The sequence below is a fragment of the Hypanus sabinus genome, chromosome 2 (genome assembly GCF_030144855.1).
Source record: "Hypanus sabinus isolate sHypSab1 chromosome 2, sHypSab1.hap1, whole genome shotgun sequence".
NCBI lineage: Eukaryota > Metazoa > Chordata > Chondrichthyes > Myliobatiformes > Dasyatidae > Hypanus > Hypanus sabinus.
This window is the reverse complement of record NC_082707.1, coordinates 76,348,995-76,421,083: the sequence shown is the minus strand read 5'-3', so window position 1 is coordinate 76,421,083 and position 72,089 is coordinate 76,348,995. Positions and strand designations below refer to the sequence as shown.

Below are 72,089 nucleotides of genomic sequence, written 5' to 3'. Positions count from 1 at the left end.
TCAACTTCAATTTGAAGTGCCGAGGAAGACTGAAGAAACGAGGCAAATGCGGAGGAGTTCAGCTGCCGCTCTCCACGGAGGCCGCAGGTTTGACGGTGTTTTGAACTCGCCTTGGCGGTTGCTCTTCACAGAAGGACCGCGTTCGTGCAGCAGCTCTCTTTGATGCTGACAAGAGGATTTTTTTTGATGTCTGAGATTTATGTAATCATTGGATTGTAGTTTATATTTGTTTCCTTCAGCTTTCTGTGTTTTCTTTCTTGTTGTGATTGGTGGGTGGGTGATACGTTACTTTTTGTTTGAGGGAGGATTTGGAGTCTGATTGGTGGTTTTCTGTTTTGGTGATCCGTTAGTTTTTTTGTGTGAGAGAAGGCTGGGTGTTCGATGTTATTGCCACATTTTTATTGCAAGGGAGGGCGTTAGGGTTTGTGGTTTTTGATATTATAGCTGCCTAGCTACTATTTATTAGTTTTTTTCTGCAAGAGAGGGGTTTGGGGTTTGATGGTATAGGCACTCTTTTTTGTGAGGGAAGGAGGGGTTTGAGGTTTGATGTTATAGTCACTGTTTTTTGTGAGGGAGAGGGTTGGGATTTGGGGTTTCTGATGTTCTAGCTGCCCAGCTACAATTTATTGGTTTATTTTCGCGATAGAGGGGTTTGAGGTTTGATGTTATAGGCACTCTTTTTTATGAGGGAAGGAGGGGGTTTGGGGTTTGATGTTGCTGCTTCCATTTTCTGTGTGGGCGATCTGCTAGTTTTTTTGTGCGAAGGATGGGTGGGGGGTTAGGTGCTTATAGGCTTTATTTCTTTTTTTTCTTTATTGTTTGTGGGGGGTGGGGGTTGGTGTCTTTCAACAGCACCCATGTTTTTTCTGTATTTCATGGCTATCTGGAGAAGATGAATATCAGAGTTATATTGCTCATGCATAGCTTGTCAATAAAATGAACTTTTGAACCTTTTTTGGACTTAGGAAATGGCATCCAAGTTTTCTGAAGAGGCTGTTCCTCAAGTTCTCGTTACAATTTAGCTTCATGCTCCTGATCTATGGTCACCCAGGGTGGAGGAGAGAAGGCCGCTCCAGGGATCTCCTGGCTGATTTGCTCTTGCTATTTGGAGGATAGCTAGTGTTGTTCTGCTGTTTAAAAAAGACTCTAAACAAAAACCAGGAAATTAAAGGCAGATGTGTCTGAATCCATTGTGGGAAAGGTATTGGAAGGTATTCTAAGGGACCAGATATGGAAAAATTTGGATAGACATGGACTAATTATGAATAGTCAGCATTGCTTTGTGTCTGGTAGGTCCTGTCTAAACCAACTTAGACTTTTTGAGGATGTTACCAGGAAATTGGATGAAGGCAAGACAGTGGATGTTGCCTACAAGGACTTTAGTAAGGCATTTGTCAAGGGCCCACATGGGAGGTTGGTTAAGAAGGTCTAGTCACTCAGCATTCAGGATGAGTTAGTAAATTGGATTAGACACTGGCCTTGTGGGAGAAGCCAGAGAGTGGTAGTAGAGGTTGTTCTCCCTGACTAGAGGCCTGTGACTAGCGGAGTGCTGCAGGGATTGGTGCTCGGTCATTTGTTGTTTGTCAATTATATCAATGATCGGAATGACAATGTGGTTAACTGGATCAGCAAATTTACAGGTGACACCAAGATTGGTGGCGGGGGGGGGGGGGCATGTAGCAGACCGTAAGGAGGGCTATCTTGGCCTGCAGAGGGATCTAGAAAAAGGGGCTGAAATGGCAGATGGAATTTAATTCAGACCTTTGCGAGGTTTTCCACTTCAGTATGACCAACCAGGGCAAATCTCACACGGTGAACGGCAGGGCACTGAGGAGTGCAGTAGAACAAAGGGATCTGGGAATATAGGCCCATAATTTATTGAAAGTGGCATCATAGGTGAATAGGGTTGTGAAGAAAGCTTTTGGCACATTGGGCTTCATAAATCAAATCACTGAGTTTAGAAGATGGGATGTTATGCTGAAGTTATATAAGACATTGGTAAGGCCTAATTTAAAATATCATGTGTAGTTTTGATCACCAGCTTACGGGAAAATGTAAAGAAGGCTGAAAGAGCGCAGAGAAAATTTACAAGGATGTTCCCAGATCTGGAAGCCTTTTTCACTGAGCTTGGTTGGGACTACAACCAGCGGTCATGAGTTAAGGGTGAAAGGTGGGAAGTTTAATGGGAACATGAGGGGAAACTCAGAGGGATGCGAGAGTGTGGAATGAGCTGTCAGCACAAGTGGTGCATACGAGCTCAATTTGAATGTTTAAGAGAAGTTTGCATAGGAACATGAATAGTAGGGATATGGGGTGGGGGGTGGGGGGCTATGGTCCGGTGCAGGTCAATGGGAGAAGGTAGTTTAAATGGTTTTCACATAGACCAGATGGCCCAAAGAGCCTGTCTCTGTGCTGTATGACTCTATGATTCTATGGCCTGGCCAAGCTAGCCACTCATGGGTGCCGGTCATGAGCAGCCAAACGCTCTGCCTGAGTTGACGACAAGTCCCTTTCCGTAGTTACCAATATCCATGTTTGGTTGTCACTGGAAAAGGAGCTCACAGTTATCCTTGAGCACATAGTCCGATCTCCAGGAACACTGGGCCCCTCAGGAGCTCAAGTGTGTTGTAGATAGTAATAACTGTATTTTAATTTGAAGCTGTTAATAGTTATTGAAGCCCTGATTATTGTAAAGTGTATTATAGCATTGGTATAGTCATTGAATAAACACTTGTAAAAGAAAAGACATCTCAGCATCTGGTACCTGTTCAGCTTTTCCTTTTGCATATCTGGGGTACTCGATGAAGCACTTTTGAGGATTTGAACACTTGTCAGACCTGAGAGAATTCTACCCATAATTCTCCAAAGCAAATTTAAACAATTTGAGATGAAGTAAGAAGCTGGGAGCTGATAGGTGGAAAAGGTCGAGGGCTGGAGAAGATGGAATCTGATAGGAGAGTGGACCACGGGAGAAAGGGAAGGAGGAGGGGCAGCAGGGTGAGTTGTTAGGCACGTGAGGAGAAGAGGTAAGAAGGGGGCCAGAGTAGTGAATTGAGGAAGAGGGAGGGGTAACAATTACCAGAAATTGATTAAATCAATGTTCATGCTTCTCGTTTGGAGGCTACCAGATGGAATGTGAGGTGATGCTCCTTCCACCTAAGAGTGACCTCATCATGGCAGTAGAGGACCAAAATATTGGAAGGGGAATGGGGATTGCAATTAAAATGGTGGGCCACTGGGAAATCCTGTTTCTTGCGGATGGGGTGAAAATGCTGTTTAAAGTTCTCCCCAATGTACGTAGGGTCTCACCAGTGTTCAGGAGGTCACATCAGGAGCATAGTAGATGACCCCAGTGGATTTGTGGGTGATGTGTTGCCTCACCTGGAAGTGTGAATGAAGGTCAATGAGAGGTGAATGGACAGGTGTAGCACTTCTTCTGCTGGCAGGCATAAGTACCAGACGGGAGATTAGTGGAACAACATTAAAATGAACAACAGAATCACGGAGGGAGCGATTCCTGTAGAAAGCAGAGAGAGGAGGATGGGGTGGAGAAGGCCACTTGTACATCTGTAACGGATTCTTTGGATGCCAAAGGATGTTAGATCCACTTGCAGAAGTAATTCAGTCCCATTAGCCAGTCCAAAATGAGGTGAAAATGTATAGTAGCACTCCAGAGAAAGGTTGTTAATGTAACACATCAGCAAGTAAATATGTGGAAAAAAAAGCCAGTTTAAACAATTAGTTTGACAGGTTACATAGATGCAACATCATGAAAAAATGATGAGGATATTTTAACTACCTCTATACTGTTTGGGGGGACAGTCTATCTGGAGGAAGTGACAGTGGCCGGGCCTCCAGCACAGAGGATGGCCCTGTAGCTCAGAAGGGTAGGGATAGAAGAAAGAGGACCATAGTAACAGGGGATTTGATAGTCAGGGGTTCAGACAGGCGGTTCTGTGGAGGTGATCGGGAGTCCCGGATGGTAGTTTGCCTCCCTGGTGCCAGGGTTCGGGACGTTTCTGATTGCGTCCAAGATATCCTGAAGTGGGAGGGTGGGGAGCCAGAGGTCATGGCAACTAAATATTCCTGGATTTAGTTGCTTCAGGTGTGATAGAGTAGGAGGGGCCAGAGGAGGAGGTGTTGCATTGCTTGTCTGAGAAAATCTTATGGCGGTGCTTTGGAAGGATAGATTAGAGAGCTCCTCTACAGAGGCTATTTGGGTGGAATTGGGGAATGGAAAAGGTGTAGTGACACTGATAGGAGTGTTTTATAGGCCACCTAATGGGGAGCGTGAGTTGGAAGAGCAAATGTGTAAGGAGATAGCAGATATTTGTAGTAAACACAAGGTGGTGATTGTGGGAGATTTTAATTTTCCACACATAGATTGGGAAGCTCATTCTGTAAAAGGGCTGGATGGTTTAGAGTTTGTGAAATGTGTGCAGGATAGTTTTTTGCAACAATATGTAGAAGTACCGACTAAAGATGGGGCAGTGTTGGATCTCCTGTTAGGGAATGCAATAGGTCAGCTGACAGATGTATGTGTTGGGGAGCACTTCAGGTCCAGTGATCACAATAGCATTAGCTTCAATATAATTATGGAGAAGGACAGGACTGGACCTAGAGTTGAGATTTTTGATTGGAGAAAACTTTGAGGAGATGCGAAGGGATTTAGAGAGAGTGGATTGGGTCAAGTTGTTTTATGGGAAGGATGTAATAGAGAAATGGAGGTCATTTAAGGGTGAAATTATGAGGGTACAGAATCTTTATGTTCCTGTTAGGTTGAAAGGAAAGGTTAAAGGTTTGAAAGCACCATGGTTTTCAAGGGATATTAGAAACTTGGTTCGGAAAAAGAGGGATGTCTACAATAGATATAGGCAGCATGGAGTAAAGGAATTGCTTGAGGAGTATAAAGAATGTAAAAGGAATCTTAAGAAAGAGATTAGAAAAGCTAAAAGAAGATACGAGTTTGGTTTGGCAAATAAGGTGAAAGTAAATCCGAAAGGTTTCTACAGTTATATTAAAAGCAAGAGGATAGTGAGGGATAAAATTGGTCCCTTAGAGAATCAGGGTGGTCAGCTATGTGTGGAGCCAAAAGAGATGGGGAAGATTTTGAACAATTTCTTTTCTTCGGTATTCACTAAGGAGAAGGATATTAAATTGTTTAAGGTGTGGGAAACAAGTAAGGAAGTTATGGAACCTATGACTATTAAAGAGGTGGAAGTACTGGCGCTTTTAAGAAATTTAAAAGTGGATAAATCTCCGGGTCCTGACAGGATATTTACCAGGACCTTGAGGGAAGTTTGTGTAGAAATAGCAGGAGCTCTGACGGAGATCTTTAATATGTCATTAGAAACGGGGATTGTGCCGAAGGATTGGCGTATTGCTCATGTGGTTCCATTGTTTAAAAAGGGTTCTAGAAGTAAGCCTAGCAATTATAGACCTGTCAGTTTGACATCAGTGTTGGGTAAATTAATGGAAAGTATTCTTAGAGATAGTATTTGTAATTATCTGGATAGACAGGATCTGATTAGGAGTAGCCAGCATGGATTTGTGCGTGGAAGGTCATGTTTGACAAACCTTATAGAATTTTTTAAAGAAGTTACGAGGAATGTTGACGAGGGTAAGGCAGTGGATGTAGTCTATATGGACTTCAGCAAGGCCTTTGACAAAGTTCCACATGGAAGGTTAGTTAAGAAGGTTCAGTCATTAGGTATTAATGCTGGAGTAATAAAATGGATTCAACAGTGGCTAGATGGGAGATGTCAGAGAGTAGTGGTGGATAATTGTTTATCGGGATGGAAGCCAGTGTCTAGCGGGGTGCCTCAGGGATCTGTTTTGGGCCCAATGTTGTTTGTAATATACATAAATGATCTGGATGATGGGGTGGTAAATTGGATTAGTAAGTATGCCAATGATACTAAGGTAGGAGGTGTTGTGGATAATGAGGTGGGTTTTCAAAGCTTGCAGGGAGATTTATGCCGGTTAGAAGAATGGGCTGAACGTTGGCAGATGGAGTTTAATGCTGAGAAGTGTGAGGTTCTACATTTGGCAGGAATAATCCAAATAGAACATACAGGGTAAATGGTAGGGCATTGAGGAATGCAGTGGAACAGAGAGATCTAGGAATAACAGTGCATAGTTCCCTGAAGGTGGAGTCTCATGTAGATAGGGTGGTGAAGAAGGCTTTTGGAATGCTGGCCTTTATAAATCAGAGCATTGAGTACAGAAGTTGGGATGTAATGTTAAAATTGTACAAGGCATTGGTAAGGCCAAATTTGGAATATTGTGTACAGTTCTGGTCACCGAATTATAGGAAAGATATCAATAAGTTAGAGAGAGTGCAGAGACGATTTACTAGGATGTTACCTGGGTTTCAGCACTTAAGTTACAGAGAAAGGTTGAACAAGTTAGGTCTCTATTCATTGGAGCGTAGAAGGTTGAGGGGGGATTTGATCGAGGTATTGAAAATTTTGAGAGGGATAGATAGAGTTGACGTGAATAGGCTGTTTCCATTGAGATTAGGGGAGATTCAAACGAGAGGACATGATTTGAGAGTTAGGGGGCAGAAGTTTAAGGGAAACATGAAGGGGTATTTCTTTACTCAGAGAGTGATAGCTGTGTGGAATGAGCTTCCTGTAGAAGTAGTAGAGGCCAGTTCAGTTGTGTCATTTAAGGTAAAATTGGATAGGTATATGCTCAGGAAAGGAGTGGAGGGTTATGGGTGGAGTGCGGGTAGGTGGGACTAGGTGAGATTAAGAGTTTGGCACGGACTAGGAGGGCCGAGATGGCCTGTTTCCATGCTGTGATTGTTATATGGTTATATTATCTTGTACAGCTAAGTACAGTTTGCAAGTTTAGAACCTGAACACCAAATTCAAACAGAGGTCAGAACCTCTGCACATAGACTCCACTTTTATACAGGGGTCACAAGTTTAGGACACCAGAAGTGGTCAAGTTACCATGCAGCAGAAATGTTCACAGTTGCAAAGTAAAGAGGAAATCAGATGAAGCAAGTGAACATGAAAGGGCACTTTGTAAAGGTCAAATCGCTGAGGCATGAATGCGTATGGTCGGCAGAGATGCTTTAATATTAAGATCTTGTGGGTAACTAATTGCCTGAAATACTTAACCTTAAAAATTACTGAATGGATCCTGAATGTCAGATTTATATTTAATCTCTTATATTATTACACAGTTTACACAATGGCTAATTTGCAGCCATATTAATATTTTGGTGTGGATATATCATTAAGGTAATTAGGTAAATTTTAAAGAAAAAGAGAAACAGAGACATAATATTGTAAAGTTCTTCTCTGAGCCATGAGTTCATTTAATTGCAGCACAAATCAGAAACTTAAGTGCATTCACTGTGATTTTCACTCTTTCTTTTAAATAGAGGGAAAATCACAGAGAAGGCACAGATCTTACTGTGGACTTATGGTACTCTTAAAATTCCTGTTCAAATCTTCTTGTTTAATTCAAATTTAATTCTGAGTAATGAAAATTGCAAACGTCTCATATGTTGGAGAAACACAGGACAGCAAATATTTTTGAAAATTTTGCTTCCTCAGATTTTTTTTGTGGCTATGATAGACCGCTTGAAGCTGAACACAAATGTTATTTCAGACTACTTGTATATCATAGGAATTTGGAGAAAGCAGAAATGAACTTTTATTGAATATAGTTAATTGCATAATGGTGCTGATGCTTTGCAATGGTTCAACTAACTTGATGATTTTCATTTGTACTCAGTGGCTGAGACTTCATGCTCAGGAACTGGTGCAGGCTGCACGGGTTCAGATTTATGGATCATTGGGTTCTCTTCTGGGGAACGTACGACCTGTACAAAAGGGATGGGATACTCCTGAACCCGAGGGGGTACAGTATCCTTGTGGGCAGGTTTGCTAGAGCAGTTCAGAATGGTTTAATCTGATTTAGCAGAGGAATGAGAACCAGAGTGATACTGCTGAGGATGAGGTAGTTGGTTGACAAACAAAGGTAATGTGTAGTGCGACTACTGGCAAGGAGAGGCTGATAAAAGGGCAAAATTGCTGTCAACAGGATGAGTTGGAATGTAAAAGATGGACAAAATACAGAACACAGGACTGAAGGTGTTATATTTAAACTCACAGAGTATATGGATGAACTTGCAACACATGGCTAAAAGAAGATTCTAGCTGGGAGCTTAATGTTCCAGGATACACCTTGTATTGAAAGAACACAGAGGGAGTGGTATGGCTCTGTTGGTTAAAAATGAAATCATATCATTAGAAAGAGGTGACTTAGGGTTGGAAGGTGTTGAATCATTTTGGGTAGAGCGAAGGAAATGAAAGGATAAAAAGACCCCGATGGGAGTTATACTTAGACCCCCAAACAATAGTAAGGACGTGGTCCACAAATTAAAACAGGAGATAGAAAATGCATGCTAAAAGGGCAATGTTACAATAGTCATCAGGGATTACAGAGGCACAAGAGAGGAACTGGCCAAAATTGATTGGAAAACAACTCTGGCAGGGCTGATGGCAGAGCAGCAATGGCTGGAATTTCTGGAAGTAATTTGGAAGGCAAAGCATATATACATCCCAAAGAGGAACAAATCGTCTAAAGGCTACTGACACAATCGTGGCTAACAAGAAAGGTCAAAGCCAACATAAAACCTAACGAGAGGGCATATATAAAAGAACAAAAATTACTGGGAAGTTAGAAGATTGGGAAATTTTAACGAATAGAAGGCTACTAAAAGATAATCAAGAAGGAAAAGATGGTGTATGAAAGTAAGCTAGCCAATAATATTAAAGAGGATAGCTAAAGTTTTTTCATATGCATAAAGTGTAAAAGAGAAGTGAGAGTGGATATTGGACCATTGTAAAATGATTCCAGAGAGTTAGTAATGGGGGACGAGGAAATGGTGCATGAACTGAATTTTGCATTGGTCTTCACTGTGGAAGACACTAGCTGTATGGTGGAAGTTCTGGGTGTCATGGGTCATGCACTGTGTGAAGTTTCCATAACCAGAGAGAAGGTTCTTGAGGAACTGAAAGGTCTGAAGGTAGACAAGTCACCTGAACTAGATGGTGTACACCTCAGGGTTCTGAAAGAGGTGGCTGAAGAGATCATGGAGGCATTACTAATGATCTTTTAAATATCACGAGATTCTGGAATGGTTCTGGAGGACTGGAAAATTGCAAATTCCACTCCACCCTTCAAGAATGGAGAGAGAACGAAGAAAGAAAATTATAGGCGAGTTAGTCTGACCTCAGTGGTTGGGGAAAATGCTGGAGTAGATTGTTAAGGTGTGGTTTCATGTACTTGGAGGCTCATATGGTCCATAGTTGGCATCGTTTCCTCAAGGGAAAATCTTTCCCAACAAATATGTGAAATCCTTTGAAGAAATAACAAATAAAATAAACAAAAGAATATCAGTTGAAGTTGTGTACTTGGATTTTCAGAAGGCCTTTGACATAATGCTGCTTAACAAGTTATATGCCCATGGTATTACAGGAAAAATACCAGCATGGATAAAGCAGTGGCCGATTGACAGGACGCAAAGAGTGGGAATAAAGTGGCCTTTCCTGGTTGGCTGCCATTGACTAGTGGTCTTCTGCAGGGATCTGTGTTGGGACCACTTCTTTTTACGCTATATGTCAGTGACTTGAATGATGGAATTGATGTCTTTGTGGCCTAGTTTGCAGACAATACAAAGATAGGTGGAGGGGCAGGTAGTTTTGAGGAAGTAGAGAGCTACAGAAGGACTCATATATCTTAGGATAATGGACAAAGAAATGGCAGATGGAATACAGTGTTGGGATGTGTATGGTCATGCATTTTGGTAGAAGAAATAAAAGGTAGAAGAATATATTTCCTAAATAGAGAGGAAATTCAAACATTGAGGCACTAAGGGACTTCAGACTCCTTGGGCAGGATCCCCTAAAGGTTGATTTGCAGATTGAGGCTGTGGTGAGGAAGGCAAATGTAATGTTAGCATTCATCTCCAGAGGACTAGAATATATCAAAAAATGGGTGTAATTTTGAAGTTTTATAAAGCACTATGAGGTCCCACTTGGAGTATTGAGAGCAGTTTTGGGCACCTAATCATAGAAAGGCTGTGCTGACACTGGAGAGGGTTCAAAGGAAGTTCATGAAAATGATTCCATGATTGAGTGGCTTGGCACATGAAGAGTGTTTGATGGTTCTGGTCTGTATTCACTAGAATTCAGAGGAATGAGAGGGGACCTAATTGAAACCTATTGAACTGTGAAAGGCTTTGATAGAGTGTATGTGGAGAGGATGTTTCCTATGGTGGGAGTGTCTACAACCAGAGAGCACAGCCTCAGAACAGAGGGGTGTCCTTTTTGGACAGATGAGGAGGAATTTCTTCAGATAGAGAGTGTCATAAGGTGGGCGTTGGGAGTGAACCCAGATGCAAGCCACAGACACTGAAGTACTGGGAACTGGACTGGACTAGAGTTAGGGACAAGACAGGACACTGACTCGAAGCTGGGACAGGAACACAGACTTGGGCTAGGACTATGGCTAGGAAAGCGGGACCAGGACGGGGAACTGGGAACTTGGAGCCTGGGCTTGGACTCCAAGCCAGAGACTGGACAAGGACTCAGAACCTGGGTCAACTCTGGCTTGGATCCCGGAACTAGGTGAGTACATGACGAGGCTTGGCTGCTGGACTAGGTGAGGCTTGGCTACTGGACGAGGCATGGAACTCCTGCACAGGATGAGGCACATCGACTGGACAAGAACCCGAAGCCTTGACTCAATCTTGGGACGCCTGAGCACAGAGCCTTGGTGTTGAGAGAACAGGAGCACGGAGCCTTGAGAGAGACAGGAACACAGGGACATGGAACACAGCCGGGACTCCTCCTTGGGAACAGGACTTGGGGCCAAGTTCTACACAGAGTTAGGACCCCTCCTAGGGAGCAGGACGTAGGGCTGGGACTCGTACACAGAACACAGAGAAATGGTTCTCAACACAAGGTAGCGGCAAACAGCCGGACTTACCTAGCGAAGGCGTGGACATGAAGACAGTTCCTTATCTGGACACAGTAAGGCTCCAGTCTTGCTCCAGCAGTAGAACTTGACAGTGATACAGGCAAGGCTTCAGGAAGAAGGTGAAGAGAAGGGAAGGGAGTAGTCCAACCCAAAATGAGAATCAGGTGCCTCAATTAGAGCACTCAACAGAACAAGGGAAAACTGGAAAATCTGGAATAAGGAACAATGGACTGGATTGTGAACTGGAATACGGATATCATGGACTGGACCATGACAGAGAGTGGTGAACCTGTGGAATTTGTTGTCATAGGTTGCTGTGGAGGCCAAATGTTTATGTGTATTTATGTCAGAGATTGATAGATTCTTGATTTGTCAGAGCATGAGGGGATACAGGGAGAGTGCAGGAGACTGGGATTAAGAGGAAAATGTATCGGCCAAGATAAAATGGCAGAGCAGATTCAATGGGCAAAATAGCCTAATTCTGCTCCTATATCTTATGGTCTTAAGTGTCCAACAATAATCAGCCAGTATTCATGGATTCCAGTTGCCCTGATAACATTTCTTCATGATTGCAGTGTCCTGGTAAAACCTCTCACAATGCTCATCATTGACAGCACAAGGATTTGCAAGGAAGAAGCCTAAATTGGAATGCGGAAAACAAATCTTTTGTGACATGTTGCATTTCATGGTTCTGTATGTCTGAAGCATGTTGTCAATCAGCTGCATATAGTTTAGAGCTCAAGAAAATTTTCAACAACATTATTGAATGCCTTCCCTGTGATTTTCAATGGTTCTGCTAGAAGTTCTTCAAATTGCCTGTTATTGTTGATCAGTTTGATTTGTGGATCAACAAAAATGCCCCCCTTAATCTTGGCATCAATTATTCTGGGAAACATCTGCCTCAAATATTGATAATCTTGACAGAAGGTTTGTGCATGGTGACAGAAAATTCCAATACTGCTTGACCTCAGTAATTCCCAGTAATTAAAAACCCAGCTTTTTCCTCTGCCAAACCCAAGTCTCTGACCAGGTCATTTCACTCAGACTGAGTTATCAGATGAGGCTCATTTGGCATAAAGGTTTCAAAATCAATCTTATTTTCCATTCTTTCCTTGTGCATCATGGCATCTTCATCTGCTTCCGCTAGAGTCCACGTCTCTGGTGGCTTCAATACTGGAAGACTATGGTCATGTGGCACAGGTCTCAGGGCTGAAGGGAGACTGGGGCATTCAATGGATTTCTTCTTTTTAGCAGAGAAACCAGACTCACTGGTCAGACAGAAGTAGCAGTCTGTCACATGATCCTTTTGCTCTCACCATATCATCAGTACACTGAAAGGCATTGATTTCCGAGTATCTCTGAGCCCTGCTCTAAGATTGACAATGCATGTTGCGCAACAAATGTGCGAAGCCCAGGCTTTGTCTTGGTTGCCACTTTTATACCCGAATTAGGCTTTCTTCATAAAAGGTGTCATGCCCGGTCTTTGAGATTTAAGCTTATACTCAATATAGCTTTGAAAAAAATCACGCTTGAAATTTGATTTTCAGCATGTTAGATTGGAAGATATGTTTTATCCAGAGCAGAATGTAATGTTACAATTTCTAGAATATACCACAGTGCTTGGGAGATTTGATTGAGACTTCTAGTTAAGATAAAACTTGCATGTCTGAGGTGTTTTCAGTGATAAGTGTGCAATTGATAATGCTAGTTCTCAAATACCACTTTTTTACTGTTTCTGGTATGAAATGGTCTCACAGACTGATATATGACAGTAATAAATAGAAGCACGTCTAGCTCAATTACAATATATTTAAATGGCCACCCACATACGAAGGAAGAGCATGAGATGCTTGCTGTGGAATCTTGTGTGGGCTGTTTTGCAGAAGGTGAAAAGACTCAGTCACCACAAACGTTTTAAATTGAGCCTTACTTAGAATTTGCCATTTGCAAACTGTATACCATGGCTATAACCATGATGATTGTGCTAGCTGGAGTTTTTGAGTGACAGCTTTCTCTCTAGATACTGTAAGTACTTCAGATACTTTCTCAAAGTAAGAGGCAGGAAATTTATGTTTGTGAGTCTCCTAAGGCAGACAGAGATTTAATCCCAGCCTTCTTTTTTGAGAAGCAAAAGGTTTCAGAAGGCTCAAATTTACCAAGACAATGGATACTATGTACCACAATAGAGGACTTTAATTGTACCAAGTTTCACTGATCATGCCATCTAACCTTAACCATCCATCAAGAACATAATTTCTCATCTGTGCGAGCTATCTTTTGCCAACTATTCCAAAGGCAACAAAACTGAAGATTTGGTATCTGAAATAAAACTCATGAAATTGTTGAGCAGGCTGTAAGTACTCAATATTTTTCTGATGGAGAGGCATCAGTCTGAAACGTAAACTCTATTTATCTCTCCACAGATGCTGTTGACCTGCTGGATGTTTCCAGTTTTTGCCGTTCTTTCATCACAAGGGAATCATCAAAAAAATCTGGGACTTACACATTTTCTTAAACAAAATTTTGAATTCTCGCATGCAAATAGAGGTGTAATGTTGCAGAATGCTTAGGAGAGTCTGATTAGAGACTCTCTATAACAGATGTTGCATTGATATGCAAGGTAATCAGTTATCTTAAGATACATAATCCCCTCAATCACCGAGGAATTTGATTGATAAGAAGCAAGTAAAACTCCCTAGCAAATCGATCTACTTAACTAGAATCCTGCAGGACACATAAGAGCAGATCCACAATAGCTGTGACTTCCATCATTCAGAACAGATGAAATGGAGGCAAAAGGTGCACCGTTAGGCCTACTCAAAATATTCAACTTTCCTGCATTAACTCATATGACATGATTAGTTTCATTAGTGAGAGGCGATCTTATTGAAACATATAAGATTGTGAAGGGGCTTGATCGGGTGGATGCAGGGAGAATGTTCCCAATGATGGGTGGAACTAGGACTAGGGGGCATAATCTTAAAATAAGGGGATGCCATTCCAGGACTGAGATAAGGAGAAATTTCTTCACTCAGAGGGTAGTGGGGCTGTGGAATTTACTGCCCCAGAGAACTGTGGAAGCTACTACACTCAATAAATTCAAAACGGAGATAGACATTTTCCTGGATAAAAACGGTATTAGGGGATACGGTGAGTGAGCAGGTAAGTGGTCATGAGGCTAGGTTTAGATCAGCCATGTGATCTCCTGGACCAGTTTTCAATAGCCTAGATGGGTCGGAGAGGAATTTTCCAGATTCTTTTCTCCTCAATTGGCAAATCGTTTTTTTTTCTCCCCCGGGTGATCACATGGGTTTGGACGGGATGAATAATAAAATAAAATGGGCGGCATGGTGCCCTGTTGGTTGGCACTGTTGCCTTGTGGGATTCGGTGTAAACTAGAGTTAAGATTGGATCAGCCATGATCTTGTTGAATGGCGGAGCAGGCTTGAGGGGCCGATTGGCCTACTCCTGCTCCTATCTCTTATGTTCTTATGTATGTTCTTATATCCAAAAGTCTACCGAGCTCTTTCTTGAATAGATTCAGTGACTGAGCCTCCATAGCCCTCTTGGTTAGAGAATGCAAAGATTCCCTGGGTACAAATTTCCTTCTCATCTCTGTCCTGACTAGCCAATTCTTCATCTTGAGATTGTGTCCTATGGTTCTAGATACACCTGCCATGTAAAGCATAAACTCTGTGTCCAACTGGTCAGGAATTTTGTATGTTCCTAAGCCAAAGTAAATTTGTTATTAGAGTACATATATGTTATCCTACACTACCTTGAGATTCATTTTCTTGCAGGTATTTTCAGGAAAATAAAGAAATACAATAGAATTTATGAAAAATAAACAAAGACTGGAAAACAACCAATGTGTGAAATAAGACAAATTATGTAAATATGGAGAATATGAGATGTAGAAACCTTGAAAGTGAGTCTGTAGGTTGTGGAATCTACAACTCAGTCAAATTTGTGGCAAGCGGAGTTTCCCACGCTAGTTCAGGACCCTGACGGTTAAAGGGTAATAACTGCTGCTGAACCTGAAGATTCTGGTACCTCCTGCCAGATGGTGGTATCGAGAAGGGATCATGGCCTAGATTGTGTGGATCCTTGGCGATGGATGCCTCTTTCTTGGAGCAATGCTGTGGGGAGGTATTTTCTGTTGATGTACTGGGCGGTATCCATTACAGTCTGTAGACTGTTCTGATCCTGGGCATTGGCATGTCCATCCCAGGCTGTGACACAACCAGAGAGGATACACTCCACACTGCATCTATACAGGTGTGTCAAACTTTTACATGATGTGCTAATCTACATAAGCTTCGAAGAATGTAGTGTCTTCTTTGTGATGGCATTTGAGTTGATAATGCCAAGGAATTTAAAGTTACTGACTCTCTCCACCTCTGATCACCTAATGAGGACTGGCTCAGGGATCTGCGGTTCTTCCTCCTGTAGTTACTAATCAACCCTTTGGTTTTGCTGAGTTTGAGTGAGAAGTTACTGTTGTGGCACTATGCAGCCAGATTTTCAGTCTCCCTCCTATATGCTGATTCATCATCACCCTTGATTTGGCCCACAACAGTAGAGTCATCAACAAACTTAAAATACGGCATTGGAGCTGTATTTAGCCACACAATCATTGGTATAAAGTGAGTAGAGCAGGGGGCTAAGCACACAGCCTTGTGGTACACCTGTGCTGTTGAATTGTGGACAAGATGTTGTTGCCAATCCATATTGACTGGGATGTGCAAATGAGGAAATTGAGGATCTAGTGGCAGAGGGAGGTAGCGAAGCTCAGGTCTCAGATCTTTGTGATAAGTTTAGTGAGGATGATAGTGTTGAATGCTGAGCCGTAGTCAATGAAGAGCATCCTGATGTATGCATCCACCTTGTTCAGGTGTTCCAGAGCTAAGATAAACAGCCAATGAATTGGCATCTGCTATTGACCTGTTGTTGTGGTAGACAAACTGGGCTTCAAAGAAGTTCAGTCTAGAATGCTTACACCCTTCAGATACGATAAAACTGTCATAACAGAAATCAGTCTGGTGAACCCTAATTGCATTCCCTCAATTGTGAGCATAATCTTCCTTAGAGATAGAAATCAGATCTATGCACAATATTGCAGTCTCTGCAAGATCGAATTGCAGCAAGATGTCTTCACTTTGTCCCCAGATCCGCTTGATTAATGGGCCAACTGCCTTTCTAATTGCTTATTGTACCTTCACATTCATTTTCATTGACTTAATGCACAAGGATATCGATTCCTCTCTGAAAAGCTACACCTTTCAATATCCCACCATTTAAAATAATTCTCTGCTTTTTGATATTTTTTCTACCAAATGCATGACGTCACACTTTTCCACACTGCATTCCACCTGCAATGTTGTCTTTGATCAAATAAAATCATATTGTGAATTAGCATCTCCTATTGAAATCCAACCCAATCATCAACGTCCATTGATCGTGTGGACAGTCAGAGGATTTTTCCCAGGGCTGAAATAGCTAACACAAGAGCGAACAGTTTTAAGGTGCTTGGAAGTGGGTACAGAGGAGATGTCAGGGGAAAGTTTTTTACGCAGAGGCTGGTGAATGCATAGAATGGGCTGCCAGCAACGGTGGTGGAGGCGGATACGACAGGGTCTTTTAAGAGACTCCTGTATAGGTACGTGGAGCTTAGAAAAACAGAGGGCTATAGGTAACCCTAGGTAATTTCTAAAATAAGTTCATGTTTGCATAGCATCGTGAGCTGAAGGGCCTGTATTGTGCTGTAGGTTTTCTATGTTTCTATCCAGATAGTTATTATTATGAGAAATCTGATAACTAGTTAAAGCAGTAGATAACTAATGTGTCCACAAGAGGAGGTCAGTTGGAGGTTGATTATTAAGAAACTTAATTCTTTGCAGAGTAAATTAACTCCTTTAACTACCACCATAGGCATTCTATCTCTCTATCACTATTGTACTGTGATTACACTGCATATTGCCATTGTGCATCATAAAGGTATAAAAATAGAATCTTTGCAACAGTAAAGTGGAAGTAAATACATATCTCTTTCAGTTAATTAGCAGTAATCCCAGAAGGTTTTCAAAGTAAACAGGATGTTAGATTAAAGATGTAACGTCTTTTCTAGGTGCCCTGAAGGAACAACTGGACACCCACTGGAGCACAATTAAAATAAGTCTCAGGACAGTGAGTAACAAGGCTTGGAATTATTGTGGTGAACTACATATACCCCCCCCCCCCCCAGCTGACTGCTCGGGTGGCTCCTCCCACAGACACCGGTATAAAGGCGATTGGAGGCACAGCCCCGGCCTCAGTCTCCAGGATGTACTGTGGTGGTCACTTGCTGCTTGTTCTTTCTTCCAGCCAATAGAAACCTATATCTCGCCTCACGTCTCCGAGAGTTATTGATGGTGCATCAATTTTATTGGCTGGAAGTCTTAAAACATGGAGAGCATTTTACGTCCGGAAAAATTAGACTTGGACCCTCAAGCTCCAGAAGCAGCTCTTGCCTTTGAACTCTGGCTTGTATGCTTCCAATCATACTTGGAAGTGATTCCCGTGACTGAGCCTGCCACAATGCACAAAATCCTCCTTTCCAGGGTCAGCCCAAAAGTATTCTCCCTTATCAGGGACCTGCCAACCTACCAAGGGGCACTGGACGCCCTCAAAAGACAGTACCTGCGGCCGGTGAACACCGTCAATGCAAGACATCGCTTAGCGATGTGGCGGCAGTGGGCCAGAGAGTCGAGCGCTGAGTTTGTCCGGACCCTACAGACACTCGTGCGGGCCTGCGACTGCAGAGGACTGACAGCGGAACAGCATGCGGAGCTCCTGGTACGCGACGCCTTCGTTACGTGGATCAGGTCAGTGTACGTGTGCCAGCGTCTGCTGGAAAACGCCAGTCTTACCTTACGCTCGGTGATTGAGCTGGCCGACACGCTGGAGGCTGCTCTGCACAACACTGATGCTGTCCAGCCGCGCAATCCCCCGCCGGTTCCGTGGATGCTGCAGACCCCGCCACCCGGGAGCGAATCAACCTCAGCTGCTGCCAGTCGCGAGTCCACAAACTCCCTGAAACCGACCACAGCTGCTGCTAGTCGCAAGTCCATGCAGTGTTACTTCTGCGGACTCGAAAAGCACCCTCAAAAACGCTGTCCGGCCCGAGAAGCTACCTGCTCCAGCTGCGGAAAGAAGGGCCATTTCGCCAAGGTCTGTAAGTCTGAACCACGAGCAGGATTGGGCAGTGCCTCATGCGAGACATGGGGGCGGCCATCTTTGTCGGCACCACCTAGCCCCGCCCCCGACCCATGGGTGCTTACCGGACACCAAGACAGCGATTCATCTCTGGCCTCTGTAACCCTCGACCAAAGCGCCCCACACCAGCTCGCAGGGTCAATGATGGACATCCTGGTAGGGGGGCACAGGACTAACTGCCTATTTGACATGGGCAGCACTGAGAGTTTTATTTACCCGGACACGGTGCAACGCTGCAGACTCGTGACACAGCCAGTAAGCCAGAGGGTCATCATGGCTTCTGGATCGCATTCCACAGACATCTGGGGTGGGGGGGGGGCTGTGTAGCGACATTGGTGGAGCAGGGCACAGAATATCGGAACTTTGTGCTACTGGTCATGCCTCAACTGTGCGGGCCTGTGCTATTGGGGCTGGACTTCCAGAGCCACCTCAAAAAAGTGACAATGGAGTATGATGGGCCCCTCCACCCAATCACTGTCAGAAATCCTCAGTTTTGTGGGACTTCGTCGTATACCCCGCTACTGACCACACACACACACACACACACACACACACACACACACACACACACACACACACACACACACACACACACACACACACACACACACACACACTGACCTGCACATCCCACCCAGCACCATGCCGACAGCTGCACTACTGACACCACTTGCAGCCTCTCCACCCTCAAGATCCCTCCCCCACCGCTGTTTGCCAACCTGACCCCGACTGTAAATCGGTGGCAACTAAAAGCAGGAGGTACAGCGCGGGGGACAGGGTCTTCATTCAGTTAGAGGTGCAGCAGCTGCTCAGCGAGGGGATCATTGAGCCAAGCACAAGCCCTTGGAGGGCCCAGGTGGTTGTTGTTCAGAATGGGGAGAAGAATAGGATGGTCATGGACTATAGTCAAACCATCAATAGGTTCACGCAGCTTGACATGTACCCCCTACCCCGCATCACGGATATGGTCAATCAGATAGCTCAGTACAAGGTGTACTCGACCATAGACTTGAAATCCACTTACCATCAGCTCCCCATCCACCCAGAGGACTGCCCCTACACCGCCTTCGAGGCAGGTGGCAGGCTCTATCACTTCCTGAGCGTCCCCTTCAGTGTCACGAATGGTGTCTCTGTCTTCCAGAGGGAAATGGACCGGATGGTGGACCAGTGCCAACTGAAGGCCACATTTCCCTATCTGGATTTTAACATTTTAACATTTCACCATCTGTGGTCAGGACTGGTTGGATCACAACGCCAACCTCCAATGATTTTTCCAAGTGGCCAAAGCCCTGAAACTTACTTATAACAGGGACAAGTGTGTGTTCAGAACCACCCGACTCGCTATCCTTGGGTATGTCCTGGAGAACGGGGTCATTGGCCCTGATCCCAACCATATGCGCCCCCTGTTAGAACTCCCTCTTCCCACCACCCTCAAAGCCCTCAGACGGTGCCTGGGCTTCTTTTCCTATTACGCCCAATGGGTCCCTCACTATGCAGACAAGGCCCACCCTCTGGTCAAGTCCACCGCATTTCCCCTCTCTGCCGAGGCCTGCACGGCCTTCAGCTGCAATAAAGGGGACGTTGCCAAAGCGACGATGCATGCGGTGGACGAGACCATTCCCTTCCAAGTAGAGAGTGACGCTTCCGACTTCGCACTGGCTGCTACCCTCAATCAGGCAGGCAGGCCAGTAGCATTCTTCTCTCGTACCCTTCAAGGCCCTGCAATTCGGCACTCCGCGGTAGAGAAAGAAGCCCAGACCATAGTGGAAGCTATTAGGCACTGGAGGCACTATCTCGGTGGCAAAAGGTTCACCTTGCTGACCGACCAGCGCTCAGTTGCGTTCATGTTCAGCAACCAACAGCGGGGCAAAATCAAAAATGATAAAATTTTGTGGTGGAGAATAGAACTCTCCACCTACAACTATGATATCCTGTACTGGCCTGGAAGGCTCAATGAACCCCCTGATGCCCTATCCCGGGGATCGTGTGCCAGCGCGCAGCTCAACCAGCTATACCCCCTCCATGCAGATCTTTGCCACCCGGGGGTCACCCGATTTTACCATTTCGTGAAAGCCCGGAACCTGCCGTACTCCCTTGAGGACATCAGGACGATGACCAGGGACTGCCAAGTCTGCGCTGAGTGCAAACCGCACTTCTACCGTCCTGAAAAGGCGCAACTTATCAAGGCCACCCGCCCCTTTGAGCAACTGAGTGTTGACTTTAAGGGCCCCCTTCCCTCCACCAACCGCAATGTCTACTTTCTCAACATTATCGATGAGTACTCACGGTTCCCCTTTGCAATTCCCTGCCCCGACACCACTGCCATGTCCATCATAAAAGCCCTGCACCAGCTCTTCACTCTGTTGAGATATCCCTGCTATATTCACAGTGATAGAGGGTCCTCCTTTATGAGTGACGAACTGCACCAGTACCTGCTGGCTAGGGGCATTGCTACTAGTCAGACCACGAGGTATAATCCCTGGGGAAATGGACAGGTGGAGAGGGAGAATGCCACAATGTAGAAGGCCACACTTTTAGCCTTTACGTCAAAGGGACTGCCAGTCTCTCGATGGCAGGAGGTCCTCCCCGAGGTATTCCACTCTATCCACTCCCTGTTATGTATGTCCACCAATGCCACCCCTCACGAGCGCCTATTCTCTTTACCCAGGAAGTCTGCCACTGGGACCACCCTACCGGCATGGCTGACGTCCCCAGGGCCAGTGCTGCTCTGGAAACATGCGAGGAGCATTAAATACTCCCCGCTGGTCGAGAGGGTTCACCTTCTACATGCGAACCCCCAGTATGCCTACATGGTCTTACCTGCTGGGAGGGAGGACATGGTCTCCGTCCGCGACCTGGCGCCCACAGGAGCAGCAGACCACTACCCCGAACACTCCATGGTAACTATGAACCCAGTACCCGAGGTGACACCGTGCACACCGAGCCCTACACAGACTCCTCACTACACTGCCATACCAGGCGCCTCACACACGCATGAGAGATCACTGACGCCTAGTGGGCTGACACCTCCAGTTAGGCCGGAACCAGCACAACCACCGTCTCTGGTGCAAACACCACCGGCACCTGTGCAATCACAGCCGGTGCTACGTAGATCGCAGCGACAGATTCGACCACCTGATAGACTTAACCTGTAAATATACTTGTAAGAAACTTCGCCCCATGGGGACTCTCTTTTAAAACAAAGGGGGGGGGGGAGAATGTGGTGAACTACATATACCGGTCTGGACACGACCCCCCCCACCCCCCCCGCTGACTGCTCCTGTGGCTCTTCCCACAGACCCCTGTATAAAGGCGATTGAGGCACTGCCCCTCCCTCAGTCTCCAGGATGTCGTCTGGTGGTCTCTTTCTTCCAGCCAATAAAAGCCTATATCTCACCTCACATCTCCGAGAGTTATTGATGGTGTATCAATTATGTACATGCCCTGTGTCCAAAGTACATTTATTATCAAAGTATGTATGCAGTATACAAGTCTGAGATTTGTCTTCCCCACGGACAGCAACAAAACACAGAAGAACCATGGAATCCATTCAAAGAAAAGAATCAAACCCCCTTCCCCCACGCACAAAAATATTGCACATACAGCAACAAAAAAAAACAAGCGAAAACACAGAATATAAAACATGAAATCAAAAGGCATATTTCAGTTCAGCCCAGTGTTCATGATCTGCAGGCCGCCCGGATTCAAAATTGCCCAAACTAGCAAACAAAAAAAGACCACAAGTGCTCCTGGAAGGAAAGATGAGAGTAACAAGCGTCATTCCATTCCTGATACAACACACAATCATTGTAAGAGAAAACATTCCATTGCCACAGGTCAGGATACCCAGACGCTGGGGAAGTAGGGCTATGTATCACTGGGTGATCATGCAGAGCTAGTGATGTCAGCAGCCGATGATCGAGTTCCCCTCAAACTGATTGGTTCTGCTGATGAAGATATTGGTATACTAGATAAGATTCTGTGCCATGTCTCTGATTATGTATGCAAGCTCCCTGTAAAGTTTGGGAGATTCTAACGGACTGCCTCTTCCCATTTGCAAGTGTCAGACTGATCAAAGTGAATGCATTCTGCTTTACCTTACGAGTGGGTAGTGTGGCTGATCCTTTTCACAACACGGACCACACACAACATGCACTGCAACAATTTGCCAAAGTTGCAAAATCTCCAACTTAATGCGTGATTTCTGCTTCTCAGAAGGACAAAGAGAAGGAGACACATGGAGCAGCGTGACTTTCAGGTAATCCTCCATGCCACGATCCCTCCTGAGATGGAAAGTTTGTTTACCACAAAAGATCAAAATTCCTGAAACTCAGTTTTTCAAATGGAGGGTTTACCTTCCCGGAACAATTTACAATAGTTCAGAAAAGCTACTGCACCCATGTCCTTTGAATAGATTTTATAAGAAATGTGTAGTCTACTGAACACTTCAAGGCCACATTTTCTGAGCAGACAGCAGGTTCCTCTGTGACTGCTGAGTATATGCATTCAGATTTTCCACATCTTTACCTGGTGATGTCAGTTTTCTTTTGTACTTCCTTTGTCGAAGTAATACAAATTGTTGAGTATATGTAATAATCCATCTTCCTACTCATAAAAAGCAATCTGCTTTTTTTCTTTAAATCAGGTTGTGCAATTTATTTTCTTCAATGGTGTAAGATGCATGTTTGCTAGTTAATTACTTCTGGATTGTTTTATTTAAGTAAAATGGCAAATAGGTATTATAATACAGATAGATCCCTCAATGAGTCAGATAAATGACACCATTTCCGACACCTCTTTCCCCTTTCTCAATCTCTCTGTCTCTGTCTCTGGAGACAATCCTATCCACTGATGTCTATTACAAACCCTCTGACTCTCACAGATACCTGGACTACACCTCGTCTCACCCTGTAACTTGTAAAAATGCCATCTCCTTCTCTCAATTCCTCTGTTTCTATTGCATCTGCTCTCAGGATGAGGCTTTTCATTCCAGAACTGAGGAGATGTCCTCCATCAAAGAGAAAGGGTCTCCCCTTCCCACACCACCAACACTGCCCTCACCCTATACTCCAGCCACCCTACCAGGGTTAGGATGCCTTTTGTCCTCACCTACCACCCCACCGGATTCCGTGTCCGGCACATAATTCTCCATAACTTCCGTTATCTCCAACGGGATCCCACCACCAAGCACATCTTTCCCTCCCCATCCCACTTTCTGCTTTCCGCAGGGATTGCTCCTCATGCAACTCCCTTGTCCATTCATCCCTCCCCACTGATCTCCCGCCTCGCACTTACCCTTGCAAGTGGAGCAAGTGCTACACCTGCCCCTACACCCCCTCCTCTACCATTCAGGGCCTCAAACAGTCCTTCCAGGTGAGCCGACACTTTACCTGTGAATCTGCTGGGGTCATGTACTGTATCCGGTGCTCCTGGTGTGGCCTTCTGTATGTCAGTGAGACCCGATGTAGATTGGGAGACAACTTCGACTAAGTCCTATGCCCCATCCACCTGAAAAAATGGGATCTCTCAGTGGCCACCCATTTTAATTCCACTTCTCATATGTTAGTCGATGGCCTCCTCTATGTTGCAGTGAGGACACACCCAGGTTGGAGAAGCAACACCCTATATTCCATCTGGGTAGCCTCCAACCTGATAGCATGAACATCGATTTCTCAAACTTCCGGTAATGCCACCCCCCCTTTCACCATTCCCCATTCCCATTTCCCTCTCTCACCTTATCAGCTTACTTGCTCGCCATCTCCCTCTGGTGCTCCCCCCCCCCTTTTCTTCCTTCCATGGACTTCTGTCCTCTCCTATCAGATTTCCCTTTCTCTATCCCTGTATCTCTTTCACCGATCGACTTCCCAGCGCTTTACTTCACCCCTCCCCCTCCCAGTTTCACCTCTCACCTCGTGTTTCTTCCTTCCCTCCCCCCACCTTCTTCCTCTGACTCCTCATCTCTTTTACTCCAGTCCTGCTGAAGGGTCTCAGCCTGAAACATCAACTGGACTCTTTTCCATAGACGCTGCCTGGCCTGCTGAGTTCCTCCAGCACTTTGTGTGTGTTGCTTTGGATTTCCAGCATCTGCAGATCTTCTCTTGCTTATCGTTGTTCATAAGCCTGATATCCTACTTTGTGTCTTGGTTATCACAACTGGGGTGCACTATACTGGTGAGTCTGAATGGAGCACTGGAAAAAAGTGCTGATGCATTGTTCGTCAGCCTGGTAGGAACTGCTGTTGCTGTGCGTGATGTTTCAGGGTGCTGTGCAGAGGAGCACGACCATAAATGGAAGCTACCTCAAAAAGAAGAATTAAAATAAGCTGAGGGGCAAAAAGATTAATTGTTCATATCACCAAGTTTGCTGAACATAGATGAACATGCCAATGAAAGCCATCAATTGTTGAAATACATTCTTCTAGAATTTGCAAGGAATGCCTAAAAGTATCATTTCTCAGCATTCTTAATGAGCAGAGTTACATAGAACTGTCAACATTTTCAAAAAACAAATTTCCATACCCAGTGGAAACATCAACAAGGTTCTTCAGTTTTGCACAACTGACAGAGGACAGGAAACGTGGATTTATATTTTGTATTTGTTCACGAAACATGAACATCATTAACAAGGCTGGCATTTAGTGTCTGCCCTTAAAATGGCCGTGAGCTGACTGGACCATTCAGATGCCATCACGTTGCTGTTGGTAGGAGTCACATCGAGTCCAGACCAGATCAGGACAGTGGTGAGTTGTGAACATTTATACACTAAACGGTTTTGTTATGAATTGAGGTGATTCAATTTCAATTACCCTGGCTTTGATGATGGAAATTAAAGTCATGCTTCAAAGACAAAAATATAATTTGCTCAGTGTGTCTCAGAAAGAACTCCTGAACGCAATATGTGGACAGGCCAAATAGAGAAGAGGCCATACTAGATCCAGTGCTAGGCATTGAATCTGGTCAAGTGACTGATCTCCAGGAAGGTGAGCATTTCGGAGAAAGTGGCAACAACTCTATGACCTCTTCCCACCCTGTTACTTGTAAAAATGCCATCACCTTCTCTCAGTTCGTCCGTGTCCTCTGCATCTACTCTCAGAATGAGGCTTTTCATTCCAGGACGAAGGAGATGTCTTCCTTTTTTAAAGAAGGGGGCTTCCCTTCCTCCACCATCAACACTGCTCCCAAACGCATCTCTCCCATTTCATGTACATCTGCTCTCACCCCATCCTCCCACCACCCCACTCAGGATAGGGTTCCCCTTGTCCCTACCTACCACCCCACCAGCCTTTGTGTCCAACATATAATTCTCCGTAACTTCCGCCAGCTCCAACGGGATCCCACTACCAAGCACATCTCCCCCCCCCCCCCCCACTTTCTGCTTTCCACAGTGATCGCTCCCCAGCGACTCCCTTGTCCACTTATCATTTCCCCCCCCCCCCCCATCCCTTCCCACTGATCTCCCTCCTGGCACTTATCCTTGTAAGCGGAACAAGTGCTACACCTGCCCTTACACTTCCTCCCTCACCACCATTCAGGGCCACAGACAGTCCTTCCAGATGAGGCGGCACTTCACCTGTGAGTCGGCTGGTGTGGTATACTGCGTCCGGTGCTCCCGATGTGGCCTTTTATATATTGGTGAGACCCGACACAGACTGGGAGACTGTTTCACTGAACACCTACGCTCGGTCCGCCAGAAAAAGCAGGATCTCCCAGTGGCCACACATTTTAATTACATGTCCCATTCCCATTCTGATATGTCTATCCATGGCCTCCTGTACTGTCAAAATGAATCCAAACTCAGGTTGGAGGAACAACACCTTATATACCGGCTGGGTAGCCTCCAACCTGATGGCATGAACATTGATTTTTATAACTTCCATTAATGCCCTTTTCCCCTTCTTACCCCATCCCTATTTATTTATTTATTTGTTTGTTTGTTTGTTTGTTTATTTTTATTTTTCTTTATATATATATATACACACATATATTTCTCTTTGTTTTCTCTCTCTCTCTCACACACAATAACTCCTTGCCTGTTCTCCATCTTCCTCTGGTGCTCTCCTCTCCCTTTCTTTCTTTCAAGGCCTTCCGTCTTATGATACTCCTCCTTCTCCGGCCTTGTATCCCTTTTGCCAATCAACTTTCCAGCTTTTGGCTTCATCCCTCCCCCTCCTGTCTTCTCCTATCATTTCAGGTCTCCCCCTCTCCCTCCCACTTTCAAATCTCCTACTATCTTTTTTTATCGTTAGCCCTGACAAAGGGTCTCGGTCCAAAACATCGACTGTACTTCTTCCTATAGATGCTGCCTGACCTGCTGCATTCCACCAGCATTTTGTATGTGTTTCTATGACCTTCAGTAAGGCTTTGGACAGGGATAGGAGAGACAAGATGGGAAAGTAACTGGGGGAGGGTAAATTTTGGTGGCTATTAGGCAAGAACTTGAGAACATCAATTGGGAAGAGACGTACTCAGGGAAATGTACAATGAAAATTTGGAGGTTGCTTAGGGAGTACTTGATGGGGAAATGAATATGCTTGTCCCATTGAGGCAAGGAAAGGATGATAGGATGAAGGAACCATTGTTGCCATGAAAATTGGAACATCTAGTCCAGAGGAAGAAAGAAGCATACCTAAGGTTTAGGAAGCAAGGATCCAATCGAGCTGTTGAGAGTTACAAGATAGCCAGGAAGGAGCTTGAGAAGGGATTTAGGAAAATTGGAAGGGGGCATGAGAAGGCCTAGGTGGGTAGGATTATGAAAAATCCTGAGGCATTCCACACACATGTGAAGTACAGATGCATGATGTGAATGAAGGTAGGACTGATCAGAGCAAAAGAGGAAACATGGGCCTTGAGTCGGAGGAGGTAGGAAGGTCCTTAATGAATACTTTGCTTCAGTATTCACCAGTGAGAGTATGTGATGAATGTGAGATCAGTGTAGAACAGGGTACAATGCTGGAACATGTCAACCTTAAGGAAGAGGATGTGCTGAACCTTTTGAAGAAAGGTCTCTGGGGCCTGGTGGGATATACCACAGGTTACTACAGGAAATGAGGGAAAGGGTTGCTGTGCCTTTGGTAATAATCTTTGCTGGCCGCAGGAGTAAGTACCAGAAGACTGGAGGGTGGCAAATGTTACTCCTTTGTTCATTAAAGGTAAAAGGGGTAATCTTGGAATTCCGAGAGTTTGGAAAAGTATAGTCTGATATGGAAGGGTCAGCACGGCTTTGTAAGGGGCAGGTCTTGCCTCATGAGCCTGACTAAATTCTTCTAGGTAGTGACTTGATAGATGTGTATAAGAGCCATAGATAGAGTGGAAAACCAGCTCCTTTTTACCAGGGTGATTCATCACCACCTTTGTTTTGGCCAACAACGATGGTGACATCAGCAAACTTAAAATATGGCATTGGAGCTGTACCTAGCCTTACATTTGTAAGAATAAAGCGAGTAGAGCAGAGGGCTAAGCACTGAGCCTTGTGATACACCTGTGCTGAAGGTGATTGTGGAGTAGATATTACTGCCAATATGTGCTGACTAGAGTCTGCAAGTGACAGAATTGAGGATCCAATTGCATGAGTTATTGAGGCCTAGGTCTTGAGGCTGATATCCAAGGTTCTCCATCCTTGATGAATTAATGGTTTTATTTCCAGTACTGTTATTAGTTCACACTTTCAGTACATAAAAGGCAATTTAAAAATCTAAACAATTCCATTCAAATCTATGAGAATAGTTGCAAGATATCCTGCTCTAGAACAGACTTGTTAACACAAGTTCCTTCTCCCTTTAAATGTAATTTTTTATCTTTAACACGAGAGGGCGCTGTGCGACATAACATTCCCTGGTCCGCTGCATATCCTGGTAAGACACGTTACACACAGAAAAAATTTCTAGTTAAAGAAGTGACGTTTATTTGCATTTATTTAGACTGAGCCAATTTAAGCATTTTGTCCTACAGGTAGCTAGCAACGCATTCTAGTTCTGAAGCTTAAAAGCTTTAAGCTTTCTCCCCCACAATCACTGCAAAATGTAAGTACTGAATATTATTTGGAAATCTTTTAAGTGTAAAGCCAAGTTATAGTGCGTAAATAAAGTATGATTCAATTTAATAATTTGTAGACCTTATTAAAGTTTAATTTGTGACTAATGCTAAATACTTCATGATGCGTGGATTGGTTAGATGCTGAAAATGAAATGAGCTTTTTTTTACAGTCAAAATGAAGGGGCTTGTCTGTATTGGACTGTTCATACTTCTCACTTTGAGCATACAAACTGGTAGGTTTAATAATATTTAATTTAGAACAAATTTGCCTTAATATTGCAATAATGCACATATTTTACATTATGATTTTACAGTTATAAATGTTATAGAATAATCTAAAATGTTATGTTAATTGCCAGCAAGATGGAAAAATTCTTGAAGTGCTGTGTTGGCATTTCTCAAGGGAAGCATTTTATTTCAGGGCTATGAAAAGCCCCTTTGTGAGTTGTCCATCTCAGCATACTGATCACTTCTCTATGTATTTATTTTCAGATGCCAATGTGATCCGACAGTCAGACAGTAAGAAATCTTATTTGACATACTTGCAATGGAGACACAGCAGCACTGAGAATATACGTTTAATTTTATACCAGAATTTTCCCTCACAAGTAGTTTATTTTTACATTTGCAGTTATTGTCATAATAGAGATACAGAATGGAAACCAGTCTAATAAATTATTTATGTCTTTGGATAGAAAATAGATAAAATGTTGTGAAATCTAAGAGAGAGATCTCATATCCTTTAACTACAAGGGAGAAATAATTAAGTTATTCTTCAGAAGGAAACTTGGAGCACTGTATATGGCAAATACAATAGAGCAGAGATGCAGGAGACATAAGATTGACATCTTCTTTGGTCAACATTTTAGTCAAAATAACAGTTCAGGTAATTTTGCCAAGATAAGACTCTTACAGAATACTTGTACTGAAACCTAACAAAATCACACTATCAAATATAATCATATATTTTGAGTCCTTATAAGCAGATAACAATTACTAGCAGTTGGAGAGATTAAATGCATTTTCATTGTTGTATGATGAAAAGATGATGAATGTTAATGAAATATCATCAGTATTAAATTTACATATATTCAAATGAAGTATATTAATAATCTGACAGTGTACCACGTACTTATGGATGATTGGCACCTGCACACAATTTCTTTACCAGTTTACCGTATATCTCTGTTACATCTGTGTTACTGGAAAGGCACATTTTTATTGAGGTATTTTTTCCTGTAGTGTATCTATCATATTTTTATTGGAATTAATATGATAATTATATTGTATTAATCCATTGTTGTTTTGGATAATTCTGCAGTGCATTTACACTGATCAGTATATACACACACTCAGTGGCTGCTTTATTAGGTATGAGAGTGGAACCTGCTGTGGTCTTCTGCTGCCATAGCCCGTCCATTTCAAGGTTTGATACATTGTGCATGCAGAGATGCTCTTCTGCTCATCACTGATGTAACTTGTGCTTATTTGAGTTACTGTTGCCTTCCTGTCAGCCCGAGGTATCTGGTTAGTCTCCACTGACCTCTCTCATCAACAAGGCATTTCCACCCACAGTACAGCTGCTCACTGGATATTTTTTGGGTTTTTTTGCACCTTTCTTTGTAAACTCTAAGAGACTGTTGTGCATGAAAATCCAAAAGAATCAGCTGTTTCTCAGATACTCAGACCACAATGTCTGGCACTAACAATCGTTGCTTGGTCAAAGGAACTTAGATCAACTTCATTCCCTATTCTGATGTTTGTTCTGAACAACAACTGAATCATTTGACCATGCTTGTTTGCTCCTATGTGCTGAATTGCAGCCACACGATTGGCTGATTAGAGAGTTGCATTAATTGTACCGTGGAGAGCATTCTGACAGGCTGCATCACTGTCTGGTATGGAGGGGCTACTGCACAGGACCGAAAGAAGCTGTAGAAGGTTGTAAATCTGGTCAGCTCCATCTTGGGTACTAGCCCACAAAGTACCCAGGACATTTTCAGGGAGCGTTGTCTCAGAAAGGCAGTGTCCATTATTAAAGACCTCCAGCACCCAGGGCATGTCCTTTTCTCACTGTTACCATCAGGTTGGAGGTACAGAAGCCTGAAGGCACACACTCAGTGATTCAGGAACAGCTTCTTTCCCTCTGCTATCCGATTCCTAAATGGACATTGAACCCTTGGACACTACCTCATTTTAAAAAATATACAGTATTTTTGATTTTTCACATTTTTTTAATCTATTCAATATATGTAATTGATTTACTTGTTTATTTATTATTACTATTTTTATTTTATTTATTTTTCTCTGCTAGATTATGTATTGCATGGAATTGCTGCTGCTAAGTTAACAAATTTCATGTCACGTGCCGATGATAATAAACCTGATTCTGATTCTGTACAGGTGTATCTAATAAAGTGGCCACTGACTGCCCTTGTATTCTTATTGTGGTGAATGGAAGATGACATAAATTATTTTTTTTACTGATGAGCACAACCAACATATTCTTTGCTCCAAATTAGTCACTTGTGGATTTTCATTCCTTATTTAGGCCACCATGTGGAAAAACGAAGCCCCCCGTATTGGCCTTACTCCACCAGTGATTTCTGGAGATATGTCGAGTATTTCCGAAGCATTGGGGATTATGACAGAATCCAGCAGCTGGCGCACACGTTTTATGCTCACTTCCCTATAGGGAATTACATGGGCTATGACACCCCAGAACAACAGGAAATACAAGCTAAGATTGCAAAGGAGGCACACGCGTAGAGTGAAAGTGCAAGGAAACGGAGTTGGTCTGAAACAAAAGTAAACGGTGGAGTCAACTTCATTACCATATAATTGATTAACTTAATAATCTGCCTTATCTATCTGTTGCCTTTATGTAGTGTCATAATTGTATGATTCTTTATATATAATCATACGGATTTCACCTGTATTATATAGTTTCCTCAAAGAATCTTTATTTTAGCAAGAGATGATTTGTTTTCTCTTTTGTGACTTAAATTGGATTTATTTAAACTTATTAGAACATTGTAATAATTATTCAAAGGAATCTTAAATCTTGTCAAAGATTTAATTTCTTAACTCAGAATCAATTAGCCAGTATGTATAGTCTGACCTCTTTCTAATTTGCTCCAATAAAATCTACATACAGTATCTAATGAAAAGGTGTACCATTGTATAAAACTGAATGTAAATGGCAATATTACCTTTCACTTCTGTGACTGAAGGGATAGTGCTCTTTTCTTGCATGTACTGTACATAATTAGTTGTTGAAGTGTAATTTGCATTTGGTAATACATGAAAATTGACCAAAATTGTAAAAGTTTTATGCACATACATTTTGAGGAAAAAACATGTACTTATCTTAAAGCCCATTAATGAACCATCAATGTATAATTTAACTGGATTATTCTTCTCAATGCTAAATGTTTGAAATACATATTATGTCCTTAAATATGTACTACATTTACAAGTCAAAGCCAGTTGCGAAACTATGTAGTGATAAGGTCAGGCAGCATGTATGGAAAAAGTAAACATTCGACTGTTTGCTCTTTCCCATAGATGCTCCTGACCTGCTGGGTTTCTCTAATGCTCTCTCTGAATTGCATTGGATTTCCAGCATCTGCAGACTTTCTTGTGGTTTACGTAATGAAAATGTTAATTGTAAAACCTCATCAGTCTACACTGACCTAATACTTCCAGTTGAGAAACAGAGCCATTGAACAATATAGCACAGAAACAGGCCCTTTGGCCCATCTAGCCTATGCCAAACCATTAATCTGCCTAGTCCCATCTACCTGCACCCCTCCCATTCATGTATCTATCCCAATTTCTCTTAAACCTACCACTTGCAATGACATCTTGTTCCACACTGTCACCACCCTCTCTGATTGAAGAAGTTTCCCCCCATGTTCCCCTTAAACATTTCACCTTTCACCTCTCACTTACTTTCATTTACTCTATCTATACCCCTCATAATTTTGTATACTCTCAAACTTCCCCTCATTCCTCTATGTTCTGGGGAATAAAGTCCTAATGTATTCAACCTTTCCCTATAAATCAGGTCATCAAGTCCCAACAATAGCCTTGTAAATTTTCTCTGCACTCTTTCAATCTTCCTATAGCTGGGTGAAAGATTATATTGAAGATTGTTTTGGCATTGTTTCCTCTGTCCTTACCTGAGCTCCTTATACACAATCTATGCTGTGGCACAGTTTCCACTGCATTATTTCTTCTATGAAGAAAATTCAGTAGTTAAATTGCCCAAGAGGTTGTTTATACCTTACTTTATTGTCACTAAACAATTGAAACTGGAGCGTACAATCATCATAGCAATGTTTGATTCTGTGCTTCGTGCTCCCTGAAGTACAAATCGAAGTAAATATAATAAAAATTTAAATTATAAATCATAATCAGAAGATAGAAAAGGGAAAGTGAGGTGGTGCAAGTCAGGTCCGGATATTTGGAAGGTACGGCCTTATAGACAGTATGCCAATTATTCAGAATAAGTTCATTTTAAAATTTATCCCTCCAAAAGGAGAGATTGTTGGGTTTGGAGGCTAGTGTACGTTAATGTTCTGGAGAGCTATCCTGGCTGGAGTCAGGGCTTCATGCTTTGGCTCTTGGTAGGGTCACCCACGCCAAACAGATCAAAGGGTAAAAGCCGGATTATGTGGTCCTCCGTCCTCCAGGTTGGGGGGGGGGGGGGTTCAGCTCAGGGCTAACAACCCTGACTGGTAAAACAAAATTGTTGTGGAAGCGGCAATGAAGAATCTTTCTATATCTGAGTGCGATGGTATTCCTGAGTCTCCACCCAGGACTTGCCTGACTGACAGTAGTGAAAACCGAGAGAAACCTACTGACGTGGTGAAGGAAACCCTGAACACCTTCGGAGATGGAGGGACTTCATTGCTGTCATAAACACCAGTGACATAATGAACTGTAAGTAAATAAATAAATTTTATCAAAAGACATTGTATATAAAGGTGAATTATGTTGTCCTTGATAGAAGCTAAAAGGAGTTAAACATAGAATTTTATCCCAAAATTACTTATATAAACTGCTTGAACATTCCAACCAGAGAGCAGAACGTGAAATTTGAAACAAGCATTAATAATGAGAACTTACACCAGCTCTGCAGCAAAGGCAAGATGTGACTGGTCCACGACCATTCATTGGGGCAGAAATAGTCAAAGGATTGATGGCAGGCCAGCCTACACAAAGATCCACATTCCTCCCATGAGAGGCCAGGCTTGAAGAGTTTAAATAAAACCATGCCTGCAAAATTTGATCTCCATCTGCTGAATGAATTGTTCCCAATATGGTCAGCTTTGTGGGGAAGTTCAAGTTGTAGCGCAACTTGGACCAAATGACAGATTCTTACAGACATTAAGAAGCACACAGCAACCTCCCTCTGAAATATGAAAAGCATAATGTTCATGGCATCAGTCAGCAAACACTGCTGATTTGAGAAGAGGACTGGAAACCTGGAGTTCACCACATAACAGCTAGGGCACTTCACCTCACACAGTTCAATACACTTCTTACTGAGCAGCTGGAAGGACCAGAAGTTGAACTGTTTAAAGGAATGATCATGTACATTTTGGTCACTTTCTAGCTGCTTTGTATTGGTTCAAAAAGGTTTGGAAAATTTATGGGAGTTGGTGTGGCAGGCTCAGATGGACTTTACCTGGATTCCCCATATAATAATGGCTCTGTGACATCATGATGCAAGAAGGCATTCCCGTTTGGGCAAAAAATGCAGAGACCTTCCACGACAGCATAGGCTACAATGAGAGAGGTGAGAGAGGATTCTCAGCAGCAATCATGACCACAAAGGCTATTCAATGAGCAGTTGATCACAGCAATGCAAGATCTGCTCTTCACAAGAGCATCCCCACTGAAAGATACCACATCCAGCCACATCTCCAATCTCAGGACAAGTTGAGGGGTCATTTATTGAGGTCATTGTGACCCTGACTTCCAGATCTCCTTTCTCACTGTTTGCTGCCCTGTGCTGCATAGAAGCAGAAACTGTCAACCACTTTTCAAAGAGAGCTCAGTAGTTTTCATTTTCCCTGACATAAAGCAGTGGGAAAGATTTTTCAGGGTTGCAGGCTGCTCTTAAATGCAGGGTACAAATAACTACATGCACCTCCAATTCTGGGTAATGTATGCTAACTGAAAGGTGTACGTGAATGGCACAAACTATTCCAGTCCCACGATACCCATCACGTTTTGCAGGTCAACACTCAGAAGTCAGTCATGGCATCTCCATTCTGAGGTAGTCTTCTGAGCTGTTTACGTACACTGAAACACCAATCTTCCCTCTGATTATTTTACAGCTGCACGGACTAACCAATGCTCTGAACAGGAAATTTTTGCACAAACTTAAACCTGTGCGGCATTTTAAACATTTTTTTGTATTTATTCATACTTTGAATATTTAGAAAGAAAATTTTGCAAAAAGATCTCTAGTGGGTACAGGCCTATCAAATGCTCCTCAAATGTTAACTCTTTCATTCCCAGAATCAGTAGCGTGAACATCCTCTGGACCTTCTCCAAAATCAGCACATCTTCTCATAGGTAAGAGGCCCAAAACCATTCACAATACTCCAAGTACAGTCTGGCCAATGCTTTATAAAGCTTCAGCATCACATCCTTCTAGTCATCTCGAAACAAATGCTAACATTGTATTTGCCTTCCTTACCATTGACTCAATGTGCAAGTTTACCTTTAGGGAATCCAGCATGAGGACTCACAAGTCCCTTTGCACCTCTGATTTTTGAATTTTCTCCACATTTAGAACATAGTCTATGCAGTTATTTCTTCTACAAAGTGCATGACCACACACTTCCCCTCCACTATGTTTCATCTGCCACTTCTTTGACCATTCTTGTAATCTGTCTAAGTCCTGCAGATCCCTGCTTCTTCAACATTACCCGCCCCTCCACCCATCTTCGTATTGGCCACAAAGCCATCAATTCCATCATCCAAATCATTGACATATAATGTGAAAAAGGAGCAGTCCCAATACCGGCTTCTGCAGAACACCACCAGTCACTGGCAGCAAACCTGAAACGGCCCCTTTATTCCTAAGCATTAATTCCTGCCAATTAGCCAAATTTCTATCCATGCTAGTATCTTACCTGTAATGCAGTGAGCTCTTAGCTTGTTTATCAGCCTCATGCGTGACAACTTGTCAAAGGCCTTCTACAATATCCACTGACTCTCCTTTGTATAACCTGCTTATTAGTTCCTCAAAAACTTCCAAGACTTTTCAAACAAAATTTCCCCTTAGGAAAACCATGCTGACTTTGGCCTATTTTATCATGTTCCTTCAAGAACTCTGAAACCTCATCCTTAATAATGGACTCCTACATCTACCAGCTACTGAAGTTAGGCTAACTGGCTTATAGTTTCCTTTCTCCTGCCTTCGTCCCTTCTTAAAGAATGGAGTGACATTTCCAATTTTCTAGTGCTTCAGAATCATTCCAGGATCTATTGACTCTTGAAAGATTATTACTAATGCCTCCTCAATCTCTTCAGCTACCTCTTTCAGAAACCTGGGGTGTATTCCATCTGGTCCAGGTGACTGATTTACCTACAGACCTTTCGACTTCCCAAGCACCTTCACCTTAGTAATAACAATTAACTACACTCACTTTTGCCCGACACTCTCAAACTTGTGGAATTCTGCTTGTGTCTTCCGCAGTGAAGACTGACATAAAATATTTATTACGTTTATCTGGCATTCCTTTGTCCCTTATTACTACCTCTCAGTGTTATTTTCCAATGCTCCAATATCCACTTTGCCTCACTTATACTCTTCATATATCTGAAAAATCTTTTGGTATCCTCTTTTATATTATTAGCTAGTTTCCCTTCATATTTCTTCTTTTCTCTATTGTGGCATTTTTTGGTTGCTTTCTGATGATTTTTAAAAGCTTCCCAATCCTATAACTTACCACTAATTCTTGCTGTTTTATTCTGTCTTTGACTTCCCTCGTCAGCCACAGTTGTGTCATTCTCTTTTTACAATACCACTACTTCTCCGGGATCTTACTATCTTGCACCTTCGGAATTGCTCCTCAAAACTCTAGCCATTGCTGTTCTCCTGTCATCTCTACCAGCGTCTCCTTCCAATCAGGTTTGGCCAGCTCCTCTTTCATGCCTCTGTAATTCCCTTTACTCTACTGGAATACTGATATCTCTGAATTTATCTTCTCCCTCTCAAACGGTGAGGTAAATATTATGATATTGCCTCCTAAGGATTCCTTTACCCTAAGCTTCCTAACCAAATCTGGCTCATTACACAACACCCAAACCAGTATTTTTTGCTGTTTTCCTCATGAGCTCAGCCACAAGCTGCTCTAAAAAGGTATCTCGTAAGTATTCCACAAATTCCTGTTACATTTTTCTAAGCTTTTGATTTCATTTTTACCAACATAGGCACTTTACCCATCTGCCTATCTGCCTGTCCTTTTGATACAAGGTGAATCCTTGAACGTTAAGCTCCTATGATCTTCTTTCAGCCACGACTCGGTGATGGTCACAATCTCATACCTGCCAATCTCTAACTGTGCTACAGATAATCTACCTTATTCCATGTGCTGTGTGCATTCAAAGATAATGCCCTCAGTCCTGTATTCCTCATCCTTTTCGATTTTGCCCTCATGTTACACTTCAACTCATTCCACAGACAGCAATTTTTCCCTATCATCTACCTGCCCTTCTTCACAATTTCACTGCATGCTGCATATACTTGTATACCAACCACCCCATCCTCAACCCTATGACTCCTGTTTTCATCCCCTTGCCAAATTAGTTTAAACCCTCATCAACAGCTCCAGCAAACTTGTTCGCAAGGATATTGGTCCCCTTCAGGTTTAGGTACAACCCGTTCTTTTTGTAAAGATCATACCTTCCCCAGAAGAGATTCCAATGATCTTGAAAATCTGAAACCTTTTCCCCTGCACGAATTCCTCCGCCATGCATTCATCTGTCATTCCATCCTATTCTTACACTCACTGGCACATGGCATAGGCAGCGAACCAGAGATTACTACTCTGTGGGTTCTGCTTTTCAGTTTTATACCTAACTCCCTATATTCTCTCTTTGGGATCTCCCCCCTACACCGTACGTACCATGACATCTGGCTGTCCACCACCCCCCTCTCAGAACACTGCATACCCAATCTGATACATCTCTGATCCCAGCACTTGGGAGGCAAAATACCACAAACAAGAGAAAATCTGCAGATGCTGGAAATCCGAGCAACACACAAATTGCTGGAGGAACTCAGCAGGCCAGGCAGCATCTATGGAAAAGAGTACAGTTGATGTTTCGGGCCAAAACCCTTTGGCATGCAAGTTGCCATCTGGGTTTCTTTTTCATGTTTATAGAATCTCTTACCTGATCCACTAGCCATGGCTCATAACTGTGGCTGTAATTCACAATATAGGTGATGTTGCCACACAATTGCTCAAATACTGACCTCACTGTCCGGATTTCTCTAAAGGAACCACATCGTCTTTGGCAGTGCAGGTCTGAGGGTCTGTGGTAGATTCTTGCCTGTTGCAAACTTTTGCTGTAATGAGCTCATTGCCTGAATACTTGCTGTACGGCAGCCTTCTGTGTGCAGGACGTGGACAAGACAATCCCAGACAACACATGTCTGCTCAGACTGACTGCAAACAATTCATTTAACCTCAACACTACAAACACAACATTAATTCCCTCTTCACCAGGAGTTCCACATCCTCTGCTGTAGAAAATAACAGAACACAAAAACCAATGGAAAATAAACCTGAGTCCAGTTAACAAATCAGTGTGCCAACTTCCACAAAAACATCAACTATTTATCCTTGCCCGATGCTCCTTTCCAGTTTCTGCAGCATGATTAATGTAAGTCTGTTGATTTTAAATGGAAGAGGCAGCATGTGGTTTTGGGAAAGGTTTGGCTCTTGACTACACCCCTTCAGCTGGCTAACCTTTCGGCATCAGGAAGGGCACTGGCTGTGTTCATGGTTACTCTCATCCTGAGAGAGGCCTAGAGAATCATACTGCAGACATTACTGCACTCCTTTGGTCTTAATGTCTTAGAAACCCTGGCTATTAACTGGATGGCATTTTGCTGGACTGGTGTGAATTATTCACAGCCCCTTTAGGCACTGATATCTTGGAGCTTCAATGGCAGAAACCGATAAAAGCTCTATCTGAGCCTTCACCACGACACCGCGATCTTCAATGGTTCTAATTGTGGTGCAGCGAAATCCTGCACATGGGACATTTGCATCGTGGCTGGATTTACAAACTTGTGAATGGGGTTGCCCGATAGCTCCATGTTGGAAAGGATGAACTCCACCTCTATATCTCAGAAAGGTACTTGACTCCTTAACATTCTATGCAGGCTTTTCATCAACACAACTATGTAGATGCTGACCATCATCTTATATGTTGACCTATCACTGAGTTCTGTGTTCCGAGTAGAACTCATATTTGATCTCAGCTCTTAAGTCAATGTCAAGTTTATTGCCATAGCCACAAGCACATGTATGCGCAGGTCAATGATAAACTTGCTTGCAGCAATATCACAAGAACATAGAATCAGATTCTGGTAAACTATGTATATACCTGTCTGGACATGCCCCTCTGCTGACTGCTCCTGTGGCTCCTCCCACAGACCCCCTGCATAAAGGAAATTGGAGGCACTGCTCCTCCCTCAGTCTCCAAGATGTTGTGGTCACTTTTGCTGCTAATAAAAGCCTATCGTTCGCCTCCCGTCTCTGAGAGTTATTGATGGTGCATCACAGATAAGCTGCATTCACAATATCAGCATAAATTAAGGCCACCCATTTTAATTCTACTTCCTGTTCCCATTCCGACATGTTGGTCTATGGCCTCCTCTACTGCCACGATGAAGTCACTTTCAGGTTTGAGGAGCAACACCTCATATTCCATCTGGGTAGCGTCCAATCCAGTGGCAATAACATTGATTTCTCTAACTTCTTGTAATTTCTCCTTCCTCCCACTTCCCTCTTTTCCCATTCTCCTTTCTGGCTCCCCTCTTACCCACTTCTTTTCTCCTCACCTGCCCATTACTTCCATTTGTTGCCCCTCCTGCTTCCCTGTTTCCTGTTGAAGTTCAAAAAGAGGCACAAAACTTGTTGCTTCACAAACATTAAGTGTTGTAGAATGTAGAAAATTTTAAAACAAACAATAATAGAGTTTTACTAAGTGAAGGGAGCTAGAAGCAGGAAGACAAAAGACTGAAAGATAAAAAGACTGACCTTGTGGTCAGCTCTTTTTATACACATAACCCTTTTTCTTGTTTCCTTCGATCTTAAAGTACTTGTATCTCTTGAAGGCAAACATTCCCTTGAATCAACAGTTAACTTCACATCCTTCAGCCTCAGAACAGTTTTCTTTATAGTCTTGTCCTGTGTTGGAAAAATAAATTTAGTCTTCTCCCTGCAAACACTGTGTATTCTGTCATATTATCTCTTACACTGTGCATCCAAACAGTGCTTTTTCCTCTTATATTGGGTAACTCTACATGTAGCTGATGTTTTCAGTATTTCTTGTAGTGTACCCTCCAGATCTTTGGTATATTAACCAACTTCCCTTTTCAATAGAAAATGGGCTGTCCTAAAGTAGATTGCTACAGGACATAAATTTCTATTAGGATTTTCATAACTTAAGTACCTAAGACCATCCTGGATCTAAAAGATCCAATGGCCAGTATTTTGCAGTTGTGGAAAACATTGTTGGCTTCCTAATGGGATTGTACAGAGACAGAAATTTACTGTGAACTGACATGACTTCCCCAATGGAAACTGGAATTCTGACAAAGCTAAACAAGTCGTGCACACAATGCAACCTTACTTCCATTTCTTTCCACTATTCATCAAACTATAAGGTCTTGAAATATAATCACTTAGCACCCATTCACTTTATTTTCAGATAGCTACAATTTTCGAAATACTACCCGATTCACCCAAGTGAGGGTCTTTAAAATATATCAAGAAAAACGGTGGTGCTAGTTTGAATCCTTAGGAATCAAGATGTCTGTTATGTCTGTGTAAACACAGTGACTGTGGCTGGAGACCAGGGTTGGCACTTAGCTTGATCCAGTAAGTTCTAAGTTGTGCTATTGAGAGTCAGCAAATAAACAAGTCGGAAAGTGCCTATACTTTGAAGGTTATGTTCTCTTTCTGACCTTAAATGCATATTTATTTATCTTAGTAACAACCTTCGGGTACGTTCATTGATTGAAGAAGATTCGACATAACTCCCAGTTCCCTCCCACTCACAAGACAACCTTGCAACCCCTACAACTTGTGCCTCAGCCCCCGGAGAAGGTGATTATTTGGGAAGGGAGGTCCTTTATCCGCGGTGCCGGTTTCCAGCGACAGAGAAACGACGGGGCACCGGAAGTTCCGTCTGTTTTTGAGTCCGGGCTTTGGGTCTGTTACAGGGAATTTAGTGACAATGAAACCGGCGGTAGATGAGATGTTTCCTGAAGGTGCTGGACCATATGTAGACCTGGATGAGGTGAGAGGGGAGAGGGAGGAGGGAAGGGTTCAGTACCGGCCGGCTTTGTAGGGAGGAGGAGGAGGAGGAAGGGGAGGATTGTTCAGGGAAACTCGTCTTAGATTTGGATGCTTAGGGTCGGGAGGAGGGGAGGGGAAGGTTGGTGCGAAGAAGAGAAGTTGTCACAGGCCCAGGATATGTGGTGCCGAAACAACAGAACCCCAGACTCAATCTACAGGGACTGGAGGAGGCATGATTATCTCCCTTTGTCATAATGATTTCCCTGCCCTATTTTATCATTCCCTGCATCCTCCCAAATGTGTGATCCCATTCCTTTCTTGCACCTGATTATTAATCTTTCCATCCTTCTGCTTAGACACGGACCTGCACTCCAGTGTGTTTTCCTTCAGCATTTTATTTCCCTTTGCCTACCTGCTGTCCCCATGGCATTGCAATTGATAAGTTTGAATTGGTTTCTTTGCGTGGATAACATCTTCCTAATACCATTGAGCAGAAAACAATTATTATGTACTTTAACCAACATTAAAAGAACAAACACAACTTATTCTCTTAACATTAGTGTCTAATTCTGAACTCCACTATAGTTTTTCATTTAAATTATAAAAACTTACATAAACTTTATATTCTCCTTATGCTGAATTTTAACTTGCCTCCAAACTATGGTGTCCCCTTTCTTAACTTTGTTATTCCTATTCCAGCATTTTCTACAGTATATCCTGAATTCCTTTTAAAGTAAACTACAATACATTCAGATCTATGCTACCAATATAAAACCAATTCCCAGTGACATCCATTATTTCCTAAATCCTGGCACATCAATTTAGAATCAATTTTCATCTACAAATCTCTCTTGACCTTGTGTTTATCTGTTGATGACTTGTTCCAGCATAAGAAGTCCCACATGCTCTCTATTCTCAATCTTTTCTTGAAAGTTCCCTAAGCCCATTCACAGTGCTTTCTGTCTTTAAAAAAACAATTCCGTAACTTTAGCACCTTTACCTTGTGCCACTTTATTCTGTCTCTATGTGCACCAGCCCCAACGCCAAGTAACTGTGTGCAGTGAGTAAAGGGTGAATGAGAAAGTTCCTCCTTTCAGTTGTCTGCATTACTCAATACCCAGTTACAAAGACTTGGCTACAATTAGAAACTATTGTAAATTTAAGTCTAATTTTGTTATTCATGATGTGCATTATTTCTTTTTATTTTCTCCATTACTATTGTACATTCACTTTTTTTCTAGTACACTTGTATGAATTGCGATAAATTCACACAAGTGTACTGTTATATGAATCCACATACCAAGGCATTGTTCAAGTAAATATTCTTGATATGAGAATTATTCAGTGAATATAAGCAGTTTGCTCACAAGCACAACATGATCTGCCAGTTCATTCCCATGTAGGCATACTTTCAGCACGGATCTGGAATGCAATTAAAAAAAAAATTCCACTGATTTAAAGCTTTCCAGTTGTTGCCCTAATTTAGATTAAATAACAGAACACAAACTCAGTTTTGAGTTTGGCGGAGAAATTAAATCAAAGAGTTCTGTAAAGTCCAGGCGTTGTGTTAACTTTTTAGGCAGGGGGAAGTTCGGGACTTCTGATGGATCTTGCAGCTAATGAAAAAGCAGTTCATGCAGATTTCTTTAATGGTGAGTGATTTATCAATATTGTTTTTTTTTTGCACAGTTATTGTTTTTGAGAACTTACTGTGGCCAATTGAGTATTCTGCTTTAAATATGGTTTTCAACTTTGCCCATGTTTCTTTCCATTTTATCCACATATTTTTGTTGCTTCTTTGGCCCATATTGTTCAGAATTCACACGATGCAGTGTCTAGTTTTTTTTAAGCTGTATTGGTGTGTGATCTCTGTTTCACATTTTATTGTAATATTCTGGAGACTCTTTGTCACGCCTTGCACTAAATGATCTTCACTTGTAAAGCTCAAGTGGCTTGTGTTTGACTGAGAGGAGGGGAAAGGTGAACATAAGCACTCAAAGAAAGCAACAGAGTAATTGCTGATGCTCTTGCCTGCAATTTTGGATTACTTGCTCTTCATCTAAGTGTAGCTGCAATACCTCGTACTATACGGTATAACCAGCCATGTTCAAAGAAATGTTGCAGCAAAAGTTACAGTATAAAATTAATAAAAGTGGACAACAAATTTAAAAGAGAGAGCAATTAACATTTATGGATTCTGAATATCTTTTACCATTTGTTTTCATATTTTCTGTTTTGCTTCTCTAGCTTTCTTGTGAAATTTCATCTTGTTTTATCCCAGTGGAAGAAACGTTAATGATTCAGTTCTTAGTCATTTGACTTGAAATATTGCTCACTGCAACAGGGAAAATGGTTCTGGCTGAAATAGATTATTTATGCACAATGCAGGCATCAAAATGTTGACAGTCTCAACTTTGGTAGTCATTTTCAACCGTAGCTTTGGAAATTTGCAAGTTAATTGAATTTTTCTATTAAACCTGTATTTCAAACTCTTGGTATTTGTAATATAATAAAATAGGTATAACATATTATAGAGTCATAGACTACCACAGCACAGAAACAGGCCTTTTGGCCCATCCAGTCCATGCTGCTTGATCTTTTGCCAATCTACCTGCACCTGCACCTGTACTATTTCCAAACCATTCAAACCTGTGTACCTATCCAAACCCCTCTTGAAATATAGAATAAAGTTTTGATTTCCCAGCCACATTGTTGCTTTCAGGTTTCGGTCAAATGTCTAACCTTACTTGCAATATTTTTCATTTGCTATTATGTGGATTCTGAGTAAGACTTTTAACCAAAATTTCCCACTTCAACTATTCACTTTAGCATGTTAAAACAATGAGGTTTTTTACACTGATGTCTGTGGTTAGTTTTAAACTGAGTTAAGATCTCAACCACTATTTGAAGTAGGACTCTTGAGACGGTTGTATGAGAAATGGGTCAGAATTTGCTGCAATAACGAACCAATAGCACTGTTTGGTGACCTTGTGAAACTGACTCAAAGATCTAATGATTTGTGTTGAGAACTATTTCTGTATTGGGTATCATTTCTTGTGGATATTTTTTTCGTTCTGCAACCTCTCCAATTATCTTGGTGGATTCACTGTCGAGGATCAGGGGAGCTTTTATATTGAACATAGCAGGTGAAACTTCTAGACATTAAAGGGTAGTTTTTGAGTAAGATAAACTTCCAACCAATATTTATTCAGCTTCTTGTTATAAACAGGAGCTAGTCTTCAGTTCGTAATGTCAGTGGCAAACAATAAACAGTCTGAAGTTAAAAGGACAGCTTTGAAACCAAGAACTATCTATAGAACACAAGATGCTTACTCAGAGCACCTGGGCTGACTTCTCAAAAGCTGCAGTGTAAGACAATGGGGCTTGTTTCCAACCAGACAATGTGGCTAAATTACTTAGTTCAAGGAAGCTTATAGACCAGATTTATACTAACACATAGCACATTAAATAGCTGATCTGTTAGTAGTTGGAATGTTTATATATTCAGAGAATCAGCTTCAAAACATCAATTGTGCATACCTGGGAATTGTCTCTACAGAAACTTTTAGAGTATTTGTGTATAAAGGTATCTGAAAAAATATCATATGCGTGTGAAGTCTCCAAAGTGGCAAAAAAAAAACAGAAGAATGTAGAGAGCAGTCAGGCTTATTGGGAATGGTCAGGGAACAGTAAGAAGAATGACAGAAACACAAGGTGAAATAAATCAATTCCTTTGCCTTTGAATTCTGCAACAGGTAATTCATTTGTCTACATCATTGGTATGTTTATTAGCTTATAGAAATTGCATCTGTTTTGGAACCTATTTGTAACTTGGAAATCTTTTATAAGATATCCCCTGTCAGTTTGAAACGTGTTTTAAGATTTTTTTCTGGTTTTAACCATCATTTTCGTCGTTATTTGGCATGTTGTATGACTTGGGTGATCATGGTCTTCCATCTGTACCGTGACTATTCTTGGCAAAATAACTTGCCATTGCGTTCTTTTGCACAGTGTCTCTACCAGACGGGTGACCCCAGCAATTATTAATAATCTTCAGATACTGTCTTCTACCTGGCGTCAAAGGTTGCATAACCAGACAAGGTATGCACTAGCTGCTGCTCATATGACCACCATTACCTGCTCTTATGGCTTCATGTGATCCTGATCGGGGGTGGGGAGTGGGGGGATGGCTGCAAACAGAAGCAACTTCTTGCTTAAGGTTGACTGGAGAGTAGGAGTGTCTCACACCTCCTTATGTCCACCCCGCCAGCCAGGATTTAAACATGCGTCACTAAAAATAAATGAACTGTCTTTAAGCTACTTTGCTAGCTAGAAGTAGCTCCTGCTTGGTAGGGAGAGGAGGGCCCACTGCTTAAATAGTGGGATTAGGCAGCTAAACTCGCCATTGAGAATAAACAGGGAAGTGAAATAGTCTTTGAAGAGTAGGTAGTTACAGTATAACCTTTTAGTGAGGGTACCCATTGCTGTCTTTATTGCATAGGGATTAATATCTTTGAGTTCAGAACATTGCGTTTAGCAAACCCAAAACCATCACTGCTGCTTTCCATGGGTTGGAAAGTAGAGCACCAAAGTTTCAAACTAAGTAATAGAACATTTACTGTACTATTTGTGTGCTGCTTTACTAAGAGTATCCCACCGATGTACTTGTTAGCTGGGTTAAGCAAATAATGATGTATTTAAAACTAATGTAAAGAAGCATGCTCAACTAAAAAAAATGAACTTATTAAACATTCAAACATTTGGAATGCTCATGTCTTTTGTTTTGGTTTCATGGCTGGTCAGTGGAATTTGGCTTTCACCTTGCTTTTCTAGAAATGACCCCTTTGAGAAAATAAATTTCCCGGAGAAATATAATAACCAGCGGAGCAATTTTTCAGTGCGTTCATGACTTGAATATTTAATTGCAACTGGTACTGTTCGCAACTAGAGGGCAGATGCTGCTTTTTGAACTGCAAGGTTCAGGGAAATATTTATGCATTACTTTTGTTAAGAAAGTAATTTAAGTTGTAGAAGTTTAAAATTGACTTTCAATTGCAGTTTCAAAATGTAAATATTTATTGAAATTGTCAGGTTCCTTATAATTTCAGATCCAATACTTGTAGCAAAAAAACAAAATGCTGGAGGAGCTCAGCCGGTCATGCAATATCTGTGGTGGGAAATGGATAATCAACATTTCAGGTCGAGTTCCTTTATCCAGATACCCACTACACTCCACAGATGCCACCTTACCCTCTGAGTTCAAGGATTTTTGCTCCAGATTCTATCATCTGCATTCTCTTGTGACCTAATACCAATATCTGGAAATCCAAAGCTAGGTATGATAGCTACATAGTGAAGCATGGAATCAGCTCTGATTGTGGCCAGATTTCAAACTAATAATACCATAAGACAAAGGAGCAGAACTAGGACATTTTGCCCATTGAGTCTGCTCCTCCATTCAATCATGGCTGAATCTTTTTTTTTTACCTCCTCTACCGCACTCCCTGGCCTTCTCCCGGTAACGTTTGGTGCCGTGTCAGTCAAGAACCTGTCGGTCTCTGCCTTAAATACACTCAATGACCTGGCCTCCTCGGCTGCCTTCGGTAACAAATTCCACAAATTCACCACCTTCTGGCTAAAGAAATTTTCGCATCTCTGTTTTAAATGGGTACCCCTCTATCCTGAGGCTGTGTGCTCTTGTCCTGGACTGCCCCCCCCCCCCCACCCCCCGGAAACATCCTTTTCACATCTACTTTGTCTAGGCCTTTCAATATTCGAAAAGTTTCAATGAGATCCTCCCTCATCCTTCTAAATTCCAGCTAGTGCAGACATAGAGCCATCGTAAGTTCAACAACTATTTCATTTCCGGAATCATCCTTATGAACCTCCTCTGCACTCTCTCCAATGCCAGCACATCCTTTCTTAGAAACAGAACCCAAAACTGTTCACAGTACTCAAGGTGAGGCCTCACCAGTGCCTTATAAAGCCTCAGCATCACATCCCTGCTCTTGTATTCTAGACCTCTTGAAATGAATGTTAACATTGCATTTGCCTTCCTTACCACTGACTCAACCTGCAAGTTAACCTTTAGGCTGTTCTGTACAAGGACTCCCATGTCCCTTTGCATCTCAGTTTTTTGGATTTTCTCCATGTTTAGAATTTTTTAAAAATTTATTTCTACTACCAATGTACATGACCATGCATTTTCCAGCAATGTATTTCATTTGCCACTTTCTTGCTCATTTTCCTAATCTGTCCAAGTCTTTTTGCAGCCTACCTGTTTCCTCAACACTACCTGTGCCTCCATCGGTCTATAATTTCCTTTCTGCTACCTCCCTCCTTTCTTAAAGAATGGAGTAACATTTGCAATTTTCCAGTTCGCTGGCACCATGCCAGACTCCAATGATTTTTTGAAAGATCCATTACAATTGCTTCCAGAATCTCTACCACTACCTCTTTTAGAACCCTTGGGTGCAGTTCATCTGGTCCAGGTGACTGGTGTATCGCTAAGGTCTTTCAGCTTTTTGAGCACCACCTCCCCTGTAACAGTAACTATACCCACTTCTCTTTCTTCACACAATACAACATCAAGCATACTGCGTGTCTTCCGCAGTAAAGACTGATGCAAAATACTCAGTTTAGTTCATCTGCCATCTCCTTGTCTCCTGTTATTATTTCTTCAGCCTGATTTTCTAGTGGACATATATGCACTCTCATCTCTTTTATATTTGACATACCTGAAGAAGATTTTACTATCCACTTGATATTGTTTGTGAGCTTGCTTGCATATTTCATCTTTTCCCTCTTGATTCTTTTAGTTGCTCTCTGTAGCTTTCTAAAAGCTTCCTGACACTCTATCTTCCCGCTAATTTGTGCTTTGTTACATGTCCTCTCTTGTTTTTTTTTACAATAGCTTTTACCTCCCTTGTCAGCCATGGTTGTAATATTTTGTTATTTGAGTATTTCTTTGTTTTTGGAATACATTTATCCAGCACCTTCTTCATTTTCTCCAGAAACTCACGCCATTGCTGCTCTGCTGTCATCCCTGCCAGCATTTCCTTCCAATTTACTTTGGCCAAAACCTCTCTCATACTCTCTCACTGTAATTTCTTTACCACTGAAAAAGTGCATTGTCAGACTTTATTTTCCCCCTATCAAATTTCAAGTTGAATTCAATCATCTGCCGCTTAAGGGGTCTTTTACCTTGAACTCCCTAATTGCCTCAGGTTCATTACATAACACCGAATCCAGTACAGCTGATCCCCTGGTAGGCTCAACAACAAACTGCTCTAAAAAGCCATCTCTTAGGCATTCAACAAACTCACTCTCTGGAGAATATCTCTCATGAATATTATAACATTGCCCCTTCACATGCCTTTTCTATTTCCCATTGTAATCTATGGTCCACATCCCAGCTACTTTTGGGAGGCCTGTATATAACTGCATCGGGGTCCTGTTGCTCTTGCAGTTTTTTTAACTCAACCCACAAGGATTCAACATCTTCTGATCCAACGTCACATCTTTCTACTGATTTGTTACCATTCTTTACCAGCAGTGCCACATCTACCTCTGCCTACCTTCCTATCCCTCAATGTGTAACCTTGGATGTTCAGCTTTCAACTACAACCATCCTTCAGCCATGATTTAGTGATGTCCATAACATCATACCTGACAATCTGTAATAGTGCACAAGATCATCCACCTTGTTCCGTATACGCTCTGCACTGAGATGTAACACTTGCTACTGCTTTTGAATCTGCATCCCTAAAGCACTGATACTCACCCTGCTGGCTGTAATTTTGTCCTGTCATCTGCTTGCCCTTTCTGACAGTCTGACTGCATGCTACCTTTGCTTTTTTACCATCTGTCCTTCCTGAGTCCCTTCACTCCGGTTCCCACCCCCCTGCCAAATTAGATAATGCTTCAGTAGGTAATAAAAGTCAATTGCTGGAGATCTGAAATAAAATCAGAAAGTGCATGAAAATGTTCATTAGGTCAGGCAACATCTTGAATAAATGCCATTGATGTTTCTGATTGTTGTCGGAGAGAATGGTAAAATATCATTGTTCACAGCAGAACCCCCACCCAGAGATGAAATGAATGAGAATACAGAACCGTCATGCAACATCTTTTAACTTGTACTAGCCATCTTGCCACCTCTTCAGTTACAGTTTTAACTTTTATTTATCTCCTCCATTCTGTTAGCATTGTTTTATGTGTTCAGTATTATAATTTGTCTTGAGTCACAGTTGTCTACTATTGACATGCTGAGTTCACCACTTAGATCTTATCCTTTTGAAGATCTGCACTTACCGCTCTGGGTATTTAAACACAATACTTGCCTCATAAATCTCTTAAATTTCCCACTCTCGCCTTAAAGCTATGCCTTTTAGTATTTGACATTTGCACCCTGGGATAAAGACCCTACTGTCAACCTTGTCTATACTTACATTTATAAACTTTTGTGTTTTAATTTTTCGTTTGTTTTGAGTCACAGTTGTGTACAGTGAGTATGGTCATTTGGCGGAAGCCAATTTCCACTCTGTCTTTGCCAGCTCAGGAAGTAGAGCCTTTGCATGCAGTATTTAGAAGTTTTTAAATTGACGAAGGGCCTGTACATGCCACGTTTTAGCCACTAGAAGTATCCTTTCCATGATATGAAGTGTGTTTAGAGGGAACTTTGTCAGCTGAGGCTTGAACCTCCTTTGTGGTTCTTCCAGACCAATTAGATTAGAGCATGGGAATCTGCCTTTCAGCCCACAGTCATGATGCCAGTTTAAATGAATCCCACCTCCCTGCACAATGTCTTTATCCCACCATTCTCTGCCTGTTCATATGCCTAAGTGTTTCTTAAACATAGCTTTCGTATCTGCTTTCAAAACTTCCTCTGATACCGTGTTTTTATGTACCTGTCACTTTGTATAAAAACAAATTCTTCATGAGTGTCACTTAAATTTTCTCCTCTCACCTGAAAGCTATGCCTTCTTGTATTTGATATTTGCACACTGGGGGAGAAAGACTGGCTGTCTACCTTACCTATGCTTCTCATAAGTTTATAAACTTAAACCAGGTCTCTCCTTGGTCTTAGCTGCTCCAGAGAAAACAATACACATTTCTCCAGCGTCTTAGCTGCTCCAGAGAAAACAATACACATTTCTCCAGCCTCTTCTTTCAGCTAATACTCTAATGCAGGCAACATCCTGGTGAACCACGTCTGCACCCTTGGCAAAGCCTCCACATCCTTCCTGTAAGGCAGTGACCGGAACTGCACACAGTACTGCAAATGAAGCCAGACCAAAGTTTTATACAGCTGTAACATGACTTCTCAATTGTTATATTCAACACACTGACTAAATGAAAGCAAATATGCCATTTGCAATCTTTATACTACCCTGTCTATTTGAGTTGCCACTTCCAGGGAGTTATGGACTTGTACCCCAAGATCCTTCTGTGCATTAATGCTCCTTGTGCTCCTGCCTTTAACTGTATACTTTTTCTTACATTTGACCTGCAAGACTGCATCACCTTGTATTTGTTTGGATTGAAGTCCATATGCCATTTTTTGTGCACATTTCTAACTGTTCAATCCTTTGACAACCTTTTTCAGTATCCATAACTTTACCAGATTTGTGTCATCACAGACTGTGCTAAGTTGCCCACCTATATGAGTCATTATCATAAGTAACAGAGGTTTTAGCACTGATCTCTGTGGAACATTTCTAGTCAGTGACCTCCAGTTAGAATAACATTGCTACTGTCTACCTTCTGTGTCAAAACCAGTTTTGAATTGACTATGCCAAGTTCCCATGGATCTCATTTGTCTAATTTACTGGATAATAAATAAACTTCCTCAATAATATTAGTATACTCTGGATACTGTTTAGAGGGATGACCAATTAGGGGAAAGTCATAGTGACCGGGTCTCAGGCACTGAATCTGGCTCTGTGGCTTGGGCAGGGGGGGTGCGGGGGTAGAAGAGGAGCACAGTATTGATAGGTGAATCCATTGTTGGAGGACCAGACAGTAGATTCAGTGGACCTGAAAGAGGTACTGGATGGTACATTGTTTCCTATTGCCAGCGCCAGGGACGTCCTAGATCGGGTCATCAAAGAGGGAGGGTGAACAGCCGAAAGTCATGGTACATATTAGCACTAGGGTTTTGAAGAGAGAATATAGCGTGTTAGGTAGAATGCTGAAAAGGAGGTACTAATCTCTGGATTGCTGCCTGTGCTATGTGCCAGTGAGGGTAAGAATAGGATGATTTGGCTGAGGAATTGGTGCAGGGGGCAGGTTTTCAGATTTTTGGATCACTTTTGGCGAAGGTATGATCTATTCAACAAGAATGTGTTACACCTGAACTGGGAGTGGGGGCGTGAATGTCATTGCAGGCAGCTTTGCTGAGCAGTTGGTTAAAACTAATCTGGTAGGGAGATGTGATAGGCTGTGGTTGGGGCATTTGGTATATAAGCAGAAGCAGTATGTCATGAGACTGTCAGGAAGACCTTCTTCATTGCTGCTGCTGCTGTGAGGTCCGGGTCTCTGCTGGGAAGAACAGGCCCCCAGTCCTCGGGGTCAAGTTGTCAATGGCCATTGGCGGGGCCGTCTTAATACGCTCGGCAGAGGATGGTGCTCGGAGAAGCTGTGCCGGAGGGGATGGTCGGAGGCTCGGAGGTTGATGGACTCGGAGTCTGCTGCAATCAGGTCGCTTTCATTGTGTGCTGTGTCTGTGAGGCTGAGTCCGGCGGCACTTTCATTGTGTGCTGCGTCTGCGAGGCTGAGTCGAGTGGCGCCGTGGAAGTCCATAGCAGGGGTACTCCCTTCTGCCACCGACGTGAGATGACGAGTCTATTGGGACCCTGAGGACTTGTGGAAACTGTGTGATGGTTTCTTTCGAACTTATAGTCTTTTAACATCTTTGGACTACTATTTTTACTCTGCTCATGGTCTTTTTTTTAATCAATTATGCTATTGTTGGCACTGTTGTAACTGTGGTTTTGTGCAGGTCTTGTAGCTTTAGTTTTTGGTCTTGTTTGTCTGGTGGGATTGGAGCTCCTTTCCGGGGAATGCGCTAAGATGGTAGCGTGATATTAATACGCAGCAGCCTCTCCGGACTCTGGATTGGGAACTGCCAAACGTTATGTGGATTTTCTGGTATAGTCTGTTTTGTCATGCATTTTTGTGATAACATTCTGGAGGAACGTTGTCTCATTTTTTAACTGCATTGCATTTGTGGTTTCTAAATGATAATAAACTGAATCTGAAGAATAGGCAGATGATAGGGAAAACTTTCAGTCAGTGGGGTGAGTTGCAGTGTGACAGGGGAGCAAAATTGAAAAGAGTGATGAATACAGGATTGAAGGTCCTGTATGCATTTTACGGAATAAAGTAGATCTTGTAGCACAGTTAGAGATTAATAGGTATGATGATGTGGTTATCACTGAATCATGGCTGAAAGATCATAGTTGGGAGCTTAATAACCAAGGATGCACATTCTATCAAAAAGACAGGCAGGTGGGCAGATGGTTTGGGGTGATTTTGTTGGTAAAAAAAAATAAATCAAGTGCTTAGAAAGAGGTGACATAGGATCGGAAGAGGTAGAATCCTTGTTAGTAGACCTGAGAAACTGCAAGGGTATAAAGACCCTGATAAGAGTTACACAGTATACAGGGCTTGAAGCAGTGGCCAGGATGTAGGTTACAAATTACAATGGGAGATAAGAAAGACATGCGAAAAGGACAACGTTACAATAGTCATGGGGGATTTCGGTATGCAGGTAGGTTAGGAAAATCAGGTTGATGCTGGATCCCAAGTGAGGGAATTTGTAGAATACCTATATGAGATGGCTTTTTAGAGCAGCTTATGGTTCAGTCTGCGAGTAAAAAGGCAATTCTAGATTGGGTATTGTGTAATGAACCAGACTTGATTAGGGAGCATAAGGTAAAGGAGTCCTTAGGAAGCAATAATCATACTATGATAGAATTCACCCTAGTGTTTGAGAGGGAGAAGATAAATTCAGATGTATCAGTATTCCAATGGAGTAAAGGGATTACAGAAGCACGAGAGAGGAGCTGGTCAAAGTTGATTGGGTGGGGACACTAGGAGAGATGTAACGGCAGAACAGCAATGGCTGGAGTTTTGGGGAGCAATTCCAAAGGTGCAGGATAGTGACGTCCCATAGAAGTAGTAATATTATAAAGGGAATATCACACAACTGGCTGACAAGGGAAGTTGAAAATGGGCATATAAGATAGCACAACTCAGTGGGAAGTCAGGGAATTAGGAAGCTTTTAAAAACCAACAGAAGGCAACTTAAAAAGCCGTTAGGAGGGAAGAGATTAAATATGAAGGTAAGCTAGCCAATAATATAGAAGAGGATCTAAAAAGTTTTTCAGATGTGTAAAGAGTAAAAGAGAGGTGAGAATGGATATTGGACCTCTGGAAAATGATGCTGGAGAAGTAGTAATGGGGTCAAAGAAATGGCATAAGTATTTTGCATCAGTTTTCACTGTGGAAGATACAAATGGTGTGCCAGAAGTTCAATTGTGTCAAGGAACAGAAGTGAATGTAGTTGCTATTACTAAGAAAGTACTTGCGAAGTTGAAAGGTCTGAAAGTAGATAAGTCAGCTAGACCGGATGGACTGCATGTATGGGTTCTGAAAGAGTTATAAGCTGATAAGATTGTGGAGATATTAGTAATGATCTTTCAAGAATCACCAGATTCTGGAATGGTTCCAGAGCTCTGGAAAATTGCAAATGTCATTGCTCACTTTAAGAAGAAAAGGGCAGGAAGGAGATTATAGGCCAGTTAGCCTGACTTAAGTGGTTAGGAAGATGTTTCGGTCCATTATTTCGGAGGTTTCAGAGCACTCAGACACATGATAAAATAGGCTGAAATTAGCATGGGTTCCCTGGGGGAAATCCTGCCTGACAAATCTGCTGGAATTTTTTGAGGAGATAGCAGTCAGCATAGACAAAGAAAAATGTCTGTGGATGTTGTTCATTTGAATTTTCCGAAGGCCTTTGACAAATTGCCACGTATGAGGCTGCAAAAGAAGATAAGATCCCGTAGTGTTAAAAGGAAAGGTACTAGGATGGCAGGGGGCAAAGAGTGAGAATAAAGGGGGCCTTTTCTGTTTGGCTGCTAGTGACTAGTGTGTTCTGCAGAGGTTGGTGTTGGGTCCACTTCATTGTATGTCAGTGATTTTGATGAGGGAATTGTTGGCTTTGTGGCCAAATTTGCAGATGATATGATAATAGGTGGAGGAGTAGGTGAGGAAGCAGGGGGTCTGCAGAGGGACAGTGATTAGCAGAATGGGCAAATAAATGGCAGATAGAATATAGTGTTGGTGGAAGGAATAAAGGTCTAGAGTAAGGGGAAATAGTCAAAAATCGGAGGTACAAAGGAACTTGGGAGTTGCAAAGGTTAACTTGCAGGTTTAGCTGGTGGTAAGGATGACAAATGCAATGTTAGCGTTCTTTTCAAGAGGATTGGAATATAAAAGCAATGATGTATTGCTGAGACTTTATAAGGTATTGGTCAGACTGTAGTTGGAGTATTGTGAGCAGTTTTGGGCCTCTTATCTAAAAGGGATGTGCTGACATTCGAGAGGGTCCACAGGAGATTCACTAGAGTTATTCTGAGAATGAAAAGCTTAATGTTTGAGGAGCTGCTGATGGCTCTGGTCCTGTAGTTACTGGAGTTTAGAAGAATGAGGGAGGATCTCATTGAAAGCTATGGAATGCTGAAAGGCTTAGATGAAGTAGATGTGGAGAGGGTGTTTTCTATAGTGGGGGAGTCTAGGACTAAAGGACCTATAGAAGCACGTCCATTTAGAATAGAGATGAGGAAGAATTTCTTTATCCAGAGGGTGATGAATATGTGGAATTCATTGACACAGACAGCTGTGGAGGCCAAGTCAGGGTGTCAGAAAGTTACAGACAGAATGTGGTTGAGTGGGATAATGAATCAGCTGTGATGAAATGACAGATCAGATTTGATGGGCCAGACAGCATAGTTTTATGGGCTAATGGATCATTTTATTATAAAGGACCTTGTCAAAAGCTTTATTAAAGTACACGCATATGACATTCACTACCCTACCTACATCAATCATCTATGTCACCTGCTCTGCACAAAGTCATGCTATTTGTAGAATAGAGAACATTATCACAGATTAACCTTCACTCTGAAACTTTGTTTTATAATTGTGAAATGCACTTGTTTTATTTTGTGTATCTATTTATTTTTATATCATTCATTATCTCCATTGTAATTAAACCTGACTAGAAAAATATGTGCATTGAAATCATTTCTTGCATGTAGGATTGTAAATTACTTGTTGCTTTATCTAAATCTAAGCTTCAAACAAATTTGTGCAGCAGGACTTGTGTTCTGTGCTATAACTCCCTTCATTAAAACCCCAATTTATTGTCGGCTCCTTGCGCGTTTTCCATCTGTGCTGGGTTGAGCGTCGAGCTAGCAACTCAGCCTCATAAAATAGATGAATGATAAAGGAATGGCAAGGTTGTCGCCTGATGCACCAAACAAGGTGCGAGGAGGAACTTTACCTTTTTTTACAAAGGAAATTATATGGTTGCATTAAAATTGTTAACTTATCCAGAAATCTTCAGTATACAATGAAATACCTTGAGGTAGCACAGTTCCTGTTGTTTTGAATCTAATTTAGGTTATTATGGTCACCTTTTATGTTTTGTTTATGGTTCCAGGAGGAGGTGTAGTGATCCAACACGAAATTGTGTGCAGCTGGGAATACTATAATGTGGCAGTAACTAATCTCTAACGATCTCTCCCAAATTTAGCTTTGCTTAAATTACTTGCAGGTTCCACTAGGGACTTGTGTACAGTGCAAATTATTCTGTAATTTCTGTGAAAGTATGGATACATCATAGTTGCATTGTATTCGGATGCCACAATAAAGAATTTTCAAGTTTTTAACTGAATGAAGCGGTAATGTCCAAAGAAATTTCAACAAAATAATTCCTGTACAGGTATCTCAGAAGTTATTAGATGTGGCTGGATATACTTCTAATTTCTTTAGCTTGCATCTGTAAGTAAACTACTCACAGTGAAGTCCTTTTACTTGCATGATATTTTAGAATACAGGTTTCCCCCGCTATCCAAAGGTAGAGCGTTCCTATGAACCTGTTTGTAAGCCAAAATGTCGTAAAGTGAAGAAGCAATTACCATTAATTTGTATGGGGAAAATTTTTGAGCATTCCCAGACCCAAAAAATAACCTACCAAATCAAACCAAATAACACATAAAACCTAAAATAACACGAACATATAGTAAAAGCAGGAATTATATGATAAATATACAGCCTATATAAAGTAGAAATATTGTATGTACAGTGTAGTTTCACTTATCAAAATCGGGAAGATAGCAAGTGAAAATCGATTTGAAGAAAGAAAAAAGGCACGTACACGCATACGTACGTACATGCATACACAACTGCCCGCACAAGGCTTCATGGTAGTCTTTCTCGGGGTAAGCACACATTTAAAGTGAGCGTCTTTTTTTCATAAAAGCGAAAATCCTCTTTGGTTAGCGAAAACAGGTACTAATGTAGGTCTTTCGTAACAGCAGGCTGTTGTAAAGCGAACGTTTGAAAAACAGGGGCCACCTGTACTGATTCACTTCAATAACCTTGATGGAATGTATGAATTAGTTTGCACTGACAGGCTTTGCAGTTTGAAGAGAGGAAGTGCCTATTATAAAGAACATTCCTCTTGTTCAATGACTAAGTGGACTTTTATGTATCACCATCCTTCTGGTTACAGAGATGTCTAATTGCCAGTTTAAGTTTATTCTATTCTTTAGAATCTTGCAGACATAAATTTTGATGCAATATTCCTTGTTAGTTTTTTTTGTTTTTTGAAGCCAGTGGTGCTGTAGCATTGCACTGAGCTCCGCTGGCACCTACGTAGAGAACAGGTGTACATAGAGCTTGCTCTACTTCAGGTTTATACTACCTTTCACACACAGGTTTGCAGTACTCTCAAACCACCAATCTGAAGTCTACAATTGCTAATTTTGACAAGTATGGGTACATTTGAAATTGGAAAGAAGGATCTGATTATTTTATGCCTTTGCTTGTTGGGCCATGATACAGATATCAAAATTCACAAAAACAACCAGCAAACTTGTCCAAAACTTCTGTTTTATAAGTTTGGTATTGAACTGTGATAACAGACTGTTTTGAGAACAAGGAGCTGAGATCTATTTCAGATACTTGGAATGGCGTTGTAGAAATTGATGTGACTTAAAAGACCTCAATTGGTTTCAAAGTGCTGATTTTTGAACCAATGAATTTTGAACAGGAAATTCTTTAGTGGCCAAAACTGCAAGTTTCTTGCTGTTATCTAAGTGTGTTCATGTGTACATTGATGTTCTTCCCGAATAGGATTCTATATTGAAACAAAATTTTCTGCCTCTTATCTTCTGACATGGACATAGTTCTATAATTTATGGAGAACTACAGAAGGTTAAACTTCTTTATGGGATTGGCCTTATTTCTCATATTCTTAAATCCACTTAAGGCACTGTGTTAAAGCTATATTTCCTTAATCAACTTTATTGAAATCCTACACTAAAGTATAGAGTTTTAATCTCTGCTTCCATTTTGACATCAATTGGAGTACTAAATTAAATTTGGTTCTTGCAAAAAGTGGCAAAAGTCTTACTAGGGTAGGAAAATTGAGAACACCTTGCACAACTGAATTTTGTCTACTGACAGTCATTGCTAAAAAATTGTGGTGAGGCAGGAAGCCAAGCCTTGAGGTCACTTGAGTTGCAATTTATATTCATTCCTACAGTGGACTCTTTTTGATTTTAAAAAAAGCCAAATGCCTTCACACCATTTTCTGGCTCTCCCACCACCACCATGTTTTTGTCTTCTGAAATTAGTGTATGCTATCTCAGTTAGTTAGATTGCTCGGTTTGAACCTACAACACAAATATTCTCAATCAACATTTAACATGTACAGTTGTTCAAGGTATTTCTTGCAATGACATTGAGCTGCAAATATAAATACTCTAACGGCCAATTCTAACAAATCAATTGCCACTGCTGGTGACCTAGCGTGGATTATTACCCTTGTTTGATGCGCCTTCCAGTTGATCCAATAATAATGTTGATGGACTGTATCAGCCTTATTAGCCTTTATTAGCAATGAACAAAACATACAATCTTGAAACGATGAAATTAAGCCTTAAGCAAAAGATATGACATCCGCTGGTCCCCGGAACTTAACTACTCGAAGTAAAGCAGGAATACATAACTTATTTCTTTTGGATTTACCACATTTCACCCAAGTGACTAACTACCACAATAAACATAATAAATGTGCGGCAAGAATACAATGCAGATAGAAGACTGATGCTTGACAGGTAATCAAACATATAGTTAAATTGAGGATTTATAACTTCCCTTGATGGAATAGAAGGTGTTTAGAAAGTGTACGTTCTATAACTGGAGACATGTCAGTGGTGGAGCAATAACATAGGGTTTGTGAAGTGGCCAGAATTTGTTCAGTGAAGGGGTCCGAGAGCATTGGAGGACTCAGTTACAAGATACAGTAATTATTCGATTTGCTCAGTCTGAAAATTGTGACTACAGGTGATGTGCAAAATCCCATGGTCTACACTGAGGGAAGATTGGTTGATTTTAGATTAATCTGCTTACACGTGTCCTAGCAATGCATATTTGGTACCTGGATTGAGAAAAATTTGGTCCTTCATGTAAGTAATCCCAAAACATTCCTTGGATTCTTGAATTCAAATATTACTCCAGATTGGCATTCACGCTGTTTTATTTTGATCATATACTCTACCGGTCCTGTTACTCAAGATTGGAAGTAATTTGAGTTCTTTTGGTGTCATCAAGCATATTTTCTTGTGTGAATGAGGGAATGTTAGTTTCATGGTAGGGAAGTATTCTAAAGAAAATTGTCTTATCATTTTCAACAGATGAGTTTTGTGAGTATATAAAATTAACAGGAAGGAAAGGAAGATTCTAGAGAAAAACAGTACCTTTTTCAGGATATTAATGTGCCTTCTTTAAACTTTAGATTTTGAAGACCTCTTTGATGACGATGATATTCAGTGATTCATTCTCCTTGCTTCATCCAAGCTTCAAGTATAAAGGAGGAAAGAAAGTGGGCAACGCCTCAGCACATTTACATACATGGAAACATCATCAAAATCCTACGAGTGGATTTCACTTCTTGTGTTAAAAATGTAAATTCATTTTATTAAATTAACAACGTTCTATGTATTTCTGTAAAATATACTTGAAACTTCTGTAATTTGTGTTTCCTTACAATAACTAATAAATTTGTAGTTTCACCTGGAGTGAAAATCTGTGTCCTAGTCCTAATCACAGTTCTAATATGATTGAAGGATTGAGTTTTTAAAAACACATGTTAGGGTGCACAGTTTAATGAAATAGTTAGCGTCGAGCGGGCAGCGGAGTCCGTGGAAGCAGAGTCCTGGGCTTTGGCTAAGTGGGCTTCAGCGTAAGGGGACTTCGGTAAGCCTGTGTGATTGCTCGCTGAGGGGAAGAAGGTAAGGTCGCTAGGTGCTTTTTAGACTTATTCTATTAATCCAGTTCAGGTATGGGGGAGACAGTCAGAGCAGTGGTGTGCTCTGTATGCAGTATGTGGGAGGTCAGGGTCAACACAGTTGTCCCTGATGACCACACCTGCAAAAGGTGCGTCCAGCTGCAGCTCCTATCAGACCGAGTTAGGGAGTTGGAGCGGGAGCTGGATGAACTACGGATCATTCGGGAGGTGGAGGCAGAGATAGATAGGAGTTATCAGGAGGTAGTCACACCAAAAAACCAAGAAGTAGGCAGATGGGTGACGGTCCAGAGAGGCAGGGGGAGCAGGCAGAGAGAGCAGAGCACCCCTGCGGCCATTCCCATTAACAATAAGTATACTGTACTGGATACTGTTGATGGGGATGACCTACCAGGAATGAGTTGTAGTGGTCCTGCCTCTGGCACAGAGGTTGAACCCTCAACTAGAAAGGGGAGGAGAGAAGAGAAGAGAGCGATAGTTTTAGGGGACTCTATAGTTAGGGGGGCAGATAGGAGATTTTGTGGGGCAGATCGGGAGTCTCGGATGGTATGTTGCCTCCCTGGTGCCAGGGTCCGGGACATCTCAGATCGGGTGCAGGCTATTCTTGAGAGTGAGGGCATGAACCCAGATGTAGTGGTCCATGTAGGGACCAATGATGTAGGTAAGGTGAGTGAGGGGGTCCTGCTTAGAGAGTTCAGGGAGTTAGGAGTGAAGCTGAAAGGCAGGACCTCCAGGGTGACAATCTCGGGATTGCTACCTGTGCCACGTGCGAGTGAGGCGAAGAATAGAATGATTATGCACATTAATACGAGGCTGAGAGCATGGTGCAGGAAGGAAGGGTTCAGGTTTTTGGATAATTGGTCTTTGTTCCAGGGACATTGGGATCTGTTTCGAAGGGATGGTCTACATCTGAACCGGAGGGGTACTAACATTCTTGCAGGAGTATTTGCCAGTGCTGCTCGGGGGGGGGGGGGGGGGTTAAACTAGATGTGCAGGGGGCAGAGATCCAGATCCAGAGGGTTGGTCAGAAGGTGCATGGGGTTAAATGTGTACAAGGTTTGGGTGATCTTGAGAAGGTCATCAAAATTCAGGGTGCAATTAGCCCGATGGAAGTTCAAGGAGCTGGGTTAGGTACAGTAGACAGTGTTTTAAGCAAAGAGAGGAGGAATGGGCTAAGAATTCTATACTTGAATGCGCGTAGTGTCAGAAATAAGACAGATGAGCTTGAAGCTCAGATGAAAATGGGGAACTACGATATTGTTGGGATAACGGAGACATGGCTGCAAGGGGATCAGGCCTGGGAATTGAGTGTACCAGGGTATACGTACTATCGTAGAGACAGAAATATGGGAAGAGGGGGTGGGGTGGCCCTGTTGGTGAGGAATGAGATTCAGTCCTTAGCAAGAGGTGACTTGGGAACAGGGGAAGTAGAGTCTGTGTGGATTGAGCTGAGGAACAGTAAGGGTAAAAAGACCCTAATGGGTGTTGTGTACAGGCCCCCAAACAGTAGCGTGGATATTGGGTACAAGTTGATTAGGGAGTTAACATTGGCATGTGCTAAAGGTCGTTATGGGAGATTTCAACATGCAGGTGGACTGGGAGAATCAGGTAGGTGCTGGACCCCAGGATAGGGAGTTTGTGGAGTGTCTAAGGGATGTATTTTTGGAACAGCTTGTGCTTGAGCCAACCAGAAACGAGGCTATTTTGGACTTGGTGATGTGTAATGAACAGGAATTGATAAGTGATCTTGAAGTAAAGGAGCCATTAGGAAGTAGTGATCATAACATGATAAGTTTTTATCTACAATTTGAGAGGGATAGGGGCAGATCAAAGGTGTCAGTGTTGCAATTAAATAAAGGAGACTACGGAGCCATGAGGGAAGAGCTGGCCAAAGTTAAATGGGCGGATGCCCTGGCAGGAAAGACAGTGGATCAGCAGTGGCAGATATTCTTGGGCATAATACAAAAGATGCAAATGCAGTTCATTCCAATGAGAAGGAAGGATTCAAAGAGGGGGAAGGGGCCACAGTGGTTGACAAAGGAAGTCAGAGATTGTATAGCATTAAAGAAAAAGAAGTATGACAGGGCTAAGATGAGTGGGAATACAGATGATTGGGAAAGTTTTAAAGATCTTAACTAAAAAAGCAATACGGAGAGAAAAAATCAGGTATGAGCTCAGTCTAGCCAGGAATATAAAAGGGGATAGCAAAAGCTTTTTTAGCTATGTGAAGAGAAAGAAGATAGTTAAGAACAATGTTGGCCCCTTGAAGAATGAATTGGGAGAAATTGTTATGGGAAACAGGGAAATGGCAACTGAATTTAATGCATACTTTAGATCTGTCTTCACCAGGGAGGACACAAGCAATCTCCCAGATGTATGGATGGGCCAGGGTCATAAGATATCAGAGGAATTGAGACAGATTGACATTAGGAAAGAAACTGTGATGAGTAGACTGGTAGGACTGAAGGCTAATAAATCCCCGGGTCCAGATGGTCTGCATCCGAGGGTTCTAAAAGAGGTGGCTCAGGAAATTGCGGATGCATTGGTAATCATTTTCCAATGTTCCTTAGATTCAGGATCAGTTCCTGAAGATTGGAGAGTGGCTAATGTTGTCCCACTTTTCAAGAAGGGAGGGAAGGAGAAAACGGAGAACTATCGCCCTGTTAGCCTAACGTCAGTCGTGGGGAAGATGCTTGAGTCCATTATTAAGTACGAAATAGTGGCACATCTAGATGGCAGAAATAGGATTAGGCCGAGCCAGCATGGATTTACCAAGGGCAAATCATGCTTGACTAATCTGTTGGAGTTTTTTGATGGTGTAACAAGGATGTTAGACGAGGGTAAGCCAGTGGATGTTGTGTACCTAGATTTTCAGAAGGCATTCGATAAGGTGCCACATAGGAGATTGGTGAGTAAAATCAGAGCTCATGGCATTGGGGGCAGGGTTTCAACATGGATAGAAAACTGGTTGGCAGATAGAAAGCAAAGGGTAGCAGTGAATGGGTGTTTCTCAGACTGGCTGGAGGTGACTAGTGGGGTACCACAGGGCTCTGTATTGGGACCACAGCTCTTTACGATTTATGTCAATGATTTAGATGAGGGCATTGAAAACTATATCAGCAAGTTTGCTGACGATACTAAACTGGGTGGCAGTGTGACATGCGAAGAGGATGTTAGGAGAATACAGGGAGACTTGGATAGGCTGAGTGAATGGGCAGATACTTGGCAGATGTCATTCAATGTGAATAAATGTGAAGTTATCCACTTTGGAAGCTGGAACAAGAGGGCAGAGTATTGTCTGAATGGTGTCGAGTTAGGTAAGGGAGAAATGCAAAGAGACCTAGGAGTCCTAGTTCACCAGTCAATGAAGGTGAATGAGCAAGTGCAACAGTCAGTGAAGAGGGCAAATGGAATGTTGGCCTTTGTTACAAGGGGAATTGAATACAAGAGCAAGGATGTTCTTTTGCATTTGTACAGGGCCCTGGTGAGACCACACCTGGAATATTGTGTACAGTTTTGGTCTCCAGGTTTAAGGAAGGACATTCTGGCAATTGAGGAAGTGCGGCGTAGATTCACTAGGTTGATTCCTGGGATGGCAGGGCTGTCTTACGCAGAGAGATTGGAGAGATTGGGCTTGTACACGCTGGAATTGAGGAGATTGAGAGGGGATCTGATTGAAACGTTTAAGATAATTAAAGGATTTGATAGGATTGAGGCAGGAAATATGTTCCAGATGTTGGGAGAGTCCAGTACCAGAGGGCATGGATTGAGAATAAGAGGTCAGTTATTTAAAACAGAGTTGAGGAAGAGCTTCTTCTCCCAGAGAGTTGTGGAGGTGTGGAATGCACTGCCTCGGAAGACTGTGGAGGCCAATTCTCTGGATGCTTTCAAGAAGGAGCTGGATAGATATCTGATGGATAGGGGAATCAAGGGATATGGGGACAAGGCAGGGACTGGGTATTGATAGTGAATGATCAGCCATGATCTCAGAATGGCGGTGCAGACTCGAGGGGCCGAATGGTCTACTTCTGCACCTATTGTCTATTGTCTATTGTCTAATTTAAGTCTGACTTGGTTCCAGTGATAAAATTTGTTAATTTTGTACAAAGATTTGCATTAGTAGAATGTACTTTGTTCAAAAATATGTGATTAGGCAAATTCCCAGAGCTGTGAAAAATATGTGTAAACTTAGTGAGGGCTTCCAATTTTTATTCCCAAAGTTTCACTCTGATGCTGAGTGCACAGCGTTGAACACAAGGTTATCACACCATCTAACTTACTCTAATGTCAAAAAGATATCTTCTCAATAATCATCTGGCACTGAGTTATTTCATTTTGTTTTCGTTTGTGGAAATTGCTCTTTTCTCCAAACCTGCACACTGGGCTTGATTTTTAAAAAAAAATATTGCATAGTATTTACAGCGGAGAAAGAAGCCACTCAGCCCATCCTGGAGCTTACGTATGCAATTCCATAAAATACCATTGTGTAGTGCCACCTCCTTTTCATCTTGTGCTGTTTGTCTCAACCAACCTTTATGGTAAGTTTCTACATTCTAATCATACCTGAATGAAGACAGTTCTCCTGAGTTCCTTTTTAGATATGTTTCAGCAATCTTGTATTTGTAGCCCTAGTAATTTATATTTCCTCTTGTGATGAATTTGTTTATAACTAGACCTGGCTGTAAAGACATAATTAAATAAGATTTTTAACATTGCATTTTCTTGGATTAATAATTATAAATGAATTAAATTAATATGTAATTTGGGAATCATAAGTTAAAATGAGAATTGCAAATATAAACTTGTAATGCAGAGATATCAGTCACTTGTTTAATACTGTTGTTTTGCATTTTAATTTAGCTATACTGCAAGCAATTGTATTTTGCTACTTAAAGCAATGTATTTCAGTTTTAGCAACTTCGTGAAAATATAGAATTTGGATAGCTGGGCAGTGTGTGACTTTTAAGGAACATACTAAATTACAATCTGTCTTCTAATTTGCTTTTAGTGACTATTCATCTCATGGAAAATTGACTAGTATGTTTGAAATAACCTCAAGGTCATTAAGGTCACTGGGCATACATTGCATGAGATCTATAAGTGAAATTGAATTTCTTATATATTTTCCCATACTTGAATTTTGTTTTTACATTAACTGGAATACAAGGAAAGTGTTTTAGAGGAGGTTTATTAGCAAAGCAAAGATAAAGGCACTTACCACTATTGATATCCATTGGCTGCTTTGATTATTTGTGAAAAATAGTGTTTCTTCAGCCTTAAATAAATACGATACTAATAACCACAAGAGATTCTGCAGATATGGAAATCCAGAGCAACACATACAAGATGCTGGAGAAACTCTGCAGGTCCAGCAGCAATCATGAAAATGAGTAAACAGTCAACATTTCAAGCTGAAAACCTTCATCAGGATTGGGAAGGAAGGGGGAAGATCGCAGAATAAAAAGGTGGAGGTAGGGGAAGGAGGACAACTTAGATGATAGGTGAAACCAGTTGAGCAGGAAAGGCTGGAGAAGGAGGAATCTGATAGAAGAAAGTGGACCATGGGAGAAAGGGAAGGAGAGGCACCAGGTGGAGGTGTTAGGCAGGTGAGGAGAAGAGAGAAGAAACCAGAGTGGGAAATAGAGGGAAAGTGAATGGAAAAGAAAAGAAAAATTACCAGATCGAGAAATAGATGTTCATGCCATCAGGTTAGAGGCTCGCTAGATGGAATATTAGGTGTTGCTCCTCCATCCATTTGGCCTTTTGAGTCTGCTCCACCATTTCATCACGGCTGATCCATTTTCCCTCCCAGCCCCAATCTCCTGCCTTGTCCCCTTATCCCTTCATATCGTAACTAATCAAGAATCTATCAAATATATCCAATGATTTGGCCTCCATAGCTGCCTGTGGCAATTTATTCCACAGATTCACAACTCTCTGGCTAAAGATATTCCTCATTGTTGTTCTAAAAGGGAGCCTCTCTGTTCTGAGGCTGTCCCGGTCTTAGACTCCCACACCATAGGAAACATCTCTCCACATCCACTATATCGAGGCCTTTCAACATTCGATAGGTTTCAATAGGGTCACAATACTTCTAGTGAGGCCTCAACAGTACTTTACAAATCCTCAACATTACATCCTTGCATTTATGTTCTAGTTTACTTGATATGAATGCGAACATCACATTGCCTTCCTTACCACCAATTCAACCTGCAAATGAACCTTTTACGGAATCCTGCACGAGACTTCTAAGTTCCTTTGCACCTCAGATTTTTGAATTTTCTCTCCAGTTAGAAAGTAGTATACCCTTTTATTTCTTCTACCAAAGTGCATGACCATATACTTCCTGACACTGTGTTATACCTGCCACTTCTTTGTCCATTCTCCTACTTTGTCTGAATCCTTCTGTAGTATCCCTACTTCCTCAAGACTACCTGCCACTCCACCTATCTTCATATAGTTTGCAAACTTAGTCACAAAGCTATTAATTCCGTCATCCAAGTCATTGACATATAATGTAAAAATGTGGTCCCAACACAGACCCCTGTGGAAGACCACTGGTTACCAGCAGGCAATCAGAATAGAATCCCTTTATTCCCACTGTTTGCATCCTGCCAGTCAGCCAATGCTTTATCCATGCTAGTATATCTCCAGTAATACCCTTTCCTCCAGCATAATACTGATAAATCTGATTTTAGCTTTCCCCTCTAAAATTGCCGAGTGAATTCTATCATGAATATTATTCTGTAATTAAAATTCTATCATAGTGTGAACCCCTAAGGCTTCCTTTCCCTTAAACTCCCTAATCTAATCCATTCATTGCACAACACCCAACCCAGAATAGGTGATCACCTTGTGGGCTCAACCAGGAGCTATTCTAAAAAGCCATCTCGTAGACAATCTAGAAACTCCTCATCGTGGGATCCAGCACCAGCCTCATTTTCTGAATCTACCTGTATATTGAAATCTCCCATGATTATGACATGCATTTTCTATCTTCAGTTCAAAATCGTAGACCATATCCTTATAACTCCCAACAATTCAACATCTTTTGATCCTGTGTCACATCCTTCTAATGATTTGATTTCATTTTTACCAACAGAGACACATCACCCCTCTGCCTATCTACCTATTCTTTCCATTGAATATGTATCCTTGAATTTTAAGCTTCATTGGTGCGTGGTGGGGAATTCTTGCCTAAGAAGTAGGCTCGGAGACTGGCAATGGAGGAAGAGCTTATAAAATGGTGAGTGTGGAGCTCACTGAGGAGCAGGTGTTATTCTTTCATTTCGGATTTTCTTTTTGTACAGTTTTTCCAGCATGTTGGCTATGAGCAACATTAATGTGATCTCTACAGTTCTTTTAAACTTCTCTGTTCTAAGACTGTGTATTAGTGTCTTCAGAATAGTAACACTACAGCAAATGCAAAACCAGCTCTGGAAATGTCCTGCATCAGAACTTAGAAGCATGAATGGGATCAGCACTGGGCCATATTGCTTATTGTACTTGTTCTACCAATCAATAATACTGTGGCTGATCTGATCTTAGGCTGCAACTCCATTGTTTTCCTACTGGATATCTATAGATCTAAGTCCAATAATCCCAACCTTAGGTATACATAATAAATTAATATCCATAGCTTCTGGAGTAGAAAATCCCCAAGATTCACAGCACCCAGCTTCTTAAGATTGACATCAAAGAAGCCATGTTTTAACATCTTTGATTCACTCTGACACTTGGAAGTGGCAAAACTCACTGGATGCACCTAAAGCATTGGGAGATGTCAGTATCCTAATTGTATAGCTAAAAGATATTTGGATCAATTCTTTGCTAAAATATTATCAATCATCCATCATGGAAAATTTTTCAGGTAAGCCTATTCACAAAAAATAGAACAAATTGATTCTGCCTGGTTATTCCCTCATCATCTGCCTGTCAATCATGAAGATAATGATAGTCAATGTTAAAAAAAGAATGAATAGAAGAGCTGAATTCTGGAAGTGATGTGAAAATAATTACAGTGGCCATCAAGACGTTATTTGATAAATGTGATGATAAGGAGCCTGAATACAAAAGAAGATGTTTATAATTACTGGAAGTCATCATCAGGATCCCCAATGAAGAATCTCAGTCCAAAATATAGACTGTGTATTCCTTTTTATAGATGCTGCCAGATCTGCTGAGTTGTACCTGCATTTTGTGCATGTTGTTGTGAGAGGAACTGCATTTAACATTTGTCCCTTAAAAATGAGAGTGAGGAATGCCCCTCCTCCCCTTCTTACCCCATTCCTGACATATTTAGTTGTTTGCCTGTTTTCCATCTCCCTCTGGTGCTTCACCCCCCCCCCCTTTCTTTCTCCTGAGGCCTCCCATCCCATGATCCTTTCCCTTCTCCAGCTCTGTATTACTTTCGCCAATCACCTTTCCAGCTCTTTGCTTCATCCCACCCTCTCCGGTCTTCTCCTATCATTTCACATTTCCCCCTGCCCCCACTACTTTCAAATCTCTTACTGTCTTTCCTTTCGGTTAGTCCTGACGAAGGTTCTCGGCCCGAAATGTGGACATCACTTCTCCCTATAGATGCTGCCTAGCCTGCTGTGTTCTACCAGCATTTTGTGTGTGTTGGACTGAGGAATTAATTATGTGAAATAAAAGAAACTGAACAAATAACTTTAATCTGTCTTAAACACACTGAAAATATCTCAATAATAGTGAAAACAATATCGGGTGAATGGAAAGGGAGAAGAAGCATGTTTATCTTTGAGAATTATGCACTGAACATCTATTTGTTGTAATAAAACACATTTTACGTGTCTATCACAGCAAGGTAGTTGCCCATTTTAAATTATTTCTACATCAGAATCACAAGTAAACAGTAATATTAAAATTTTACATCCCCTCCCCCACACTCCCACATACTTAATTGGGAGCAGCTTGCGTTCTATTTCTAACATCCCAGTTTGTTTGATATGACTCTAGTACTTTAATTATTTGCACATTTGTTACTGGTATATATTTTTAAAATGTGATCCTGTGCAAATAAGCATTTAAAAAGCCACTTTATATGTTTAATAAATCTGAACAATGTTCTGAAATGTTTGACATAACAATTTACCTGCAAGAATGAATTATATATTGCATTTGAGATCTTGGAAATGAGTGTGTGACTTCTGCTAATGGCCATTAATGAGGGAAAAGTCTAAAGAAATACCATATAAAGCCAGGAACAGAATTAGGCCATTTGGCCATTGAATCTGCTCAGCCATTTGCAGACTCGATTCTCCCCATTCTCTGCTTTTTCCCTGTAATCTTTGACACCCCAACTAATTAAGAAACTATCCTCTACTTTAAATATATCCAATGACCTAGCCCGCACTGCTGTCTGTGGCAATTAATACCTCAGATTCACCACCATATGGTTAAAGAAATTCTTCTTTATATCTCTCCCAAATGGATGTCCCTTATGAGGCTGTGCTGTCTGGGCCTGGACTCACCAACTGGAGGAAACATACTCTCTATGTACATTCTATCTAGGCCTTTCAATATTTAATAGGTTGCAATGAGATCCCCCTTCTTTCTTAACTCCAGTGAGTACAGGCCCAGAGTCATCAAACACTCCTTGTATGTTAACCCTTTCATTTCCGGAATCATTCCGGTGAACCTGCTCTGGATCTTCTCCAATGCCAGCGCATCTTAGATAAGGGTCCCAAAACCGTTCACACTCCAAGTACATTCTCATCAATACTTTATAAAATCTCAGTATTTCATCCTTGCTTTTATGTTCTAGTTCTCTCAAAATGAATGCTAATGTTGTATTTGCCTTCTTTACCACTGACTCAGCCTGCAAGTTAACCTTTAGCAAATCCTGCATGAGGACTCCTAAGTCCCTCTACACCTCTGATTTAAAAAAAAATTCTTTCTGTTTAGAACCTAGTCTATGCCTTTATTCCTTCTTCCAAAGGTCATGACAATACACTTCCCCACACTATATTTAATCTACCACTTCTTTGCACACTCTCCTAATCAGTCTAAGTCTTTCTGTAAACTCCAAGCTTCCTTCACACTACCCGCCCCTTCACCTATCTTCATTTCGTCTGCATAGTTGGCCATAGAATCTGAAAGTAGTTTTTTTTTTGGCTACATGCCAATTCCCATTGGTGTGTCAGAATGGAGAGTGTAAGCAGTTTCAAATATTTTGGTATTAATATCTTAAAAACCTGACACAGATTGAGTGTTTTAAGTATCCTGACTGGTTGCATCACAGCCTAGTATGGCAATTCCAACACACAGGAATGCAAGAGACTAAAGAGAGTTATGAGCCTGTACAGCTTAGTCCAGCAAGGGCACAGGTGTCCCTACCATAGACAGCATCAACAAGAGGTGCTCCATCACAAAGGATCATCAAGGATCACCACTTTCCCAGTCATGGCTTCTTGCTGCTACCATTAGGCAGGAGGTACAGAAGCCTGAAGTCCCACACGACCAGGTTCAGGATCAGCTGCTTTTCCACAACTATCAGGCTTTTTAAAAAATTGATCTGTCTAACCCTAATCAATCTCAGCAATGGAACACTGCCAGCTATTTTTTGAACTTACATGGAACTTATTGAATTGATAATTTTTTTGCACTGAATTCTTGTTTTCACACAATATTTTTCTCTGTCTCATCGTTGACTTGTAAAATATATGTATAATTTATATTCTGTGTTTTGTCCATACTTATGCTGCTGCAAAGACATTTTTTATTGTTCTTTTACTCATCGTACTTTTGCATACGACAATAAATGCAACCTGACTTAATTGATTGGCTTTTGTTAGATCAGGGGTTCCCAATCTTTTTTATGCCATGGACCAATGCCAGTAAGCAAGGGGTCCATGACCGCCAGATTAGGAACCCCTGCTTTAGAGTGATGCTTAGTGTAAAATGAGACTGTGGCGACCCATTTCCTGGCACACCCGAACCGGCTCACAATTAGCTAGCGTTCCGGCTAAGGGAGATAGCCTACGGGGGTTTGTGAGTACGTGTCTTTTGGAGCATCCGCGCCCACGGGGGGCGGGTTGAGGGAGGCTTTAAAGCAAGGCTGTTGAGTTTGAATAAAGTTATCTTTGACTGCAGTTTACCGACTCCCGTGTTGTTATTTTAGCGCTGCGTGTAGCACACTGCTATAAGACTTTGCTGAGCAATAAAGAAAACTAATTTTTTTTATGGTTTCAAAATAATTCTTTGAGCATCCTAAAACACAACATTTAAAAAACAAAAAAGAATTAAACAAGTAATACACACAAAATACTGGAGGAACTTGGCAGGTCAGGCAGCTTCTATGGAGAGGACTAACCAGTCAGTGTTTCAGGCCGAGATCGTTCATCAAGTCCTGATGAATGGTCATAGGCTAAAACATTGATCACTAATCCTCCCTATAGATCGAGTTCGTGCCTCTCTTGGTATCCCCCAGTGTTTTAGTTCCATCACTATACTCTGGACAACTGTCTTAGTGCAGCCTCTTGCAAACAAACACTGGCAAACAAAGCAAGATTTCTGCGTCTTCACAGCAGCTACATCTACCACAATTCTCTTCCCTTTCTTTTGATCTGTTTCCCCAGCCCATTAAACTATTGTGAAGTAGGTGAATCCTACTGTTATTCCCAAGTCAAAAACATCCTGGTGGGCTGAGCTCTCCCCTTCCTTTTCAGGAAAACTAGATCATCTCCCTCCCGATTGCCCAGCCCTGAGTATATCTCGAAGGCCCAGTATTTTCACTTTTCATCGTCCATGTCAGGTTCATCAGCCTTCTGAACAACTGACATCGTCATTCCCCAGTTACCCTCTCTTCTTTCAAATCACTGCCTCACTTCTTCTTCATAGTTCCGGTATCTTTCCTCATTGCTGGCATTCTGTCAAATTATCCAGCACTTCCCAAATTTACCTCATCACTTTTCTCCACAGTTATTCCCAAGTTTATAAATAATAGTCTAACATAGTTTCTTTACTGTGGAGATGCTGCAGAAAAGATTGTGGGACAAACTGTAGACCTGCTTTGGCAGTAGGCAAATCACAGTGGTCAAAGGTATCTGGGAGGCTGGAAGTAATGTGTGCTATGACCGCTTTCTCAAAGCGCCTCATGATGGTGGATGTCAGAGCCACTGGACAGTAGTTATTAAGGCACATTACCTGTTTTTTTCTTAGGTAGCAGGATGATAATCACTCTGGTTCTTAAAGCAGGTTGGAACCTCAGACTGAAGCAGGGAGAGGTTAAAATATCTGCAAATATCCCCATCAGCTGATCTCTAGAGTATGTAAGGACATGGTCCAGGCCAGATACTTTCAATGAGTTCTCCAGATGATGGATGTTATGTTCACAATGTTGACTGTGAATACAGGTGCATCGAGTGTTGACATTCTAATCCCTTCTGTTCAAAATGTGCATAGAATTCATTAAGTTCATCTTGAAGTTATGTGCTGTTGTTGGTAATGCACATTGATTTTGTTTTGTAGCTTGTTATAGCAATGGATGGTCCATCTGGGACCCAATTTTGGACAAGTGTTGTCTCTTGGCATCCCTGATGGAGGTAGAGTCTCAATTTCTTGTAAAGGTCAGGGTCACCTGATTTAAACACTGCAGTCTGAGACTTCAATATAGAT

The 72,089-nt window shown here is 41.9% G+C and overlaps 2 protein-coding genes across 2 annotated transcripts; both read left to right on the top strand.

Moving 5' to 3' along the window:
• The first annotated feature begins 28,143 nt into the window (after positions 1-28,143).
• otos (otospiralin) lies at positions 28,144-31,544 on the top strand. The gene is made up of 4 exons (XM_059989679.1): positions 28,144-28,276; positions 28,460-28,522; positions 28,782-28,808; positions 30,841-31,544. The coding sequence occupies exons 2-4, from the start codon at positions 28,465-28,467 to the stop codon at positions 31,056-31,058; spliced, it is 303 nt and encodes a 100-aa protein (XP_059845662.1). The 5' UTR covers positions 28,144-28,276; positions 28,460-28,464; the 3' UTR covers positions 31,059-31,544.
• Positions 31,545-40,696: 9,152 nt separating this feature from the next.
• cops9 (COP9 signalosome subunit 9) lies at positions 40,697-59,223 on the top strand. Its single transcript, XM_059948680.1, has 3 exons — positions 40,697-40,850; positions 42,429-42,501; positions 58,941-59,223. The coding sequence occupies exons 1-3, from the start codon at positions 40,788-40,790 to the stop codon at positions 58,976-58,978; spliced, it is 174 nt and encodes a 57-aa protein (XP_059804663.1). The 5' UTR covers positions 40,697-40,787; the 3' UTR covers positions 58,979-59,223.
• Positions 59,224-72,089: the final 12,866 nt, after the last annotated feature.

What these genes read in the sequence shown, in the direction of transcription:
- otos (XM_059989679.1), top strand. Translation starts at nt 28,465, where the DNA reads ATGAAGGGGCTTGTCTGTATTGGACTGTTCATACTTCTCACTTTGAGC. An exon ending in CACTTTGAGCATACAAACTG is followed by an intron (nt 28,523 to 28,781) that starts GTAGGTTTAATA and finishes ATTTATTTTCAG; the next exon opens with ATGCCAATGTGATCCGACAG. An exon ending in TGTGATCCGACAGTCAGACA is followed by an intron (nt 28,809 to 30,840) that starts GTAAGAAATCTT and finishes TTCCTTATTTAG; the next exon opens with GCCACCATGTGGAAAAACGA.
- cops9 (XM_059948680.1), top strand. Translation starts at nt 40,788, where the DNA reads ATGAAACCGGCGGTAGATGAGATGTTTCCTGAAGGTGCTGGACCATAT. An exon ending in CATATGTAGACCTGGATGAG is followed by an intron (nt 40,851 to 42,428) that starts GTGAGAGGGGAG and finishes TTAACTTTTTAG; the next exon opens with GCAGGGGGAAGTTCGGGACT. An exon ending in TCATGCAGATTTCTTTAATG is followed by an intron (nt 42,502 to 58,940) that starts GTGAGTGATTTA and finishes TTTAAACTTTAG; the next exon opens with ATTTTGAAGACCTCTTTGAT.